We start from the raw sequence: 54,310 nt of genomic DNA, 5'->3' as shown, positions 1-54,310 counted from the left end.
TTTCTGTCAGTTTCTGTCTGTGCATGTGAAGTGAAATCCGTTTTACAATAGGTTTTTAAATCCTCTGTGGAGAGTAATTTAGATTTAATGTGCTAAATAGTAATAATAACGATATGGAGAGAGAATAATTCTGGGTACTTCTTAATATCACATTTTACTTGGCATGTTTGAATAGGCATTAAAAACTGGATTTTATTTATTTTACAGACTCAAAAATGTTGCTGATGCATTGCAAAGTGTAGCAAGACTTACCTGTGTTCATGTAACCTAAACAGCACGAATTACTGCACTAAGCAGTAAATCATAAACAAACATCTCAGATTACCAAACTTTTTGTTAAAACTCCAGAGTTTACCTGTTCTGGCCTCCCACTTCTCTTTGCAGTAACTCCAAAGACTAGTTCTGACAACAGAGGTTTAGGAGCATTTTGGAATTTTGCATTCAGGACTGAGCAGAGTGGAATGAAAGCATCCATAAAGGAACTCAACATTTCATCCAGGTGTAAGTGATGGGGAAGCAAAGTGTGACTCAGGAGACTTGGCTTTTAATCCTGCCTGTCCTGGCTATTAAACCTGGCTACATTTTCAGGAAAGAGATTTATGCAGTATGAAACATTGATATGCTTTCCCAAGCATTCAGCGATGCTGGATTTGAATGATCCTTTTTATGTATTGTCAGTTTCCTAACAAGGTCTCATCTATTTCTGCATTGAGAATCTGGCTCCTTTTCTGACTGAAATTTAAACAACTAAATTTTCTTTCTCTGCACATAAAGAGTCTGACTGTCAGGCAGAATATCAGTTTTGGTTTTTAAATGCCATTTTTATTTCCTGTATTTCCTAGAAGAGTGAGGGCTGTAGACACACTATCTTGCTGTAAATGATCTTTGCTTGACAGTGATATGGCTATTTTCTTTACATCTGCTCCTGTTTAGGACTCTGAGGTTAGTGAAAAATCAGAGTGCAAAATCAATCACTGGTATTGGCTTTGCCAGGGATTTTTTATAGCCCAAGTCTCTTTGGGGTGTGACAGTGCATTCTGATTGTGAAAATTATTTTGCAGTCCTTTGCTGATTGTGCTGTTTTCCTTTTTTGTTTTATTTTTTCAGAAATGGCCTTCAGAACACTAGTGTCTTAATGTGTTGTTATCAATTTCAGTAGTGATAGTCACACACATTAACAGAACACACTGAGAACTAATTTTGCACTGAGCATCAGCCAACATGTAGGGTGCTATTTGTGAAGAGAGTAACCCAATTGTCTTCACTGACTTCATTTTTCTTCACATTTTGGAGTGGCATCCAGGCATAAAAAGTGGATCATTTTCAGATGAAACTAAACCATATATTTTTCAGAAATGCATTCGGTGCTCTTCAACCACTGACATGCATTCTGCTGACAGGACCAGACTGCAATCAGTCCAAAATAAATGGACTGGTAAAATGTTTGTTGTGTGGACACTAGGAGATGACTGTTTGTTAGCCTCTGATTCTGTCCCCACTGGTCAGCACTCCTTGCTAACACTGATGCACCTTAGAGGGGCAGCCACAGTATTTGCAACTTTCAAGTTTCTCAGGACTGTTTCTTGAGAAATGCAGTCCAGTGATTATTTCTGGAGCTGGATGCCTAGATTCTCATTTGTGTTGATTACTGTGTCAACTGTGATGTCTTTCATCTTGTGCAGCCCCGCCCTGCTATTCAGCTTTCTGTGAGCTATCATCATCACACCTCTCTCTTCTGTCCTTCAGCTTTGTTTGAGTCGATTGACTCTAGTAACTGGGGGCAGTAACAACATCCAGGCTGAAAGATTTACATTGGGTATTCAGTCTCACAGAGGAAGTGGTGAAAGCCCTCCTGAGAATGGACCTTCATACAGGATCAATTGAGCCTTACAAGATTCAGTTGGGTGTTACCAAGTGTGCAGCTGATTAGATTATCAGGCCAGTAGACAATCACCTCTTATTTCAAAGAGAAATCAACTTCTCCAAACAGTGAAAGGCTGACTCTGAAATACATTCACCACGTCTTCTACCACTAGTGGATGCTGAGTTTGCAGACAACTATTGTAATGATTCTTTACAACTATTATAATAACCACTATTCCCCATGTCTCATCTTCCAGTTTCCTAAAAAGAGCAGGAAGTAATTGTGATTCTGCTTTTCTTGGGGTTTGGGGGGGATTTTTTTTGGTTGGTTTTTGTTCCACCACAGTATGCAGTGACTTAGCTGGTTGAAAAAGAGCATTTGAAGTCATGTTCTCTTGCTAGGTACATCGAGGTGTCATCCTGCTGCTGGGCAAAGCCACACAAACAATCCTTTCCCTCAAATTAAACAAACATAAAGCTCCAAACGATACCTAAATACTGTAGCCTCATCTAATTATTTATGAAGAGAATAGATCTGTGTGAAAATAGGCACCATTCCAGCAGACCTACCTTCCTGCAAAAATATTGCTGCTTGCCTGGTCAAAGACTAAAGTAAAGGTTCAGACTCTCCAAGGGAATCACAGTACTTCTACAACTGTATGCTAGGAATTTCTCTATTACAGATATCCTAGTCCTGACGAGGGAGAAAATCCCATTAAAATCTTCCTGGACCAGTGACAGATTTGCTCCAGTATGGAGCAAAATGAGGGATGTGATCTTCCCGAAACCCCATGGATTTGTGTCAGTCTGTGAGTTTGGCTGGTGTGAGAAGGATGGGAGGACGCTTGGACATCACATTCTGCTGTCAGCCCAAGCAGGGAGCCCTTTCTGATGCAGGCAGTGCTTTGCTCTTGCTTCACTGCAGAAATACAGTGTTGTAAATCACAAGCACATCATTTACATGTGTGCACACACGTGTATGCAAACAGCTGTAGAGAAATGTATTGTAAAAGACACATTATCCATGTGTGGATGTGGATGAAAAACTCAACATATGCTGGCAATGTGTGCTTGCAGGCGAGAAAGCCAGTCAAATCCTGGACTACATCAAAAGCAGAGCAGCCTGCAGGTCGAGGGAGGTGATTTTCACACTCTGCTCTGCTCTTGTGAGACCACACCTGGAGAAGTGCATGCAGTTCTGGTGTCCCCAGCATAAGGAGTTGTAACCATTGGAGCAAGCCCAGAGGAGAACCACAAGTTCAAGAGGGCTGGTGCACCTCCCATAGGGAGACAGGATGAGAGTTGGGGCTGTTCAGCCTGGAGAAGAGAAGGTTGTGTGGAGAGCTCTTTGCAGCCTTCCAGTTTCTGAAGGGGACTACATGGAAGCCAGAGAGGGACTGTCAGGAATTGTAGCGATGGGACAAGAAATTATGGGTTCAAACTGAAACAGGGGAGGTTTAGGTTCGATATTACAAAGAAATCTTTTATTATGAGGGTGGTGAGGAGCTGGAACAGATTCACGGAGGTTCACAGAGGTTGTGGATGCCCCAACCCTGGAGGTACTCAAAGCCAGACTGGATAAGCCCTTGAGAAATTTGGCCTAGTGGGAGGTGTCCCTGTCCATGGGAGTGCAGTCTGTGACTAGATGACCTTTAAGGGCCCTTCCAGCCCCTTCACATGGATTCCCCGGTCGGATGTATGGGCGCACGCCGCTCCCCGCGGGCCGTTCCCCGGCGCAGGCGGCGCGGCCCGGCCGGGCGCTGTCCCTTTAAGGCCGCCTCCGCGCCCTACCACGTGCTGGGGCTGGGCGGGGGCGCCGCGCAGCCAATGGGGACGGCCCGAGGGGCGCGGCGCCACCGCAGCCCCGGCCCCATCTCCGTCTGCCGGCGGCGCGGGGAGCGCTGCCTCGCTCTGCCCTGCCCGGTGCCCGGTGCGCGGCCGGTACCAGCGCCGCCGCCGGGAGCGCCCGGCCCCTCGCTCAGGTGACGGCTGGCCGCCGGCAGCGGCGCGGCTGAGCGGCCCGGCGCTCCTTTCGCCTCCTCTCGCCTCCGCGGAATGCTGGGCGGCTCCGCAGCGGCTCCGGGGATGCTGCCGCGGCCGCCGCCGCTCGCCGCCCGCTGAGCCGCTGCGAGGGGCGCGGCGGGGCCGCCGCCGGGCGGGAGGGCGGCATGGCTCCCACCTTGCTCCAGAAGCTCTTCAACAAAAGGGGCGGCGGCGCAGCGGCCCCCCACGGCCGGGCTCCGGGGGAGGGGCCCGCCTTCAGGTGAGCCGGGGCGGGCTGCGGCGGGCGGGCCCCGGGGGCTGCCCCGGCGAGGCGGCAGAGAGGCCGGCGTGGGGCGCAGGTGTGCCGCTGCCCCGCGGGTCCCCCGCCGCAGAGTTTCCGGGGGAACGGCCTGGGAAAGGGGGTGCGGCGGGAGGCACGGCCGCGCCGGGGTGGCTCCTCTCCCGCCGTTCCCTCCCGTTGGATCTCTCAGCCATTTTCTGCTCGAGTTGGCGGTGGCACGCCCGGGAGCCTGGGGCGCTCGCCCCCGGTAGGGGTGGGGGAGAAGCACCGGGCCCCCTGTCTGGCGTTTGTGCGCGGTTGATGGGATAACTCGTGCCCGGGTCTCATCAGCACAGGAAAATTAAGAAACGGCTTAATTGTTGTGACCTAAATACACGTGCGCAGTCTGGTGACCCGCTAAGCATTGGGCACCTTTCACTGCCCCCTGCTTTTGATACCGTGCGTGCGGAAACGTGAGGCTCAGTAGCTATGGATGCTTCGGGGTTTATGTGTATAACCTCTATATAATATCGATTCTCTGTGTAATATTGAACTTTTTATGTTTTCTAAACCTTCGGGGGCAGCATTTTGCTCGGGCTGGTGCTTTGGCGCTTTGTTCGTGTGACATCTGCGCTGCTCACAAGACCGAGCGGCCCGGTGAGCACAGTGACAATCACATGCGTGCCCCGTAACCTCTGTGCCTGTTTTGCTGGGCGGCATGAGTTGGCCGGTCTTGTGATCAGATGGTACACGGGGCTCAATTGGAACCTGGGCTTTAAACGCTGAAACTAATAAGGATGGTCAGGGAGAGCAGTGGGCAATATTTTGATCCGCAAAATGCCATCGTGCCAAGTATGAAAGATCACAGTTGTGGAAGCATTGTAATTCCAAAGATGGTCTGTGCGGGATATTGCCATTTGTGTGGCTAAAGTTACAAGATCATGGAGAGCAATAGTGTAAGATGAAAATGTCAATATATTTGGGTTACAAGGTGATTCCTCTGAAAGTGATTGGACACAGTCTTGGAGCTGCATTCATATTAGAGAACAAATCTGGTGAATTTTGTGAAGCTGCAGAGTCGATATGTTGCACTTGTAACTGCAGATTATTTTTCTGTCACTGCTACTTCTTTTAGCACTTATCCACCTTATGAGCTAAATATATCCTTTAATGTGGAAGAAAACAGTTTTCCACATTGAAACTGACAGTTCCAGACTAACTCTATTATTTTGCATATTCTGTGTCAGAGACCAGTGTTGTGAGTTCTGGATTACTGGATTGTTATTGGATTATCAAGTGTCTCCATGAAGGCAGATTCCTTGCACAGTGTGTTTCCCCCTAAAATCAGTAAGATTATTCTGTCTGGAGTATTTTGTGAAGTTAGGGATTGTACTTTCTCCTTCTTTCTGTTTTTTGGGTAGGATATTCCACACTTGCTTTTCAGTTTAAGTAACATTTAAGTTATGTGATGCTTTGCATAAAAGCTATTATAACGAGAATACTTCTGTAGGTACCCTTCACTCTTTTTATCCCGTTTTTCCTCATTCCCTTTCTGTCTGGCTTTTTTTGACACACCTAAGGTTAATAAAATTTTTGAAGTATTTTACATGTGAATGGAGGGGTTTTTTGCTTGTTAATGTTAAGCTTCTTCCTTACAACTTTTAAGTATGCTGTAATGCTTTTTCTTTCTTTCCAATGATCTGTTCATGATCTGCAAGACCATGCTTACAGGGTCTGGGAAGCTTTGCTGCAATGCTTTTAATAGACTTTCTGTTCAACAGTAATCTCTGTTTGAGTGGAGAGATGTGATTTCATCTAAGTAAAGTAGGAAACATAATCCTTTGGTAGCTTCTGTATTAATCACATACTGCTGGTCAATGTTGGATGCAAAGTGGCAGAATCATTTTCTAATGACAAGGCTGCCTTTTTAGGGATCTTTAGTTGGTTTTATTCCTTCCAGGTTTTGGATAGTGAGGTCCCTCCATGCTCAGTATGTCTGGCAGTGTGTAGCTCAGTTAAGGGGTCCTGTGAGACCAATAACAATCTGTATTCTTGGACTTTCAATTGTTATGAATGCCTTGAAAGCTTAAGTGTATTCACACACCCTCCTTACCCTGAAAAAGAGAGGAATCACCAAAAATCTCTTTCGTAGATAATGCCTCCTCAAATTAATGTGATTTGACAACTTTTTCCAACTGTGTTGTTGGAAAGCTTTGTGTTTTCTAGTCTTCCCAGGAACACCAGAAAAAGTTCTGTTGCAGAAGGCTATCAACCAGGCTTGCATTTTGCCTGTAACAAGCACTGCATGTGCTCATGCTGTTGCACTCTCTTCTTTAATGGGAACTACATCTTGGCCAGAGGTCCACGCTCCTTCTGCTCTGAAGGAAGCATCAAGCTTCAAGGTCTGTGCTGCTTACCAGGATGAGCTGGCACTGCCTCAAAGAGCAAGAGACATGGAGCTTATGGATGAATGTGGAGCCACAGGAAATTATTTCTTGGGTGCATGAATATGAACATATTAATAGAGAAAACCTCTAAATTGTCCCACTAACTGCACTTTGGCTCACAAAGCCAAGTGGCTTTGGTGCATAAACTGGATTCCTGGTGGAATGAATGAAATTAGAACGTGTGTTCCAACCACTAATGGGCATTCAATCCCTGGGACCATACTACAGCTGGTCAAAAGTACAACTCCAGAGCACATGTAGTGTGGGTGTGAGGTCCTTAGCAGCAATGAATGCACTCTGTGGAGCTAGTCTGGGCTGCATGACATGCTCACATGAGCACAACCTTTACCTGCAGGGTGAGGAGAGTGTAAACATGAGGTGTAGGTGCTAACACAGAGCTATTGGGATAGCAGGACTTTCTCTACTGGCCCAGACCTCCCTTCAAGATAATGGAAGTATGAAGTGCTAGAAGGGTAGTAGTTAGAGTTATAGAATAGCTTAATTCCTTTTTTACAAAAATTATAAACCAGCTGGAATAGACGTGTATTAGTGAGATATTACATTTGTTCTAAGCAGTTTTGTGTACAGACTTGAGCTTCTCTTTTTTTTACTGCTGCTTCTTGCTTCCCTTAACTAAATATATATATCTATGTGTGTGATACATATGTAAAGATGGATGTGTATGTATACACACATCCCCTTCAACAGAGGCACTTGAGTGACTGTAATTGAATATATTTCTTCTTAGCCTCTGAGGCTCTGGGAAAACCCTAATTACTTTGTGTGCAAGCAATGTGTATTTATGTGGCTAAATTCCCCTAAAACTTCTTATTTCCTTATCAAATGTTGCTTCCCATACAAAATTGGTTTAGCATAGTTTGTACAATATTTTGGAGTGCTACCAGAGTAATGTATTCAGCAGAATCATAGATCAGCTTGTGTTGGAAGAGACCTTAGAAATCCTCTAGTTCCAACCACTGCTGCCTTAGACAGGGATACCTTCCACTAGACCACACTGGTCAGAGCCCCATCCAACCTGGCCTTCAACATTTACAGGGATGGGGCATTCACTACTTTTCTGGGCAGACTCTTCCAGTGTTTCACCACCCTCACAGTAAAGAATTTTTCCTAATATCTCATCTAAACCTATTCTCCTCGTTTGAAGCCATTGCATGTGTTTTAAAATTTCTCTCTCCATAATTTTGTAGGCTCCCTTCAGGTACTGGAAAGCAGCAGTGTAGTTGTCCTGAAGACTTCTCTTTTCCAGTTTGAACAGCCTCAGTTCTCTCAGTCTTTCATCACAGGAGAGAAGCTCCATCCCTCTAATTGTGTGTCTCTCCTCTGGACTTGCTCCAACAGGTCAATGTCCTTCCTCTGGTGGGGACCCCCAGAGCTGGAGGCAGCACTGCAGGTGAGGTCTCACAAGGGCAGAGCAGAAAGGCAGAACAGTCTCCCTGGTCCTGCTGGCCACGCTGCTTTTTTTTAGCCCAGGACATGTTTGGCTTCCTGGGCTGCAAGTCCTGGGTCATGTCCAGCCTCTCACCCACCAGCACCCCCAAGTCCTTCTGGGCAGGGCTGCTCTGAGTCTGCCCATCCCCAGCCTGTGCTGATACCAGGGTTTGCTCTGACCCAGGTGCAGCACCTCGTATTTGGTCTTGTTAAACCTCATGGGATTGCCATGGGCCCACTTCTTGTCTAGGTCCCTTGGGCTGGGATCCCATCCTTCAGGTGTGCAGACAAGCACAGCTTGGTGTCGTCTGCAGATTTGCTGAGGGTGCACACAATTCCATCACTGATATTCCCCAAGGGACACCACTTGTCACTGATGTCCATCAGGACTCTGAGCCATTGACCAGTGCCCTCCAATCAGTTCCTTGCCCACTGAACAGCCCATGAAGTTTTAGGGATTGCATAGAGTATAAGCACATAGTATCCCAAGATCTAGAATGTCTCAAGAGCTAAGCAAATATTTGAGTAAGGTGTTGGGGGATGGCCTTAAGGAAATTGGTACGGGTTGCAGATAGTTTGATTTTACTTAAATTGATAGCAGTTTTTCTGTCGTTGTGTTTACCTGACTCTAGAAGAAATTTCACATCTCTGCTTTTCTGCATTTTTCAGCATAAAGTCTGAGGTTGTCCTTAAACTATGGATTCAGACTTCACCTTAATTTCAGTCTTTATAGTTTGATTTGGTTTTGGGTTTTTTAAATGAAAATAAATGTCTTGGAGTTTTTGGAAGACTGCCTTCACTGCTGAATATATAATCTATGCATTGCAACCTGTGATTAAATTTCTTTGATATTGGTATGTGTAGTGAAGGACTGTTGTAAAGTAGGGAATAACTTCATTTCAAGTGTTTTTTTTTTTTTTTTTTAAAGGTTGTGTTATTTCAGCTGTGTCTGAAACTTGCATGCAGTCTATTTCTTCAGCTTTAAGTATCAGCTGCTCCTTCTGGTGTCTATAATGGAGCGGATGTCATGTTGTAGCTGCAGGATATCTATCTGGTAACAGTTTGTTAGCTTTGGTATATGAGATCATTTGTTTGGCAGCTGGTACTAGTGATTCCCTTGGTCATAGTACTGAAATGCTTGGTGAGCTCCTACTTGCTAAACATTATTTCACAGCATTTATTACCAGCCTGGCAATGTTCCACCTTCTGAAAAAGGAAAGAAAGCAGTAGTGAGCTTGGAGTCTGCTTATATGTCAGTTTGTTCAAATGAAGCACTCCTCAGAATGTTCTTGTGACCTAATATGGGTTTTTTCTTGAGCTTCTTGCAGTTTTGTAGAGATCCACACAGCAGTTACCCTACTGAGCACACATGTACATCTTCATACATGGAAATACCCATAAACATCTGGCTGTAAACCTTTTGAAAAGTATTTGAAAAAAATTCAGTGTTTTACATGCTGTAAAAGGGCAATCCAGCCCAAGGCCAGACCTGAGCATGGGGGCAGGACAGGTCAAAGAGCAGATCTAAACTGTACACCATTTCACAGACAGCTGAAGGTGAGCCTCAGGCTGCAGTATTACACCTTTGCACTGGTGTTAGTCTTTCATCCCTAAAGTGAGCTAAAGAATAAGTTCTGCAGAAAGAGATTTATTAGAGTCTCACTCAAAAAAACAGCTTAGACAGGAAGTAATTGAAAGTATGGTCTTTTGACATGGAAACCACACTTCCAGCCTGGGGCTTTTTTGGAGGAAAACAAGCCCCAAGTCCTCTGGTTTTGAGCTTAGCAGGAGCTAAGGCCATTTCTGCATTAGTTGTTTGAATTTCCCCTCCCCTAAACACTGCTGTCACTGAACAAACCCTTGGTTTGCTCTAGCTTTGCTCTGAGTCTAGCTCCATCTCTCTTAATGTTGCAGGAAGACACCCTGTTTTTTGTTTTGGTTTTTGTCTTTGTAACGAATGACGAAAAATGTGTGGAAATGCACAAGCTACTGACATTCTGAGAGGGATGGCTGTACCTTGATTATTTAATTCCATGAAAAGATGCTTTATTGCCTGGCAGTCAAATGAGTTTTGCCTGTGGGTTATCTTGTTTCTGATTTACAAGTAACTTATCCATGGAGTTCCATGTGTTTATTCTAAAATTGGTGTGCAGTTGGATAGTAGATGCTTGATTCCTTATTCTTAGGGCACTTCTGCTGTTGACCTGTCCAAAACTGGGTGAGTACTGTGCTCAGTGGAAAGTGATTTGGGGAATAGTAGCAGCAGAAAGCCTTGGAGGTACCTTTCCTTGGTGGCACAACTTAAAGCAGGAAACACTGCAATTTAACACAGTGATGCTAATGCTGTAGGGGAATAACTGTAAATGGCTTGATGTGAATGAGAAAATAAAGCTGCTTGGGGCTGAAAAATGTGGACAAGCATTCATAAAAGCTGAATTTGTGGAGAAACGTTTTAAAAACTGATGGAGGCCTTTGATGCCAGTAGCGGGTGGCTTCATGTAAACTTACATAAACTTTGTAACTTTTCTTATGTAAACTAAGTTCAAGTTGCAAAATAGCTTTATTAAATTTCGGGGGAAGGAAGATGGAAGAGTTTTCACAAAAATGTTTTAGTCATTAGTCATCATATCATCCCACTTTGGCGTTGTGGGATGTAGGTGTTTCCAGTGCATGCTAGGGGCCCTCAGCTGTTGCTTTGGTCTGATCAGTGAGTAACAGCAGACCAAATGCCCTGAGATAGTAGATGAGACAAAGGAGTTGGGGTCGAGGGGACAGAAAATGGAGTAATTTTTCTCATGCAGATAATCCCTTGTTCTGACATTTTGGTATTATTGAAGATGCTGAGGACTTCCTTTGCAAAGAAAATTCTTTAGATTAATACTCACTATATGTGCTACAAACCATGGTGATGTACCTGTTCCTTTAAGAATTCCTTCTGACACTAACAATCATGTACTTTCATCATGTACTTTGCACCTTAGTGATGTTCCTGGATAGCTTCTGAAGAGTAAATTCAGATTTGGAGTCATGTGTTGTGTTTTATATTTGTCAAGAGTTAGTGCTAAGTGTACCCTTGATTAAGAGCACACTGTCTTGTATGCAGCTTAGTTGTAAGAAGAATGTTCTTAGGCTGTCCTAATTACCAGCATTTGCTGTGTGAAGGTTTCCATGGGTACATTTCTTAGGCAAAAGATGAGGAATGCAGTTCTGTGGGGTGGTGGTGAACAGGCTTGCTAGAGAGAATACACAGGAAAAGGAGGACTTTGAATGGGGTACTCATGTGAAGACAGCAAATATCTGTCTGCACTTTTTCAGTGTGCTTCCTGTGATAGTGTCAGATTACTGCTGATCTGACTAACAGGCATGGACAGGGCAGTTCACCTTTGCCTGTAATGAATCAGCTCCTCATGTGTGCTCCATCTATGCTGCTTCTTAATCTTCATGCTCAGGTTCTTCTCTGTTCTGCTCTCTCCCCACTGTAAGTGCCCTTCTCAAGTCACCCCATTTGCCCTATTTGTCTGGGTTTGTCACTTGAATACCTCAGTAATGTCATGTTTTAACGTGCAAGACAAGCTCCTGTGCAGGCTACAAGACAAAGTGTTCTGAGACACTCACTGAGCAAACGAGCTTAGGAGTTCTGGCAACAGTGCTCGTGTGTTCCCCACATCCATAGGACAAGTGCAGGTGCATTTACCTGACCAGCAGCTGAAATGTCTGTGGTCAGCCAGCACACTTCTCATAGGGGTGAGATTCTTAGAATTGTACTGATAAACGGGCACGAGGGCTTTACATCACACTAGCTGCTGTTAGAACTGAGTCATGATTCTGCTTCCGTAGACTTTGCTGAAGTGAAACTTGAGCTGTAATGTAATTACTGAATCAGTGTGGAGCTTTCTCTGCAGGATGCTCTCACTTCAGTGCAATACAGCTCAGCTTTTCTCCTCCAAGGTGCTCAGTGAAATTTTAGATGTACTAATGAAATCAGCTGTATTAAGTAAACAATTGACAATATTTATTCATTTTGCTAATAGAGATGCTAGCAGTCTGAATTTGGTATTAGCACTTTCAAATTAGAAATCTGAACACATTTTATAATGGAATCGGGAAGTTTCTTACAATAACTCAACTTTTGTTTTCACTGAGTTTACTGACTTTTATGAAAGAAAACAGGCTTGAATGAACTCAGTGCTCTGAATTTCTGTGCAGAGTATTTGTACTGAATTCTGAATCTGGATGTTATCCAATACCTGAAATTGCTCGACTCTTGGGGTTGAGTTTGTAACGCACAGCTCCAGGAGTACAGAAAATCTGAGCAGAGTACATTAGATAAAGTTTTTGAAGGAAACCCCAGAGAGAAGGCTGTACAAACTGTTGAATACATAGTCCTGAGCAAGTTATTATTTAGTTATTATTTCACTGAATGTGGATAATTTTACAGAATGTAATGTTATAATGTTAAAACCCTCTGTGGTCTGGAAAAGATAGTTAGTGCAACTTTTTGAAATCTGCAATTCACAGAAATTATTTTATGTTCAGACAATTTTTTTTTTGTATCTTCTGTTTTTTTATGTGGGCACATGAGCTTGTCCAGCTATTGCTGAACTTTTGAGTGCTTGTGTCTGCCACATTTGCTTGCCTTTGCTTCATATTCCCCCAAAATGACCTTTTAAAATCTTCACATTTAACACCCTGCTCTGTAACTTGTGCTCTAAAATGGATTGTACTTTTTAGGACAGATCGTTTTATAGGAAATGTCATGAGCCTTTTGTTTCTGAAGTGTCCTGTCTTGTTTAACAGCTTGGGTTGAACAAGGTGGGTGGAGACCTGTGAGCTGCTGGGAAGGAAGGTACAGGAGCAAGGAAGAAGAAATCTGGTGGAGAAACCACTTTGCTCAGCTGTGGAGCAGCAGGGTTAGTCCATGCATATGAAGGCTTGGTCTTGGTGAATGGCTCCAATGTTACAAGATGCTACTGGAGTCTCCTGTTCAGTGCTGGAATTGGGCATTGCCTGGACATTTGTCACTTCCACAGTAGCACTGATAGAACAGTGTTGAGACGTTCTCAGTGGTGTCTGTGTAGAGGTCAGGGATAGAACCAGCTCTTGGTACAGTAGTCTGTGTGAAGTGTCACACCACTAGGAATGGTTATGGAGGGCTAATCCTCAGCCATGTTGAGAAGGCTGGAATAAAGAAGAGGGATTTAGTGGCCACTTCAGTTCACTTAGCAGACAACCACAGTGACATGCACCTTAGCTCCTAGTTGTCTTGGCTTTTAGCCTTGAGGAACATTGCTGTCCCTGTTAGCCACTTCAGGAGTGCAACCTCTGCCCTCCCAACTGTTAAAAGCATTTCTAGATCACATCAAGTTAAAGAGTTGGAAAAATTAACCCTCTCTCCTTATAAAGGTAGTTATGAGATTTGCCTGTGCATATAAATCGTGCTTACAGAGCCCTAAAATGATTTCAGACACAATTCTAACTTAGGGAGTGGGTGAGTAATGCCTAATGACTTTGGTACTTGGGAGACTTGGGGATAGATGTCAGTCACCTGCTCTGGACTAGATCACAGTACAGTTGAGTTCAAAAAAGTTCAGGTACTAAATTTCTTGTGCTCAGAAGTTCCTGGAAGCAGTCTTACAAACAGGGATATATTTGGGAATGCTTTTGAATGGAACTAGGGAAATAACATCTATTTGAAAATAGCTATTTCTGTTTGTCACTTTATCATAGCACTTGGTGCTTATGTACAGTTGGACTGGATAATGGGTGCAGGGATAGGTGTGCAAAGAAGATGAAAATGCAAACAGAACAATGTATTTTGTAGTGAATGTGGGTTTTTGAAACAGTCAACTCAATGAACCCATTGATAATGCACATTGATAATGTATCTGTCCAATTTCTTTATTTTTAAGCAAAACACATCTGTGTAGAGTGCCAAAGATGACTTGAACCTCTGATTAAATAAATAATTCTGTATTTGGATTGAAATGTGTTAGTGTGTGAACTAGAAATTTGATTGAAATTTGATTTGATTTTGGCTTTTTGTTCACATTACTGAAGCACTAAAAGGTGACTGTAGTCTTCATCAGAGTTGTATCCTTGGTCCCTGTTTTGACAGAAAGTGAAAAGAAAGTGAGTTTTGTTTATATTAATGAAGTTATCCTGAATCTGTAATTGTTAGGATGGCTTCTAGAGAGTCTGCTCTGATATACTTCATTTCAGGAGTAAATCAGGTCTGTTATAAAGGATTTTCTTGTACACTGTTTTTTTGGGGAACACTAAATGAGCTTGACCAGTTTTTACCTTCTTGTGAGGAGGAAGGCTTCTAATTTGTCTAATAATTGCTACATAAGCTTGCTGACTGAAACTTGTTTGCATCTATCAATGTGCAAATGATTCTTATTGCAGGACAAGGATGCAACTGAATTTTCTGTGTGATTTTTTTTTTTTTCCCCTCAAACATTTCAGGATTGATGGACTGATACTTGGCAGCCAAATGCTAGCTGGGTGCGGTCAGCTGTAATTACAAGCAAACCTGACTGGATAAACTTCTAAGTCTACTATAATACCAGTGTTTTTGAGAAAATGTTGGAGATCCTATGTGAGTAGTTTAGAGTGGTTGGCCTGCTTTAAGGAGGGGAGACTGTTTCATAACTTAATGACTATTTATACATTCAAAGTCCTACGCAATTGGTGGTAAACAGAACGTAAGTCTTTAGCATAGTGGCTTGCAGCAAGGGTAGGTTTGCCCATGCCAGTCAGCTGCAGGACTGTGGTTTGTTTGGTTGGTTTTGTGTGTATTTTTTTCATTGAGAAGGTATATGGTATGAGTGATTTAATTGCCATGATCTTCTGCACATGGTCCCAAGGCATTTTTCCTTCCCTTTCCAGTGAAACTTGAAAATAAATCTATGTAAGCCTTCAAGATTCAGTTCTAGTTACTAGAAAGCTACTCCATGTGTTGTCTACAAGAGAGAGTTAAGGAAAGTGTTTTGGATGGAATAGACAAATTATCATAACAAAAACAAGAGGAGCAAAACGTATTTTTGGCTATAACTAGTGAAAAATGCCGGAGCTGATGTTATATCCGTCCATGTTATCACTTCATTCAATCTAAGTCAGGATTTCCTGGCATTCATCTAGACCGAAGCAATGGACTTTGCTGTTCATGCTGCAGCAACTTTGGGTGATCAAGCATGGCTACTTGTGTGTGTGTTCTTTCCCATATTCTTGCCAGTTGGGTAAATCAGTACTTTCTCATAAATATTCAACTTAGTTTTTCTTCCTTCCCTTCCGGGTTATTGCAGACTAACTTTTCAGCTACAATCTCTGTTTAAGAAGGATCAAAACACATCTTGTTCTTACAACAGTTTAACATAACCATTTACAGAGGTCTTACCAATATTGTGTTAGCTGGTCAAAAAAACTGGGCCGCTTTAGCTCTCAGCACTGTTAGAGAGACACATGTGATATCTTTTCATAGAATAGGAATTTAGGAGGTAAATATTAATTTCTTTGTAAGTGAAGTGATACTGCTGAGTTTGTGCTTTTGGGTTAGATGAAACTGACCCCTTCTGAAGCAATTTCCCGTGGAAGAGGGCCATGGGGTCCTTGAATAGCACTTGCCTCTAGCCCTCCTTGAGTGTGTTCTTTTGTACAGTGGGAGTGCGTGTTCGGAACCATGATGAGAAATGGGAACTTGCAATCTTTCTGTGCCCCTGGAGAGAGTACCCTAAACTTCTGTCTGTAAAGCTTGAGAAAGTGCCACATCCTCTGCAGTTCACAAAGGCCTCTTGTGAATGCAGCCTTTTCATAGTAGAAGTGGAGGAAATTTCTAAAGAAATGGTTGCTGTTAACATGCGGGTGTTTTTAGCTACTTGGAGTGAAGGTGTTCGTGTTACAGCAGAAAAAATTCATTTAGCTAGAAAAAACTGGGGGGGAATGTTCAACACCAGGCATTGTTTATCTCTCTGTATCTATGTATTTACATATGTCCAATAAATAACATTTTTTCTTAGTAATTTTTTTCATATTCTGAAAATAATCTTTTGAACAAAGGTTTAAAAGCTGTATACAGAATCTTCCTTAAATAAAAAGAATAGGATATAGGGCTCTATAGAGGAGGGAGAAGGAACAGGAAAGAACAGGCAACCAAACCCATGCCTCAGGATACCAACCCTAAGGTGTGGTGATGTGTGACTTGGCTTGCTCACTTATGTAGGGGATACTAAGGTCTGAGATCTGTCAGGACTTTTATACAGGCATTGCAATGGAATAAGAGCTAGTACAGTGCTATAAATACCAGATTCTGCCTTGCACCGCTGCTCAGAATTCTCCTTCAGACAGATGTACAATGTGTAGTTCTTCCTTGCGTTCAAGAGAAGGTGGGGAAAGGCAGAGGCAGGATAAAGGATTTCTCTTAATCTCATTTTCTGGCAGAGGCAGTTCCCAGACGTGCCTTGGCAGTGTCTGTATTTAGTAGCTGTGTTCCTGGCCGCTGGCCCAGTCACATGGCGCCGCTGGAACAAGTGCCACGGGAATGATGCATTAGCTGGGAGCCAGCGCTGCGTGCCGCAGGAGCTGGGGTGGCCTGGCCGGGCAGCGCAGGCGCCGCACCCAGCGCTGCCTGCTCCCGGATGGAGCTGCTCTTTGGCTCCAGTCAAAGCTGGAAGCTGGTTGTTGCAGGTGCCTTGAAAAAATAAACAGGGAAAGGAGCACAGTCAAATCCCAGAGAGTGTTAAATTACAAGCAAATTTTCAGTTCTTTGAAATGATCAAGATCATTGCTCTGAAACAGCTTCTTTAAAATGCTTGACTTACTTTGGGTCAACTGAGCTCTCCTGACTGTTGGAAGCTATGGCGATGACGGCAGAATGTGGGATGCAAAGGGGGAAGTTGATAAAACTAAGCACAGCTTTCTGTGTGGATGAAAGAGCTAGGTGGTGGGCCTAGGGTGCTAACCTTACTGCAGACTTTGCCTTTCTTTGTTTAAAGACCTAGTTTAACAGAAACCACACTTTTCTTCATTAAGAAAGAAGAAAACCATTGTAAAACACAATTAAATGCATGCCTTTTTTTCATGCAACTACAAGTCTTTAGCTCTTCTCTTTGCTAATGAGAAATTCTGCTTCTGGAGCTAGCAACTGAGAGTGCTCTCTCTGTGCTATATGTGGTCCTACTTCAAATGATGTACTTTCTTGGTGTTTTCTTTGATTAGGATTTTGTGTTATTGTGGGTTTTATTTTTTTATTTCTACATTATTACTGAGATGCTCTATGAAAGCTAGCTCCCAAACTTCAGACTTGTAGATAAGCCAGTGAGCAGTGATGCCTGATAACATAGAGAAGTTGAGTTCTGACGCACTGGTTTAATGGGCTGCTCTTGATGTTTGTGGAAAGCTGATGTCTGCACTTCATGGTGACTCCAGCTTGCGTAGATCTGTTTGTTAACCTCTATCAGCAGTGTGTGTGTCTTGTCATTTTTTGTGCATGTCTGTGATGATACTGCTTTGTAGCAACAAAGATGATGAAAAGATGCTTCCAGCCTTACAAAAATCCAGCATATTGTCCTTTCCTAAGCTTGGAATCTGGAATTCTAGCTTTGCAAGGAACAAATATATCCAATATTGTTTTGGATTTTGTAGAGGAGCATACAGAATTAACCTAAAAAAAGTAACCCTTCTGTGCAATGATTTCATACCTAGAACTTTATTTTTCTCTACCTGAACTCTTTCTTCAGGAAAATCTGTCTTGAGAGAGAGAGCAGTGCTCCAAATAATACCTTCCTTCACTTGTTGCGTGACTAATCTGCAATGTATCCCGCCTAACTTGTGTGAAACTAGTAACTATGTATCATGCTTGAACAAGGTAGTTCATCTGAGGTTAATAGAGCTTTGCCATATTAGGACTGCTTTAAGTCATTGTGGAAAAGGAATGTGGTGTGGCATCAGCACAACTCTTCCATATCTGAGGCTTCAGAAAGAGAAGAAACAATGCAGGGTAAATGAGGCAAATTAGGAGGGAGGATAGAAACCTGTGTTCCCCGTAAGCTATTCTATGGACTAAAAGAGGGAAAATCGCTATTAAGCAATCCAAAAGATATTCCACTTCTTCCTAAAATATGTATTTTGGCACTAATCCTGAATGTCTGGGTCTAGGCATTTTTTGTGTATCAATCCTGCTTAAGTGTATGTTTTGCTAAAAGAAATGCTCACTGAAACAACAGCTATGATTCAAAATTTTCCTTAAGCTTCTCTAGCCGCTTCTAAAAGCTATTTGGAAAATAAAGCCTTGCATGGGTCTCAGAAAATATTCTCTTATATTGAAAACAGTGCTTAAGTTTTAGTGGACAGCTGTAACTTATACAGAAAATTATTCTGAACTACATCACATACATTTATTTCTCTTCCCCCACCCCAAATTTTCTTGCTAAAGTGTTACCTTGAGTCGAAATAGTTTAGGTAGTTGTCTTACAGTGAAGATGGACAGGAAATGACCTACAAACAGAGCAGGTGACATGCTGTCACATAGCCTAGAAAAAGAGTGATTAAATTCTGCTTCACAGAGGATTATATCTGCAGTGCAGGACACTTTCTTCCATTTTCTGTGTTATCTACTTTATGGACTGTGTGTGTTTTCCGTGTGTGGATTTATGTAGTATTTTGTTGTTGTTTAGAAACTGTTCTGTGGATTTGCCATGTTAATTCCCCAGGTACTTTAGGATTTGTGTTATTCTACAGATGATTGCATTTACAGATGAAGTAGTGTTGTGAAGCTATTCAGTGAGCTTACAGGAGTTCCTTGTTCTAATGCCTGATGGGAATTTGATAGTTTGATGAATGTTCCAGAATTTTGGTTTGTTTGGGGAAAGGGTAGTACAGGAGTGAAAGCTATAATTTCCTGATCTTAGTCAAATTGTACTCTTTGACTTATTTCATTCACACTTCAAAGATTACCGGTAGCACTGGTGTTTAGTCTTCCTCAATGAGGTGAGGTCTAGAGTTGTCTTCTCCTAGATCATTTGAGTCACTTGAGAACAGGCCAAAGATTTCATTTGTTTGCCATACTTGGGAGGAGGAGTAATTGTGATCCAGTACTTGTCACTTCTCTGGGGATTGAAGTGGAGTTGGTTTTTTTATTGCTATTGGTTTCCCTCAGCAACAGAGCAAGTTGTTCAACCTAACCTTGCTCTAGATTTTTGCTTTGCTTCTGTCCAGATTTTGGAGGTTGGGGTTAACTGTGATTACAAAATCATTTTAAGGGTGCTGTGCTATTTAGCAGGCAGCACGTAGCGCTGGGTTTTGAAATCTTGCTTCTAACTCTGCTTGTCTGGTTGACCATTAACGAGGTGATTTTCCCTTTTTAACCTGGAAGGGAAATTGCAGCACAGCTGTTATCTTATAAAATGTTTAAAATTTTACTGATGGGGAGAAAGCCCATCATAATTCATGAGAGATGTGAATTATGAGCAGATATGTCTGGATAACTTTTTAGTGCAAAGATGGGGAAGAGGACTTTGTTCTGCAGTAGAATTACCAGAGCCTAGGAGAACATCCTGTGTGCAGCTTTGGTCACTGCAATACAAAAAAAGATATTTAAGCTGTCAGAGTCTCCAGAGGAGGGCAACAAAAATGATGGGGAGAAGCCATATGAGGAATGGCTGAGGCCACTCAGTTTGTTGAGCCTGGAGAAGAGGAGGCTGAGACAGTTGCAGTTACAACTTCATCAGGAGGGCAAGAGGAGGGGCGGGCACTGATCTCTTGTCTGTGGTGACCAGTGGCAGGACCCAAGATGGCCTGAAGTTGGGCCAGGGAGGCTTGGGTTGCATATTAGAAAAAAGTTACTCACCTAGAGGGTGTTTGGGCACTCAAACAGGCTCACCAGGGAAGTGGTCACAGCACCAATCCTGACAGAGCTCAAGAAGCATTTGACAACACTTTGGGGCAGAAGTGTGACTCTTGGCCCAGGAGTTGGACTCAATGATATTCTGTCTTCTGTGGTCTGATTCCTTTGTTCTATTCAAAAACTTAAATTTACTTGGTCAGGAGTATTTTATTAGATATTTTTGTCATCAGTACTGTTATTGAATTATTTTAAGAGGCACATGACTATAAATTCTCATCAAGCAACTTGAAGTCTGCAACCTTTTCTCATTGTTTTCTTTCATACTTTTTCAAAAAAACTTTTCAAAGTACTAGTGCCAAGTTCTTGTCCAAGTATAAGTAGTTCTTGTCCTTAGAAATAAAAGCATTACAGTGCAGAATATCTAGCATGTTTCTTGGTGTTGGTAGTTGGGTTTTTTGAACTGATAACCATATGGCAATGATGACAGATTCTTACTTGCTCCTAAGCTATACCGGGTTGCTAGGGGTTGTCAGATGACACTTGCTCACATGAGAGCCATTAACAGGGTGTTGTAGCCAGTGTTAGAACAACCTTGCAACTAAGGGCGAGTCACTGCAGAAGCAACTATGCTGCTTTTTTTTTTTTTTTAAAGAGGCCATATGGTTCAGTCTTGTGACTACATAATTGCCAGCTACCTAAATCACATACCAGGAAACAAACATAGCTAAAGTCAATATTAGCTGTTGTATCTGCTACAGCTTTGCACCAGGCTTAGTAGGAAAGCCTGTGACAGCAGCAAGAGCAAGTCCGCGATGGCTTCTGAAACCTGAAAGTCATGTCTGTTCTGTCTGGAATAATTGCAGAAGTACCTTAGCTACAGCTGTCCTTTTGTATTAATGGCTTATAGAATATATGAAGATCGTTTTGCCTTTTTTCCCCCCAGCTGGAAATTCGGCAGACTGTGTTCCTTTATAGGGAAGAAAGCTGATGGTAAATTACCATTGTTAATGGTTGATCGATAGTGAAGAAACTTGCTTGAGGCTCTTTCTCTTCAGCAGGTATTTAGTTTCTTTGAGGGAGCTTTACACGAGTATTTGTGGCTTAGAAAATGTGTGGGGGTACACCAAAAACTGCAAATGGCACTGGGGGACGAATAGAAAGAACAAGAAACAACAATGATGTACCACTTGGAAATAATCTCTCTTGTACCAAATTGGATGAAAGACTTAGAAAGTCTTTGAGAGATGAAAGTGTCAGCTGTGCCAACAAAGTGACTAGACTGCTGCAAAACAGGTATGCATGTAACTTTTTTTGATGTGTATGATTTTTGATGAAGGACATTTTTATGTAACACTAGATTTATAATCATGTGCTGAAAGGCTATTTTGTAAATAATTGAAAAAGTTCTGTTAGAAACTTATTCTTGCTGATAATAATGACTGAAACTCCAGAAAGTCTTTCCTTTTTGAAACTGAACCGACATACTTGACTCTGATCAAGAGTCAGATTTATGTATATGCAAACTGAGGCATCAAGGGTAATTGCCTTTCTTTTCAATTAAGGTTAAATAATCTTACCTTCTCTTTCTAGTTTCCTAATTAGTTTCCCCTCCTTTACTTTTTTTGCCACCTCCTGTGTTAGTGGGTCAAGTACTAACAGTGTGTGGAGCTGACAGGAGAGAATGCTGTGAAGTGGGGGAAGAACAGAGAGGGGAACCCTCTGCTTTACTTGTGAATTACCTCAAATTAGAGCATTACATCAGAGTAATCTGAAGGGGGAATAGTATTTATTTAACTTTTGTATTGTCCTTTTCAGACATGTGCCAGCACGTCTCCAGTGTCTGAGTCTTTATAGCTATGTAGCTGTGTTAAAAATATGGTTCAGGGTGGCTTTTTCCAAATTCTAGCACCCAAGGGTCTTAGAATTCTACATTCAGGATTGCTGGCCTAAGAAGCAGAAAAATATAGATAAATGTACATAGCTGTTTCAGTCTGTTTGGTTTTCTGGCCTGTAGATGCTGCACTGGAGGAATAAGGGGTTAGTCACTTTCAAACACAGTTTAAGGTCAGCTGAAGTAGTTTTTGAATATAATTGAATAGGTCACTCTTCAGTTATTGCATGCATGCTGATAATTATAAAGGGGAAGCAAAAGCTTTCTTTGTAAACATTAGAGTTTGGAGATCTATATTAACTGAAAATATTTATTCAGGGCAGAATGAGGCAAATTTTTTGTGAATTTTTTTCCCAGAACAAACAAGTTTGCTTTCCCCTAAGTAAGAGAGATCTTGCCTCCATGTCTCATAACTGTAATTGAAGAAATGTTAAAAAAAAAATAGAAAGTAGCATGTGTAGGAGAAAATAAAGCAAGCTTAAGCTTCTCTGGGGAGAGACACAACTTTTTAGGATATCAATAAGCTGTTCCAAACTTGTGGCTTCCTTTGAAAAATTAAAAAAAAAAATCAGTAGCATTTTAGTATCTGTGGTAGACCTGGTTCTACTGTCATATGAGCACAGCTTGAGTTGGTTTATTTATTTTGACTTGAAGATAGTGTTTTTAGTTCTGGTGTCTTCCACCTGTGGTAAAGGTCCAATCTGAAGGTGAGGCTGTGTAATCTGTGCTGCTCAGACTGATGGTGTTGAAGGAGCCACTTCTTCCTTTGATTTTTGGCATCATGCTCTTGTCCTTTTTCCCCTTGTTCTGGCCTTGGCCTTTTAAGTCCTTTTGGAACTGGCTCCCCTTAGGGAGTCAGCTCACTAAGCAGACAGGGAACTGACTTGGGAACAAGAAAACTCAATTAAAATCCCAGCTAGCCTCAGTACTTACTTGGAATGGATCAGAAGCATTTTTGTGTGCCCTTTCCTAAAGGTATATAATTCTATGGACAAAGTGAGTTAGTGTAAGTCATGCTGCCACCAAGAGGTGCAGGTTCTTCTTCCTTTCAACTTTCCTTCTTTCAGGTGCCTTCTACTTCTTCCTTTCTCCAACCGTGTTTCTGGTCCACTTTCATGTGCTTGGAGAGGCTTCTGTTGCTGCAGAGAATTCAGTTTTTGGGAGGGTCCAACAATTACCAGAGCAGACACAAGTAACAGAAAGGGTCACATAGTTACAAAAAGGGGTGAAAAGACGTGTGGGGCTCTTACTTCTGTGGTCGAATTAGAAATCATGTTTAGTCAGAACAGCCACATTTAACCTGAAATGTGAACATATACACAAGATCATGTTAATTCAGCTGATTTTTAAGAATATGCAGGACCTGGCATTGCTAAATAAGCAATAAGCTGATACAGAGGTAAGGAAGTAGCATTTTGGGGTTTTGGTTTTTATGCGTGTGAAAACAGAGCTGACCAATAAATCTGCATACTGTCTGTATTCTTCAACACTCTTTTAGGAGATGACTGAATACTCCTGCTGTCCGTTTTGGGGGAGCTCTTACATAACCTTGCTTAAACAATGAAGGGTGGAAGTACTGTAAGCAGTGCTCATCAGCTTTTGTGATGGGCATAAACATCCTGGTCATCTGGCTGGTCTTGGGCCTGCTGCTGGATTCCATGTGGAAGTAATGAGGCTACATGGACTTGTATGCCTGTATAAATTGCCTATAGATGTGCTTGATGTTGTCAAATGAGGATCTCTTCTGTAATGGGTAGGTCTGCTGCAGGAAATGCATCTGTAAGAAATGGCATCATTAAAACATAAGTTTGATATTTGGTTAGAACTACAAGTAGCATTGTCTGAAATTACTTCCTTAGGTTTGGTTTGCTGGTCACATAAAGCTCTGTATGATAGATTTTGTGTAATTTCTTAGCTTGTTGCTGTTTGGTATTAAAGACTCTGTTGGTAGTTTTGGCAGATTGCAGCAATCTTTAGTTCTAGCATGTTGTGTGGAAAAGGCTGTTAAGTTGGCTTCTACTAGAGCATAAAATCCAGTTCACGTCTTATACAGAAGTCAGCACTGCATGAACATCGTGAGGTTTGCTTTAGTGTGTAATGAGGGAGAGTTTATTTATTCATGAGGAAACCTGAATTCATGCAACCCAGCCTGCATGTAACCCTGCATCAGTGGGCAGATGCAGGTTTAAATTGGTTCAATCTGTGTCTGAAATTAATCTTTCTCAGTTTAGACTTGCAAGCCTGCGGTCTGAAGTATGGATGCTGCTGTGCCAGTTATGGAGATAGCTAAGGCTTTATTCTTGCATAGAATTTAAGCTAAAGCCATAGAGATGTAACTTTTCTTTGTTGTTAAAAAAAGGAATGACCTGCAGACTTGTTAATAAAACAGCATAGTTACTTCAGGTTGTCTGTTGCAGCAAGTAAGTAAATAGATAGCTATGTAACTGAAGAGATATTGGGGTATCTGGTACTGAAGAGTATCAGATTTGTGTGGCAGACTAGGATGAGGTGTATTGATGGCTCTGACTTCTCTTGCATTCAGTATAACTGGATTTTGTAATACCATTGCATAGGCAGTGGGCTGACAAACTAGTAACACTTCTTAGACAGATGGTGTAGTTGCAGCTCTCTATGTAAGCAAGGTGTGTAGGAAATTTGTTGGGCAACTATCAACAATGGTATCAGGTCTGGTCTCATGGAGGTTAACATGATGCTGTGACTGCCTTTGTAAGGGAAGGCTTGAAAAGAAATCTGCCTGGCACTCTCAGCAGTTCTGGAGGCAACATGTTACATACAGGTCAAGAAACTTCCTCACTGTGGATGGCAAAACAGCCTTCAGCATCATTCCATGATGGGAAACCTTGTATGTTATGTACATACAGCATACTTGTATTAGAGTAACTTACAGTGGAGATAGGTATCTGGCTTATTCTGCCCCAAGATGTTTAAAAATAGACCTCCAGATAGAGTTCTTTCAGGTTTGAAAAATATGTCTATTTAGGCTTTTTTTTCTTAGTTACATAGAAATAGCACAAAGAAGAAATTCAGCTGGCTTTACTAAAACTATTTTAGAATCACAAGTCTGCAAGTATACTTCTAAAGCAGTTATTCTGACTAGCAGGATTTGATAGTGTTTACCTCACTGTTGATTTATGGATGTTGACAGAGCATGGAATAAAAGAAATAGCTTCCCAAATTCTAGTCTTTTGTCTGTATAGGGGTTTTATGCTCTTCTCTCAATTATCTACCTTCAGTTTCTGTAAAGCAAAGTTTGGGGAAATTCCTAAATGAAACCCCCTTTTGGGTGGAAGATCAGTGTGGCCTTGACTGAAGTCTGTAATGCAGTTTGTTAAGCCAACAACTATTAATAACAGTTGTACTCTCACCCCCCAGGTGCAGTCCATCCAGGTCAGGGCTGGGGCAGTGTGACTGAGCATCAGTGCTCTGTGGCACTGCTTCATGCAGTAGTAGGTTTTTTCCATTGATTTCAGCTTGTCAGCACATAACCTGGAAGTGTTTTCTGTAGCTAAAGCTGAGGCCAAACAAGTCTCCATGCTCTGATGTGTAGACTGACTCCTTTTGGAATTAGAAAACGAGGTTTCTTGTCATTGCCACAATAATCTATTTGGCTTCTCAGCCTCTGTGGTAGTGCAGTGAGGCAGGTCGTGTGCCATGTTGCATCTTTGCAGAATGCACAGATTCTGGCTTGAGAGAATTGTTTTGCTTCAGATTGAAGTTCAACTATCTTGGTTTCATGTACTAAATTATTTTCATTGTAGCTGGACATTGTCTCAGTGATCAATGGCTGCTCTGTAACCCCTGAAATGTCTCCAAAAAGGGGGAAGAAGAATGGAACAACATAAACCTTGTGTATCCATTGCAAGGCTTAAACTTTGGGAAAATCTTAACTTGCATTGTCAGGAATATGTCAAAAGGAATTAGGTTTGTGTTGTTTAGAGAAGGAAGAGAGAGGATGTAGGCCTTGTGCCTTTGAAAGACTGCAGTAGAGAAGATGGTAATCCACTGTGTTTTGTTGCCCCTGGGAGTATTGCATAAAATAGTACACTTACCTTATAATAAGGATGATCCAGGCTGTGTACAGAGAAGAGAACAATTGTAGTTAAGCCTGGAGCAGATTGTTGAAAGTAAGTTTTGTGTTCTCTTTCTGGAAAATTTTGGAAGAAGATTGGATGAAAATTGGTCTGGCTGTGCCTGCCTCTGTCAGTGACACTGAGCTTAGACACTCCTTTGGAGTTCCTTTTTTCTTGGAGCTATGTGATTTGCAACCTGGATTCTGTAAATGCTAAGTAAAGCATATATTTGCCTAATACCCATTTCTTTACTTAAATGAACCTGCAAAGTAAACACACTATTTTAATATCTCCTGTTTCTAATCCCTAGCTGGTCCTCTTCGGAGTTGGACTTGAATGAAATCCGCCTGATAGTTTACCAAGACTGTGAGAGGAGAGGCAGACAGGTCTTGTTTGATTCCAAAGCAGTCCGCAAAATTGATGAAGCTGTGGTTCAGGTATGAAATTTTCATTTTGCTGTTGTCTTACTGCTCTTTTGTTTTCCTTTCCAAAAGTAGTTATTTTAATAGGACAGTATTAACTTCTTAATCTTGTGGTCTTTCAGTGTGATAGCTGCAACAAGCATCATTCCAACAAGCCTATGAACATGTCTGGTATTTGGTATTTCTGATATAAATATGGTATTCAAATGTAACAATCCAGATTTGCTTTCAGACAGAGAAATCTATTTACCCTTAAACTGAGATTTCTTCAGCCTTTCTAATGTTGACTGTTTGCTTTATGTTGCTAGCCCTGGCTATGCAGTCTGTTTCAGTGATGTACACCATGTGTCTAAAGGTGCTTTTTTCCTTTGGTGTTTGCAGTAGTAAAGCTGTTGTCTTTATGTGATTTAAAACAACTTCCCTGGCTAACCACGTAAGCATGACACATGGTGGTTTATGTGGCCGTGTAAGTTTTGGTGACACATAGAAGCAAGAACAGATGCCGTCAAGATGCAAGTTCTTTCTTCTCTCCAAGCACACTAATTGTGGAGTAAAGCTTTCAGCAAACTTAGGTCATTTTAAGATCAGGAAACCCACATTGTTTCCTGTTTTGTGGTGGTTTTGCTTGTTTTTTTCCCACTGCCTCTGTTTCTCTTCTACATTAAATTATTTCTAATTTTTGTTTGTTTTGAAGTTTTTCTTAGAACCAACAGCTTCAGCTTGTTAGACTAACATGGTTTGTTGCAGAGCTATATATATACACCTGTATAAGCCATAGAAGAAGAGTCACAACTTGTAGGATTTACTTATGAAGATGCTTTAAAAGCACCAGTCTGTATTTCGGTCTCACTGTAAATATGCCATTGTGCTGAATCAGTAAGACTGATGAGCATCATCAGCTGATGTCTGATCATCTACTTAAGAGCGTAAATGGGTCAGACTGCTTGTTAATCTTGCTTCCCCTCTTCCCCCACCCCCTGCCCAAAATCAAGGTCATTACTAAGTATCTTAAAGTTGTTTTAAAACCAATAGCATCTTAGCAAAAAATGCATTTCTGGCTTCATTTAAATACTCAAATTATTCCACTTGCTTGAATACCTTAGCTAAAAGTTAACTACAAAATGTTCTACCAGAAACTCTCTATGCAACACTGACATAAAACAGATTATAACCTCCCTCATAACACATGATACAGGCTATAATCTGTTTTCTAGCCAGACACTCACTAATCTAAGTACCCTTTTAAAGCAGCCATAGTACTTTGAATGCCATGCAAATACATGGATGTTAAAAATAATTTTGAGTATTTGGTTGTTGTCAAACACCAAAACTAAAACTTGATTCATTTAAAATTAAGACAGAACTACTTTCAAACTCAGTCCTGTTTAAATTGAAGTCAAGGAAGTGAACGTGTGTTTACTGTGTGTTTTTCTGAAATACACTAAAGCTTATTCACATTGAGTATTCAAATACATTGTTTGTCTTTAACCTGCTAATTCTACCAAATAATGGATTATCTATACCTTGTTTTTGCTGGCTGTTCTTCTGTTTTAGAAATGTGTTAATCATTTGGGGAGCAAAAGTTGTATGCAATTTGAGTGATTAATTGTGCAAGTGATCACAGGAATTGGTTTGTGAGAAACCCATAAACTGAGATTTTGTTTACATAAATTTTGGCAAATATTACAATGAGTAATTCATAACAATTGGGAATGATCTTCCTGTGAAACTGAGTAATCTGATTATATGTGATACTATGAAAACCTATCTGACAGTGTGAATGTGAGAGCAGTTCTCCACTTGCTCTGATGCTGGCATTTTAAAAAATATTTTAAAACTGATACATATTTTTTGAGCCAAATAAGAGTATTCTTTATTTCTGTTGCTTTCCTGTAGTTTTAAGGAGATTCTTGCCATGATCTGTTTAGAATGGGAGTTCTCAGATTGACTTTTTATCACATTTTTCTGTTTAAACATAGAAAATGGCAGATGAGGCTTCTGTAAAGACTTCTGCCAAGAACTGCCAAGCAAGCAATGGGAACAACAGTGTTTCTTCCCATAGTCCCTCTGTAAGCTGTATGCAAAATATCAAAGAACAGATACCGAAGTATCAGGTAATTTTTTTTACTTTGTTGCTTTTGTTTTTCCATTTTACTGAAGGAGTTAGTTTATTAAAGCCTCTGCTTAGATGCATTGAATTACTTTGGCTTTTATTACATTACAGCTTAATCTGAACCTTGAGGTCTACTCTATCCTCAAAGTGTTGTAGAATAAAAATATGTGTGGGTGCATCTTAACCTTTTAGTCTATCTTGGTCTTACCTTTCAAGGAGTTGTGAAATATATCTAATAGCATTTTCTCATAAGAAGGTTGTAAGAAGCACTATACTGTTCTCTGTTCATGTGTACCTGTGGTTCAGGTCAGTTCTGAAGAGGCTGTTGAACATAGTTTATTAAGAATCCGTTTAGTCTGTCTTACTATAACATTAAACTTTAAGTACTCTATCTCTTTCTTAGTAAAAGCATTAGCATTTCACCTAGAAAAATGAAGCTTGAAGGATGTATAGGTTAAGGTGGGAAAAGAAAATTATGATATTTAACTGAAAGGTTATTTTCTTCAGCATTAACAAACTTCTCCTTGTATTTGCCATTGATGATCAGTCTTTGAAACAGAATAAGCAACTGATCTGAAGACTGCATTTCTAAGTATAATCACAAATAATTTTTCAATAAAAAATATTTCCAAGAAGTTTTCTACAAAGACAGGGAAGTTGAATTTATTCATTTGGATAAGGAAGGCAGTTTATTTTTTGGGGATCCAGACCACAGAATCGAAGTCCTGTGAGCATTTACAGCTTTTATCAAACACTCTGTTATATGGGAATGTTGATGGACACACCTATTTCTTTAGAAATGCAGAAGATCTTTTTTTCTGTCTTGCCTTTGGGGGTCTGCCAGGAACAAGGATAGCACTGCTCATCTAGTGAGCAAAATGCAGGTTTTCTTCCTGCTGAACTTGCTAAATCCACAGTGTTAAACCCACACTGAGTGCACACTGATCTTGCTTTGCATGAAAAAGATGAACTTCTTTGTTCTTCATTCCCAGTGCATCACTGTGCACTGTGGTAAGCTGAAATAGTATGCCAAGTTATTTTTGACTTTGCTGTTCCCGTCGTCTTGTCTGTGTAGTACACCAGACCAGCCTCCGATGTCAATATGCTGGGAGAAATGATGTTTGGCTCAGTGGCAATGAGTTACAAAGGCTCCACCTTGAAAATTCACTACATACGGTGAGTGTCCTTTTCTGTGATGCACTGTCTTTTCAGGCACTTGGAATTGATGACTCAGTGAAATAAATGACTGTTTATCCTTTCAGCTCTCCCCCACAGCTGATGATAAGTAAAGTCTTCTCAGCCAGGGTAGGAAGCTTCAGTGGAAGCAACAATAAGTAAGAACATCTTTTTTTATATATAATTTCTTTCCTTTCCCAGCCAGTGCAGTTGTCTGTCTTTCTTTCTCCTTTTGTAGTTCTGGTAAAAAATCGAGAATGCAGCTGTGGAGAAGAATTCTCTTAATAGATCCTAGTTAGGCCAGCCAAGTTTTTAATTAAAAAAAAAAAAAAATCTCCAAGTTTCTGCTTCCTAATTTGTCCTGGACATGCAAAAAATAAAGTGCTTAAACCACCTAAATGCAGAGGTTAGGTGCTTTGGACAATCAAAATGTCCATCTCTTACTGCTGTCAGAAGGGTGAGGAAGGGATAGGCTGAGAATGCTTTGACCCCGTATCCCACTTCTGTTTCCTTCAACAAATACACTGTTCTGTTGTGCCTCCTCCCCAAAATGGGCAAATATGAATAAATTGAATCCCAAGTGTCCTAGAAAGACGTTTCCAATAATTTAAATGTAAAAAATAAATGAATGCCTGCTTCCTTCCCGTTTCAGAAACCTACTTGTCCTTCAGTTTGGTTTTAAAGTTAATGTTCAGCCTTCTTTTTTTATAAAATGAACCTAATTCTTAAGCTAATATTAATGCCTATTGATCATATTCTGAAGGAATACTGGCTTCTCCCCCTGTTTTAGCTTGCAAGATAGCTTTGAATGCATCAACCAGGATCCCAGTCTGGGAAAGCTGAGCTCCAATCAGAATGGTTTGGGAACCTGTCGCAGTGGAAGTAATTTAGGTAAATATTTCCAGGTTCTGTGTCTTTCTGACAACACAAGGCCATCTGTTCATTCAGTTTGGGCTTTTTTTTTCCCAGTACATCACCTCCTTGGGTTTTTTACCTTTTATTTGGCTTGGGGTTTTATTTTGGGTGGTTTTTTTTTTGTTTTTTTTTGTTTTTTTTTTTTTTTTTTTTTTGTTTTTTTTTCCATTTTTTCCATTTTCTCTACGTTGCTTTTGTTTCCTAGGTGTGTTACAGCTGTGTAGCAGCAAACTGCTGCAGGGTGTGTCTGAAGGAGGTCCCCTCCGGCTCATCCGCAGTGCTTCTTTCTTTGCAGGTTTGTGTGGAATGCCAGCCACAGTGTGACCCATCCATATGCACACACAAATCCAGCTCCTTCTGAATCTTTGCAGGACATGCATAATTAGTCTCTAGAAACAGAGGGCTGAAATAGTGACAACAGGTGTATCTGGTACATACTTACAAATAAGTCTTCTGAAAGATGGCTAAGCTAAATTACTGTGTTTTGTTTTAAAGATATTTTATGCAGTCTTTTAAAGATTAATTAGCCCTTATGTTTCTTAGAGAACTTATGTTTCCTGGCTTGGTGCTGGTTTCTTGCTAACATGCAGGTGTCTTGCTGGTGTACAGCTTTTTCTTCTCTGTTCTCTTGCTACTTTTTAATTTGGTGGCAGACGTTCAAAATTCTTGAGCTAAGTCTGGGAGGCTTTAAGGGTTTTTTTCCTTAAGCAATATTAATTTCTTTATTTGTCAAAACTCTAGGCTGCATCAAGTTTCTTTTTACAGGCATAATGATGATCCATGCAGGTGGGTAGATCTCAGACCTAATTACTTATGTTAATTGCAAAAATGTGAACTGAAATACCAATGCAGTTTCTTCACAGCCTTTGCAAATCTTGCATGCTCTACAAACTGAGTTACTCTGCACTATTAACACTTCGATGTGATCTGACATAGACTGAGTATTTCTTATTGTGAGGCTTTGTGGACAGTAAATCTCAGCTCAGCAAGTGAAACAGAAGCTTTTAATGGACCTTGTGCTAGACTATTTCATTCTGATCTTAACCTGTGTCAAAGGACAATCTTGCATACTCAGAGTTTATCAAGAGTAATGAGGATACCACCAGCCCTCACTTTCAAAGTATATCTGATTTCTGATAATGCAGACTGTATTCATATTCTTAAGCTCCTTAGAAATGTTTTCACATTTGGGCAAATAACCTTCCTGTGGTAACATGATACTCAGCACAGGCTACTGTTTGCTGCCACCTCTCTTCACACCATACTGATTTTGAGCAACAGTACGGGATGTAATTTTTTTGGTCTATGACCTTTAAACTTAAACACTTTTTAAAATGCTGACAAATAGTACGATGAATTATGTAATATTTTCTATTGATCTGCTCTGTTTGTTTTAGCGCACAGCACACCTGTTGATATGCCTAGCAGAGGACAAAACGAGGACAGAGACAGCGGCATTGCTCGGTCAGGTATCTGCTGTCTATCTTGTTTGCCTGCTTTTGTAATTGTTACAATTCTTGGCTGCAGTGATTCACCTGAAATATAGACACCTCATGACCTGTGAATCCATAATTGTTTTTATCTGCTAGGTGGTTTGCCTTCTGCATTTGCCCCAAGCCTTTATGCAAAAATATTTGCAATTATATTCTTTGTTTACAGCCACCATGTTCTGGGCTCTTAACCAGTTTATAATTTGAAGGAAGAACTGGTTGGAGCCTTTACTAGAGCAAATGAAGAGAAATGGCTTTTTACACTGAATAGGAAAATGAAGACCAGAAGTCATCCTGTCTATTGTAATGGGAGTGCAACAACTCGTGGGAGAGAACACTTTTAATAAGATACATTTTAGTATGTTTAAGTAGGGATGATCTCCTACTTTATAACAAATGAATGTCCTCAAGCAGCAAGATTTAAAATAAATAATTGTCTCTCCTGTTGCAAGTGAGTTGTGTGAAAAAGACCAGAAAGCAAGAGCAATATTTGTGAGAAATTATTGTTAGAGTATGAAGAAAAGTATTTAACCAGCACTCTTTGTGATTCATTGTATGTGGGGTTTCTTGCTTTCCTCATAGCATCTCTGAGCAGTCTTCTGGTTACTCCTTTTCCATCTCCAAGCTCTTCGTCGTCATCTTCTAGCAGCTATCAACGTCGCTGGCTCCGAAGTCAGACAACCAGTTTAGAGAATGGAATTGTTCCAAGATGGTGAGTGTAGCACCTTTCTTCTTACAACAAGTGTTTGAGAGCTTAAGCCTCCCTTCTTTAAAAGCACAAACCCTGTTGTTAAATGTTCTCTACTCAGTCTATCTTCTGTGCGTGTTACATAAGATTGCCAATATAAAAAAAGATGAAGTTTTGGCTGAACGTGAACTTCAAAGCGCAATTTGGAATATAATTATTTTTATTGGATACGTAGGCTGTGTATTAATATGGTGTGAATGTATAGGCTGTGTATGAAACCATATTCTGAAAAATAAATTAAGTTTTTTCTGAAGGAGCAGAGCATCCTGTTGAGATGAAAGGGACTGTAACAGCACTGCTGCCATAATGACTTTATACTATGATGAAGTCTGACCAGTGAGCAGTTAGAGAAATTTTGGAGTAATAGCCCATGACGACTGTCTTGGCTGGTACAGGATGTTCCTGATGTGACTTCTGCCAAAACAGGAAGAAAAAAAAAGCTGTGATCAAAAAGCTTGGCTTCTGTTTTGGAATTTTATTAGCTTTTGTAGCTCAGTGGCATAACAAAGCATGGAATGCAGCAGACTTTTCATAGCTAATAAGCAAATTCTTCCCTTGTCATTTGCAAAATAGCAAATGGTTCTTGGTTATCCTCTCTCTGTACTCATACACCTGTACCCAGACACAGAGTGGAATTAGTGGAGACTTACAAGAAATTCATGCTATTTGGCCTCTCTCCCTTTTCAGTTAAGAGAAGCATAAAAGCTGCCAGTTAAAATATGTGGTCAGTAAAAAATAAAAATTGAACCTCATTTGAAAAGCTTTCCCTAGTAAATGAACACTTGTAGCATTTTTTCTAGATATTCTTAGTGAATAATTTTTAACATGAAGAATTGTGCCGTGGTACTAAAGTAGCAGTTGTGCTGTCTAAATCACACTTGCAGTTCAGAATAAACTGGTTGCTTTAAGTAAACTGAAGTACTTTTTCCTAAAGAAAAAAGGCTGAGAACAGCCCATGTAAAAAAGGTTAAAACATCTAGGGTAAATAAGATCATTTCAGCCCAGTTTAAGAAGCAGCCAAATTTTCACAAATATAAGTTTCTGCAAAGTGTTCTGAAAGTTACAAATTGTCTAGAGGAAATCCTCTTTGGGCTGCTTATTTGCTGTCCAGAGCAGGGTTGTTGGTTTTTTTCCCCACTGGAGAACCAGTGCTGGGGAAAGATACTGGAAACGGCACATCATTATTTTTACTGTCTAGAATTATTCTTGAACTGGGATTCTTTCTAAGCCAAAAGGCCTCGTTTTCTGGTTACTTGCTAGAGAAACAGTAGGCTTCTGGTTGAATACTTCAGTGCCACAGAGTTTGCACCCCAGGTTGTTACAGATGTCTAGTTGGAACTCCACAAAGTCGATTGGCAAGCAAGCTAGATTAGCAGTTTTGTTGAAAAGGCTTTTCTCTCAGACCTAAATTCCTCAATTTCTGTTCCTGGGAAGCAGTACAAAAGCTTGTGATGTTTCTTAGATGCTGACTGACCATCCTTTCCTGACTTCCTTGGGAATTTCTGTCTCTGTATGCAAGTTCCTGAAGTTCAGATGAGGTTATGTTTTTGTCTGGAACTCCATTTTCCCACAAGTTGTTTTTTTGCTGTTGTTTAATTGTCTGTTTTATCCTGTGTTCATGGACTCATACCTCTGTGATGAGAATTTTTTGTATATTTAACTTTGTCAAACCAATTCAACTGTAAACTAAGTATTTTTAGAATGGACTAAGAATGAATGGTTAGCCCTGAGTCTTTCCTTTTGTTAATTGCTTCATAGTGTTCTATAAATACTACAGACTCCATTTCAAGATACTTCTGATATGAAAAGACTTCAAACTTTTAATTACCACTCACTGGTATTTCAGTCTTAACTTAAAAGAAACTCTAAAACCAAGCTATTTCCAGATGAGCGCTGCTCAGAATGTCTCTATGGCTTTTTTGTCTTTTTACCCTTTTCTCCTATAATTTCTCAGTAGATTAACACCCATTATTCAGTTGAAATTGCTTACAACAGACATTTTTTCTATACTATTTTAGTTATTTACGTATGCACATTATATTTTTATATATATATGGTGTTCTTTTCAGTTAAATTGATCAAGATCTTTAAGCAAGAAAAAATAATTTTTTAAGTCAGCAGTATCAATATCTAGTGCTGCAAGGCTAGTATTTATAGAAGAACATGGTGAGGGATTTGTCACCCTTTTGTATAATCACAGTAAAAATTATGCTGGGCTGAGACTTGTGAGTATCATCCAAATCAGTTGCCTGTGCCAAGCAGTAGCTTGGAATTTACATCAGGTGTCTGTGGAACTTGATTCTTGAGTAAGTCTTGAAAAACTTCAAGGATAGAGATTCCACAGCCTTTCTGGACACTGCCATCCCCTTGACTGACCATTCCCCCCCCCCATTTGACATTATCTGCAAACTCACTAAAGGTGTGTTTTGGTCCACAGGCCAGGCTTATAATCAAAACATTGAGCAGTATTGATCCTAGTAGCAACCTATGTGTAATATTGAGAAGAGACAATTGTTGAAAGAAATGTGGTAGCACTCTCAAAGAAACAAGCAGAACGTGGGGAAATAATAATGGTTGTAAAATAGCCACTGGATGGGTATTTTTTTTTCTTTCTGGTATTTTTTTATAGTTTTAAGCAGAAAACAAATCTTTCTAAGCTAAAGTCTACACAATTTTGAGCTGGGCAAACATGTATTTGTAGGCATTAAGTTTGTGTTTTTACAGTAATTACTGGATGGTGACATTTTGTCTTCAGTTAAAATAGAAAGTTTTATTTTGTATGCAAACATCCATCTTAGGGTGCCAGAACAATATAGATAGTATAGGTTATATGTTTCCCAACTTCCCTCATGAGCAACAGTCCAGATTCAAGAGCATCATAGATATGCAGCTGAGCACCCAGAGAGGAGCTCAAGTGCTGGATGCAGTTCACAGCTCCAAAGTTACCTTAAAGCTTTTTTGGTTGTGATTTTGTGTGATGTATCTCTGTTCCCTTTTCTTCATCTCCCTCAAAGTTAAATCCAGGAGGGAATCTATTAGTTCTGTTTCACAGGAAAGTGTTCACACCAGGCCTCGCTGGGGGTTGTCTTCTTCCTATTTGAACAAGCACAAGACAGAGGATGTCAGGCATCCTCTGTTCAGAAACATGTGATAGCAAAGCCTTATGTAGTCAGTCAAAGGAGTCCTACAAATGAGTTACCTTCCACTATATAGAGAGCTATGGATAGAAGCCGAATTCTCTCTCAGTACACAGGTAACTGTCCTAACAAATCTGTCTTACAGGTCCACCGAAGAAATGTTTAGTATGGCTGATGAAAGCTGCAGCTCCAATCCTGCAATAGTTCGGAGGAAAAAAATTGCAATCAGCATCATCTTTTCTCTGCCTGAAAAAGAAGAAGCTCAGAGAAACTTCCAGGATTTCTTTTTCTCTCACTTTCCTCTTTTTGAGTCTCACATGAACAAGCTGAAATATGCAATAGAAAAGGTACAGAATACTAATTTGGCATAATGTGGAAAAATGTCAATCAGAATGAAGTATTCTAGAATCTGATAGATGAAGAGTGGGAGAAGGTGCGTGGTTTCAAGCTTGCCTCCCTCCTTACACATGCAGTCTTGAGCTTGAGCCCAGAGTAGGAACTCAGCATTTGCTGAAAGAGGTGCAGTTTCTTTTCTAGACAGAATTAGAATGGAGAGTTTTATGCTATGGGTGGTTTTTCCTTCGTTCTTGCCATATTTCACTCTGAGGTTTTCTTGACTCCCTAGAGACTGTGGAGATGATGGTACTCTGTCCTTTCATGCAGTGTCTAAAAGAGAGACACAAAATATTTGTGTCTTGCTGTTGTCTTCTCAGAAATGTTCTCTTCTCTCCCCTTGTCCAGTATTAGGGATTGGTCTCCTATGAGGTGGAGGGAGGTTGGCATTTGTTGCTATCCTGAGTGGCTGTATAGGACTGGGGCTAGATCTTAGTTATTTTGACATGTTACTGAAGTTTAAAAAGATGAAGAATGTGAATCCTTTAAGCAGCTGTTTTGTGTCTTTAACTCTTAATCAAGGCCATGATCTCATGTAGAAAAATAGCAGAATCCAGCCAGAGAGTGCAGGTTTATATCAGCCGTGTCATGGATGCCCTGGGAGAATTCAGGTGAGTTGATGGAATTCTGAATTAAAAGGAGAGCACTTTTCATGCCCCATGAAAGATATTTGTCTCTTCCAGTTATAAGCAACTGAATGTAAGGTCTTGTATTTTAGATAGTCTTGCAGTTAGTGTGAATGAATTTTCTGCATTGGTTGTTGGGGAAATGTTTTCAGAAAACTTTAGCAAACCAGCTCAGCCATTTTCCAAATGAGAATGAAAGTAGTTCTGTTGCACTCATGTGTTCCTGGGATTGTCAGTTAAAGTCTAAACATCTCATCAAGAGCTGGCTTCTGCTGATGACTGTACAGTTGGGTGGATTGATGTACTCAGGCAGATAGATGTGTCTACTCCTAGCCATGGATGTTGAACAATGTAACTGGCAAGAAAGTTGCAGTCAAATGCTCTCTTTTCTGTACTTGAGAAATGAAGGAATGGTCAAAGGCTAAGAAAGTCAGCCCAGGAGAGAGAGAAGGCTTTAATGGAATGGAGGTTCTGTAATATCTGGAATGTGGAATCAAATCTGTGTAATGAATGGAATGGGTTCTTCTTCCCCTCAAATTTATTTCTGAATGGTTTCACTGAATAAAATTCACATGGGAATGCAAAAAAGGGAAGCCAAATATGTAATTCATACGAAGATACTGGGTTACTGATAATATAAATTGAACAGACCAGTGTTCTGAACACTAGTAATTACTGGAAGAGTAAAAACTCTTCCAGTTTGTTTAGTCTCCTAGATCTTACCAAAAAAAGCAGCGAATTATAATCTGGACAACAGAAGAGGAAAGGGGCTACTTATATTTATTTGCAGCATTGAGATGTGCACGTTAACACTGACTTTTTGGGACTTTTCTTTGGGCAGAGTTACCATCTGGAACCTATATTCTGTTCCAAGGATCGCAGAGCCTGTGTGGCTTAATATGATGTCCAGCACCCTGGAAAAGAATCAGCTATGCCAGCGTTTTCTTAAAGAATTTACCTTTCTGATAGAACAGATCAACAAAAATCAGTAAGCTTCCCCCACTCCTTTTTTTTTTTTTTTTAAGTAAAAGCTTTTGTGCTTCCTAGTGCAAAGGACTTAATGGGGTGTTCTTTTGCTGGTGTTACTTTGGACGTACTTTTTTAAACTTTTTTTCCCTCCTAGGTTCTTTGCTGCTTTGCTGACCGCAGTGCTGACATATCACCTGGCGTGGGTCCCCACAGTGATGCCCGTTGACCATCCTCCCATCAAGGCCTTCTCTGAGAAGCGCACATCCCAGTCTGTCAACATGCTGGCAAAATCCCACCCATATAACCCTCTCTGGGCACAGCTGGGTCAGTATGATTTGGAAAACTTCAGATTTTTCTGTAACAAGAAACTTTGTGCATCCACCCCCTTTAGATAAGGGCTGCTTGTAGTCCAGGTCATGTTTCCTCCTACCAACAGGTGTCTTTTGCCTGATTAATCAGACAATTTGGAGGCCTATTTGCATATCCTGCTTTTTATTCTTGTTCCTTGTTGACATCCACTGTTACACTGTCTGGTTAACTTGTTATAGAGGTATTAAGATGGTGCAAGTGCTCTGAATGGTCTGAGCAGTTTGGGAAAAAACAAGATGAAATAGACTGGATTGAGAGAAGTTACCTGGGCCTTGGAGGCCCTTTGTAGTTAAAATTGGCTACCTCCCTTTGTCTCTTTCTCACATAGCTAGAATAGAGAGCAGGGCAATAGATTGGAAGTCTGGCAACTGGCAGTAGCTCCATTCACTTACTGTTACATGAATGGACTTGGGGCAAGATTTTTTTTCTATGCTCTGTGCCTCAGGCTGGTCTCTGACAAATTTTATAGCTTGTAAATTATCTTGATACAAGGGACTAGATAACTGATGTCGGATGAGTAGGTGAATGAAAGCTCAGAAAGTAATTCTGTCAGTGGTAGATATTTGAAAATTCCTCATCTTCTTGGCAGCAGATGCAAATGTGACATCAGACAGCCCTTCACTTTAGCTGATGTACTATATTGCCATGTAAAATAACACACGTGCACACTGAGGCAATGATGTGACTTAACTCTGTGATGCTGGTGCTGTCTCTTCCTGATTGTCTCAGGTTTCTTTTTCTCAGTAACCTCTATGAAGATTTGCTCCTTTGGCCATGTAGTTGTCATGAATTGTTTCCTGGTTTAAGATGTCATTTAAACATTGTGCAGAGGTTAGGCTGAAGGGGAAATTAGAAGTGTGTTCATGGTGTTGAGGACGGAGCCAGGCCTGGAGTTAGAAGAACCAGCTGGACTGGAGGCGTAAGCTCAGTAGTAGCTCTTGTGGTCGCTCCCAGGAGTCACCACTGGTGACTAGTCAAGAGTCTGTTTCTCTTTTTGTCCTGCCAAGTTCTCAGTGCCTGAACTCAAAATGCTCTCTGATTTTGTTTCATTCTTATAAAGCCCAAAAAGCTGTTACCGTTGTGGTTGCAAAAGCTGATTGTGAAAGGGAGATGTTGCCCTCTGCTGGTCCTCTTCTTTAGGAAGAGGGAAGAAAAACAAAAAATCAAGTCTTGGTGCTTAAAAATGGAAATGACAGGATTTTGATGTACCTGTCTTCTCACCTTCAGACCTGTTTTTTCATTACATATTAAATATCAACTGCAATTACTAATACAATTGTAAGTCCCTCACTTACTAATACAATTGTAAGTCCCTCTGTCATGAGGACATGCTGTCTCTTAAACACCAGCTTCAATCTAATGGTATTAAGAAGTATTAGGGCTTCTTGGGGATCATGATTTTGACTTGTACTGTCTTATTAGTATTTATATAAAAGCCAATTGTGCAAATGAACGTGAAGCTTGAATCTGATTTCCATAGCGACTGTGCTCAACTCAGAAGTAAAACAATATATTCCAGTTTCATTTCAATATTGCTTGTCCTTGTGACCTACCAGCCTTTTAGATTAATTGAGGAGTCTGAAGCCCACTTTTGGTTCCTTAGGAATGAATTTGCTGGCTTGTTAGGATCTGGGCTTGGTTGCAAGGGTGTCCCTAACTGAAGGAGAATAGCACCCCTGATGTTACCTGCCACCCAGGAGCCTCTCCAGTACGTCACTGGCATCATGGGAAATGGCAGGTCTTAGCAGGGGAGACAGTAAGAGCCATGGAATTATGGTCTCATTGATCCTTATTTTGTAGGAATGGAGTTGGGAGCCTTATTCCTTCTATGTTCTGTGTAATGAGGAGGAGGCTGGACATAAATGTGCTCTTGGGGTTTTTTTTTTGCTATGTTAGTGTTGAAACCAGAGCCCCCCTTGCCCTTGGAAGAAGTCTTTCTGAAGCTCTGTTTGTAACTCTTAATGTAGTGTTGCTTCTTGAGGTCTAGTACAAAATCCCGATGGCAAGCTCTGTCCAGAACAAAATTTGAGCAGCCTAGAGGAAGGATTTAGTACCTGAAAGCAGTCTGATAGATCAGCAGGTAGCTGATCAAGCCTCAGGCTAGAGAAGCCTGCTTTGCACACTTCAGGTAGCTGCAGAAAATTGTTTGCTGGCTGTCTCCCGTGTGCTGGTGAGACCAGACATTGATTGGTTAACCAAAGACAACTTAGTGAGTGTGCTCTGATGGGTGTCATGTGAAGACAACTGGGGTAACTCATCCTAGGAATAGACATTTCTTTGAGTAAGCTGATCTTTTACCAATAGGGCATGTGAGCATTCTTTTATTGGCTATCTATGTTTACTTCTCGCAGAACTCTGGAGTAGGAGCCCTTTAGCTAATAGGTGATTATAAGCAGCTAGAAGATAATTGCCACTCTCCCAAAGAAATATGTTGAGAGTAGGATATGTACAACCTTAGTTCTGGTAAAAAAGCAGTTATTCAGGATAAATAGCAAATAAGTCATTCTTTGGGGGACTCAGATGATGATGATGTAGTAGTTGCCTACCTTTCATATTGCAGTTGTATTTCGATTTTCTGCATCTTCACTCCCCCTGCCAAAGTTAAATGCTCATGTGAGTGAGGTTGGCTCCCACATACACAGCACATGCCTTGCTCAATAAGGTAGTTATGTGCCTCTTTTTTCTGAACCTCGTTTATTAAGCTAATATTTATTTATTTTTTTCTTTTTTGATATCTTAGTCCTGAAAAACATAATTAAGATTTTATTTGTGTAAAAATGCCTGTGTTTAACAGAGAGTCACTGCACTAACACAGAAAGACTTTGATGTGAAAGAAAATTAGTAAAAAAATAGAAAATAATATAGCTGGCTTCAGAGTTTTGCTGGACCTACATTCTTCTTTGCCCTCTCTTGTGTCAGTTTCCAGGTGATAATGTCTTGTAAGCAGAGTGTAAACTAAATCTTAGCGCCTCTTAACAGAAAGAAAATGAGTAATAGCAGCTGATTCCTCACAAAAGCCCTTCTGGACAAAAGCCAGGTGTAAGAAGCATTAGGTGACTTCTTTTGTTGCTCTTTGTTTTAAAGTTTTATGAATTCACTGTGGAAGAAATTAACTGTCTAATGGTGTCCATAGTAAGTACTGTTTCAAACTGTGTTTAACTTGAACAGTAAAAGTTACATCACAATGCAACATAAACTTGTGAAATTTTTGCTTTCCTGTGCAGGTGATCTCTACGGTGCCATAGGCTCTCCAGTTAGACTGACTCGGACTGTGATTGTTGGGAAGCGCAAGGAGCTGGTGCAGCGCTTGCTCTACGTTCTAACTTACTTCATCCGCTGCTCTGAGCTGCAGGAAAATCAGCTGACCTGGAGTGAGAAGGCTGGCGAGGGAGAGCAGGTGCTAAATGGAAGCAAGATCACAACTGCGCTAGAAAAGGGAGAGGTAGAGGAATCTGATTATGTGGTTGTCACTGTTAAAAATGACCCTGCTCTTGTGCCTCCAATCCTACCTCCAAAGAATGACGGAAGTAAGAACAACAGTACTGCAGAGTGGGTGCATGAACCAGAAAGCACTCAGGCTGTCCCAGTCTCTTCAAAAGAAAAGAGGGAAGCAATAGAAAAGGCAAGTCAGACCTCTGAAACATCTGTTGACTGTCTAACTGGCAATTTCTGTAAAGGAGCAGCTGATGGTAAGAAAAGAACTGTCACTGATACAGGAATTATATCCTACCACTCTGAAGAATCATCTAAATTAGAGGATGTAATGGATACAAAGAAGAACAAGAACCAGAATGAGAGAAAAGTGGAGAAGGAGTTTTCTAGTAGGTCATGTGCTGTACCTTGTCCTGAAAGGTCTGGCCACAGGAGTTCACACTTAGAAAAGGTCACGTTTCAGATTGGAAGTTCAGCATCACCAGAGTCAGACTTAGAAACTCATAGAAGAGAAATGGAAGAAAATCTGAAGGCATTAATTAAACATCCAGAGGTGATACATTGTGCCTCAAGTTCCACAAGTCTGACTGTGGATACTTCTCAGAATCAAGACAGTTGTGAAGCTGCCTTTATCAGTAAACGTAATGTTTGTTATGCACAAATCCCACGGTGTGAGGAGAAGGAAAGTATACTTAACCAACATATGGAAAGTAAAGAAACTGAAGTGAATTTAATTAATTCAATATCTAGTGAAATGCTTTTGCCCACAGATAACATAGAAACTGTAAAATTGCCAAACATGAAAGAAAATAGAACTTTATGCTCTGGCAATCTGGAGAACTATTCTTCTGACTGTGTAGAAGCAGATTCTACTGTCAAACAGGATTCCTCTAAAGTAGGTGCTAAAGATGTCCCCTATGGGGATTCTGGAAGGAAAACCTCCTTCAGAGTTGAAGGGGACATTCCAAGGAACGAGAGTTCAGACAGTGCTCTTGGAGCTAGTGATGAAGAAGGTGACTGTTGTATCCCTGATGAAGTGCATCATGATAACATCAGCAAACGGCTTGAGGAATTTGCAGAAGTGGAACTTCCTTTGCCAAGGTAAAGAAGTCTGATTAATTTAGAACTAAATGAAGTCAAAAGCTGTAGCTACTTTGGACTTGTTTAAAGTTTCAAGTCTGAAGTCTTCTGGGAACCTGACTAAGTTCCTTGCAAACAAATCAGTAGCAGACAGTGATGTAGTTAGTTAGAATTCTTGTAAGCAGATTTGGCAGAAAGGAAACATAGCAGATTTAATAAAGTTTTATAACAAAGGTATATATCAAATGCCTAAAAAAGGTGATCAAACTTTATATGTAAGCTGACTGAAACATTTAGTGTAGACATGTAGATAGAACATCTGAGGACAAGCAAAACTTTACTTAAAAAGATAACTGTTTAGATTTGACATAATTCTTAAATGAAATACAAATTTGGAATAAATATGGGCACGCTGTTTGAAAATTCTTGAGCATTCCAGGTGCATATGGAGTTTGATGGTGCTTGAGGTCAGTTTCTAGACTTACCTTCAGCAAGAGAATTGAAGAAAACTCGAATTCAGCAAAACTGTAAGCTGCACAACATGGAGCCCATATATCCCACAAACTCCAGTGCATATAAATTTTCTTATGTGCAAGTTTGAGGAAATCAATACATGGTTAAATTTTAGCTTTTAAAATTCTTGTTTCAAGGAGCAGCAGTAGATGTTTACTGGTGTGGACATTTATGTATACTTGTAGTACAACTGTTGATTAATATTTGCAGTAGAAAGAGAGACTTTGCATTCATGTAAAATCTGAATGCAGGTTGTCAAGCAAGAGTCTTACCTGCTTTGTATTTCTGTATTTCAGGTCAAATACCATCAGCAGTCAATGTGTGAAAAACTTTGGAAGATCACTTCTGGGTGGTTACTGTCATACATATATACCTGATCTAGTGCTGCATGGAATAAATAATGATGAAAAACTCAAGCAGTGTCTACTAGCAGATCTACTTCATGCAATGCATGTGAGTTCAAGTGCTGAGTCAGAGTTGTGATATTACTGAAATCTACAGAAGTAGGTTATTTCAGTAGGTGACTTTTTTTACTTACCTGTTCTGAACAGCCACAACTGCCATGTCTGCCTTTTTGAAAGATGTAAGCCCTTAATTTACTATATGCAATGCTTTTTCATGCAAAAATCATGTGCTTTCCTTTATTACTTTCAAGGCTTCTCTTCCAATATTAACACAAGGAAGATTGTTTGCAACTTCAAGTTACAAACAAGGAAAAGAACCCTTGAGCTGCTTCTCTTTTCCATCACAATAGCAGACAAAATTACCTGCATTTCAGAAAAATTATATGCAAGTTGAAACATCTTATTTTGCTACTTAGTGGCATGTGTTGCAGGTGAGGTAAAGTCATGTTGAGGCCTGTGTGATGCTAGTCTGTAGCAGAAATGACTGACTACAGAAGATAGTTGTATATAGATAAGAAATTTGCTGTGTTTTTTCTCCACTGTAAGTTCTCCTACATTATAAAATTTATAACTAAGCTTTCACTGGAATAACTGTGTGACCTCAGTGTGCAACTTAAAATTCTTATCTAGTAATTGTCAGCAGCTTCTCTCTGTAGCAAGAATGATTCTGCTGGCATGACTGCATTTATTATCCAGAGCAGTGAGGTGTGTGTCTGTCTGTTCCTTAAGGAACATCGGATTGGTCTGGTGTGATAGTGTGGCTCTTCTTTGGTGGATGACAAGTGGGCCATGAGCTTGCTCAGCTCTTGCTGCCAGGAGAGCCAGTGCTCTCCTGGTGTGCCTAGCAAGAGCCTTCTAGCTGGTCAGGGGAGGTGAACCTGCCCCTTTACTCAGCTCTAGTGAGGTCACATCTGGAGTGCTGTGTCCACTCCTGGGCTCCACAGGTCAAGAAGGATGAGGAGCTACTGGAGAGAGTCCAGTGGAGAGCCCCAAAGATCATTAGGGATCTGGAACATCTCTCTTCTCAGAGGAGACTAGACTGAGAGGGGATCTCATTGGTGCATATTAATATCCTAAAGGCAGGTGTCAAGAGAGTGGTGCTCAGCAACACGACAAGGAGCAATGGCCATAAACTAAAGCACAGGAAGTTCCACCTCAGGAAGTTCCACCTTCTGAGGAATAACTTTATGTTGAGGGTGGCAGAGCACTGGAGCCAGCTGCTCAGGGAGGTCATGGAATCTCCCTCTCTAGAGACATTCAAAACCTGCCTGGCCGTGTTCCTGTGTCACCTGCTCTAGGGGACACTGCCTTGGCAAGGAGTTGGATTAGAGGATCTCCAGAGGGTCCCTCCTCCTTGCTTTTCTGTTATACCCTTCTTGGTTGTGCATAGTAAAATCCCTCACCTGTCTCCGAAACATTGAATGTACTTTCACCATACTGGATCAGTGTAATTATTACACTCTTCATTTTGAAAGAAACTAATCTCTTCAGGGTAGGGGGAATACATGAAGAAAAATAAAATTGAGTAGTGATTTTCAGGCACTAATGAAAATCAAATGTCTCAATCAAATTGGCAGATGCAGTGCTGCTGAATGCTGAATGTAAATCTTGTCACTGTCTTGTCATTTTTTGAGATGCCTTTGGTCCCCTAATGGACAAAAAAATGCATTGAATCACTTCCTTATTTGCTACATCAGTGTGTAAAAGTAGAATATCAAACTGAGCTGTGGAAATGTATATGAAAGTATCACATAATTGTATCTTGTTTCTGTTGCAGCATCCAGTGCTAGATGAGCCCATAGCAGAAGCTGTCTGCATTATTGCAGACACAGATAAATGGAATGTACAAGTAGCTACAAGCCAGAGGAAGATGATGGACAGTGTGAAGTTAGGCAAGGATGTTCTGGTTTCGAGTCAAGTATCCAGTCTGTTGCAGTCTATTTTACAGCTTTACAAACTGAACGTCCCAGCTGACTTTGTAAGTATTTCTTTATTGAAGGCTGAAGCTAATGGAAATTGCTTAGCTCAGATAGCAAGCGTAGAGTTCTGTAACTGTGTTGCAATATCAATGAACTAAAGCCTGATATAGTGCAGAGCTGTTACAACATATTGAAAAGAATCCATGCTACAGTCCAGTAATGGATACCAATGGGAACCAAGTTGGTTCTGGCAAACAACTTCCTATTCTTGGAGTTTCTATTCAACTCTGTCATGTTGCATACTCCCTATGCCACAGCATCCTTTCCTGTCCTCATTTGTAGTGGAGTTCATCAGAGCAAATCAGTAATGCTGATTTTGCTGATTACAACGAAATTACCCCCAAGTCTGACTGCAATAACTATAGTTCAATTTTTAGCACATGATTATTGGTGAGGGGAGATGGAGGGGTTTGTCAGTAGTCACCCCTTTTCTAATAAGCAGAATTGATTTGTCCTTCAGCAGATGGTTTGAGAAATTCTCTAGGAGTCTTGTGTAATGACTGTGCCAGCAGATGGAAGAGAAAGATAGAGCTAAACACTAACAACTCAAAATAGTATTAGTTGGCACTGTTTTGGGTTAAATTGGTGGTATTGATTACACTAAGTTCTTCAGGTCAAATACTAGGCAAAATATGTGGGTACATTTTTGAGTGTTTTCTCTGGATTCTTCTGGGCATTGAAAAATACACAACTGTGGTTGAAATTGTATCTTAACACTTGCACAGTCAAACCTTAAATCCTGGCTTTTTTAAACTGAGTAGTTGATTTTGCAACTGAAGTGTTCTTTCCAGTGTTCTTTCCATTTGTGTATGCAGTTTCTATAGGCCTTGTGTGGTTTGGGAGGTGTCTGGAGGCAGAATGATTTTCAGGGGTTTTTATTTCCTTTTTCTTACAAAAAGGAACTGTGAAGTGACAGTGCTAGTTGTTTGTAAATTTTTTATCATTTGTGTTAGAAATACTTTGATCCTTCTGTCAGGAGATTTTGCAACTCTGCTAAAATAACATCAGTGTGTGGAAGCCAAGTGTTCCTAAACTCTAGGAGAAGTATGACATTCCCACAGTAGTACTTCTATTGATTTAAATTTGGATAGAAACATATGTATTGATGTACTCATATCAATCAGAAATGACCACAGTGCAGTATGTTTGAAGCTTCCTTTAGGAGTGCAAATCTCTTTACATGCAGTTACTGTTCAGATGAGTAAGTATTTTTGCAGTTTTGTGGTACCAACAAAAAACAACTCAATTTGAGACCAGATGAAAAACAAGTGGTGATATCTTTATTTTACCACTTCAGACTGATAGTTGTGCTGCAGAAAGCTTTGCAGTATGTCCTGGTGAGAGCAAAGTGCTGATTGCAACTGCTGCATTTTAGCAAAAGTTTTACCTGCATCTTTAAGCTCAGTTTAAGCTACTCTTCTATTTTTAGAAGTTACTTGACTTTTTTTCCATTTGGTTGATGAGAAAAACTGCAGAGGATGCTAATATATAAGAAAACAAAACTTGTGGACACTGAACAAGATGGGTTAATGTACCGAGCCTGTGGGCAGAAACATCTTTTGATTCTTTGCTGGTGTTCAGAAGGAGCAGATCATATGATGTAAACAACCCTTCTTTTAAAATAATGTGGAATTCTTCCTTACTTGCTCCCTCATAACTTAAAAAAAAAATCCATAATCCTTAACACAAATACTGGAATTGAAACAGATTGAAATGCTACTTTGTGAATCAGCTGCATGCCCCCCATAACCACTGAGAAAGTGCTCGTAGACTTTTTGCATGAGGGTTACCTGTAATGGAAAAGATAAGAGTGCTTGCTTCCCTTTTGGCCAGAATCAGAAGTGTTATGATTAGAATGACTTGAGTGAAAATTTGCTTGAAGCAAATTCATCAAACTGTTGTCTAAAACCTTCTGCCTTTCCTCCATTGGTGGCAGTGATTTTACTCTACTACCATGAAAACACATTTTTTAAAATGCCTCTTTATTTTCCATTATTAAGACTTGATATTAGCTCATTGAAAGAATAATTAAACATCTTCATCGTGCTTCAGATGATCAGAAAAATACATCTTAGGCTGCCTACAAGCTTGAGTCTTTTTTTTCTCATTAGTTTTTTAATTAACAAAACTGGTCTCACCAGGTCTCACGTCTAATACTTAGGGTTTTCATTCAGCTCCAGCACATGGGATGATGGCCTGAAGCTATTTGCTGCTACTGTTTCTAATTGCTGTCTGTGCCTGCTGGATGATTATATGTTTGATAATGTGAGGTTCTGTATTGCTTCCTGCTTTCATCTCCTGATTTCAGAGAGCTGACCTAATTTAACTTTTTTGAAGTGGTCATCCCTGTGAAAAGAAGGAATATATCAAATTGAATGTACCTTTGTCCTACAACAAAATACCTGATAAGACTTCCTACCTACTCAGCTTGTGAAGACATGCTGCCTGCTGACCTTGTCTTGCCAGAATAACCCCTCTCTCTCCTTGAAGCCAAGGTTCATCTGCTCTCTTGTAGTTGGTATATGAGAAATTGCCATGAATCACATGACTGTATTTAAAAATAAAATGCATTTCTAGCATTCCACTACTGGACGTGGAATGATTAAGCTGATATTTCAGCTTGAACTATTACCTTTTGGCAATCAGCATCAAATGTTTAAGCAATTTTAAACTAGAAGTACTTAGGAATTATGAAAACAAATGCCTAAAATGGATTTGTAACTTAGTTGCTACAGAAAAGCAGTCAGCAAAAGAGTTATAATTCTGTTACCAGTAAGGTACTGGTGTCTTCCACATCTTGAGTCTTAGTTTCTTGAATGGCGCTAGAGCCTTAGAGCTAGAATGATCATTTTAGAAACTGTTGTTTAAACTAAGTCTTTCAGAAAAATAGTACTAACTTACAACAAAGGCATCTTGATCCAAGAATACTGCCTTAATTCTTAGTAAGATATCTTGAGTTGTTTTGAACCTCATTAAAACTGTTTAAGTTGGCAGAAATGCAGTGGTGTGAGTGGAAATAGAGGTGCAGTTTATGCAACAAAATTGCTGCCCAGGAGAGCTGGAATACCCCAGTTCTATCAGGGGTTTCCTCTTTGTGGAGTAGTGTAACTTTTTTTAAGTTTATAGCACAATTGTAATAAATCCAATTGCATCTTCTAGATTTTGGAGTGGAGGCTTAGTTTATCTTCTGAGGTAGAAGGTAAAGCGATGTGCTTAGATTTCTGTAATATTTGCATGTGGTTGCAAAAGTTGTTCTGAGCTTTGTGGTCTGTTTGCAGTGCATAATGCATCTTGAGGACAGACTGCAAGAGATGTATCTCAAAAGCAAAATGCTTTCAGAATATCTGCGAGGACATACAAGAGTGCATGTAAAAGAACTAGGAATTGTATTGGGGTGAGTATTGCAGGTACCAGTCTTAAGCAATGGCAAAAGCAGGGGCAATTATTTTTCCTTTTCTTCTGAGTGTTGACAGCTTGTTCTCATGAGAATTTGCTTCATATTTAACACTTCTCTTTCATGGGCCTAATAAGTTGCAAAAAGGGCTCTACTGACCTATCTCAAAATCAGGAGAAGACATTTATACAGCAACAACAAAATACTTGTCATTTTTAAATCTTCAGAATTAAGAGAGTTTGGATTTTGGTCATTAGTGAGTTATCCAAGCATTCGTATGCACTCTCTTCTGTTGTGATCTCCTTAATGAGAGCTTCATCCCAACAAATACTTTGGAATTTTTGGAATGAAAAGGGTGCATTTGTACTTAAGTGACAAGAGGGTCTCAAAGATCAGGTGTAGAAAAATAAACAGGTGTCCTGTTCAGCAGCTGTCTTCTAATAATAGTACTTGATTGGCATATAACCTTTAGGGAGCTGCCTGCTGACAGCAGAAAAAGGGGAAGAAGTAAATACACTTTCTCAAGATGTTTTTTAACACTGTAGCTTAAATCTAACTTATCTTTTTCCAGACTGTTCGAGATTTCATACTCAGAAATGCAGTTGTAAATAGTGAAACAGTGAAATAAGCACTTTTCTCTGTGTGTGTGTATGTGTTAAATATATATAAATATATACATGCATCCTGGCTTCTGAGCCGCTTTGCATTTGGAAGTAGTTGGAAACTGACCATTGCACTTGAGAGACATTCCTTGAACTATTATTGCATAATATTAAATTCAAATTTTGGTCTTTTTTTTTGTAAGAAAGTGCTACTATGTAGCAAACTGAGTTATATTCAAAACCTGAAATGCATAATCTTCCATAAGCTGATACTTAGTACTTTGTTAAACTGGGTTTATTGGAGCCTACTCACTGGTAAGACTACAAGCTGAGGCTTAGGGTTTAGCAAATACATAAAAGATCTTTTATTTAAACCAGAAAAGATTATATAGCGCAGAATGTAATGCTGCTTGCTATCTTTTGATTTAAGTGCTAATGTACTTCTTGGTTTTAAGCATTATTTACTTACCTTTAGTGGTAGTACATAATTATTGACAGTAAATAATAATTAAACTATGAACTTAGTAATGGCAAGACGCAGTTTCTTTAAAGTGGATGAAAAGTATCATCTTGTATTTCTCTTGTGAAAATGACTGTATATTATTTTAAAGGCTGTCTTTTTTTTTTTAATTTCTAGGATTGAATCCAATGACTTGCCTTTGTTGGCTGCTATAGCAAGTACTCATTCCCCATATGTTGCTCAAATACTCTTATAAATTAAATTCTCAGGATAGTCATTCCCTTAAAGTACAGTTATGAAAATGGGAATGTTGAATGAAGAACAGAGGTGCCAAACACTGGTAAAGGGGAGCACTGATGAAAGCAGGTGATGACTGTACATTCTGCCACCTTCGATCCTGATTTCAGCCGGATGTTTTATCGGAGGACTTCAGTTTACATAACACAAAAGGCATTCAGGTTTTTCTTACAATCTCACTTCTGACTTAAATCAAGAGACTGCATCCTTGCATTTTATTTTTATTCAAAGGACAAAAGTTAACACTATGTGGCAGACCAGGTGCTGCCATCCAAAACGCTGCTCAAAACCATGAAGTACCAGTTAAAAGAACAAGTGGGTTAGAATGGATTTTGTAATACTATGCTTGTGAGTGTGGTGTATGTCTCTTTGCTGGGGAGGAGGAGGAGGAGTAGCTGTTAACTCTGTATATAGCATTCCTATACAAAAGTGTATTTGGTGGGATGTGATTTTCTTGCAGAACATACGTGTGTTTTTGTATAGTAGAAGTGATGGGCTCAGAACAAGGAGCTTGGATTCAGCAGCCAGATGTCATGTGGGAATGGAGGTGTGCATGAGCTTGATGTGACTTTTCCATTTAACGACAAGAGGTTGAGAGCTGTGGCTGCTTCTGTTTTAATGAGGAGGCATTCTGATGGGCCCATGGCTGCAAGTGGAATGGAATGGACTTCCGAGAGAGGGATTTTGTGGGAAAGCCTTATGGAACTTCTGCTACAAGTTTACATTTGTTGCTGATGCAACTTCAGTAACTGTTGATTTGCTGTATGACTGTGGTCCTGAGAACTAAACATGTCTTGGTGTCATCAAGTATTGCTATCTCCAAGGAGTATGAATTTGGAAAACTTGTGAACGATGCCAGTGCTATGAGCATGTGTCCGTGTGCACATACACCAAACAATTGGCACAAACTGAAGACAATCGTATTGGGGAAATACAAGATATCAAACAACCCCCACCAAACCTTTAGTCAAAACTATTACTTTTTTCCAGCTATGAGTTGTCACTCTGAGTAGGAATAGAACAGGAACGTTGTTTGAAGTAAAATGAAATATGGGGGCAAACCCCAGTATTTGATATTACTCTGAATGTTTGCAATTACCCTTTTTGGTTCTACAGAAATCTTGAACTATCATCCAGGTGCCTTTCCTTACTAGATTATCTACTCTGACACCAGAAACTACTTCTCCACTAGTTGATACTGGCCTTTGGTGTTTCTAGAAAGCAAAATAAAATTTTGTACTTCACTGTTTTCACGTGGTTGATTAAAATGAATGTAAAAAATACCTTTTTTTGCATAAAGCACTGTTAAGCGGGATATGAAACTATGGACCAGACTGAGGAGAGAACAAAGGATCAGAACACGCTCAAATGGAAAACTCAATGTTGGACTGTTCCGTTGTGAGCCACTGTGAATACAGTGTCTGAAACTGTCATCTTGCAAGCAAATTTCTGGCAACACAATTGCTTGAAAATAGTGAATTCTAAAAAGAAACTCCTGGTCACCAGTTGTGAGTTCTCCTTGTTGGTGGTTACAGATTTTTAACACTGAAGGGACACACTTTTATTAAAAGTGTTTTTATTTCCTACTACCTTGATGTTTGGACTTTTCTACAGTAAACTTTCAATTATTTGAAATAATGAAATGTGGTTATTGTGAATTGTTTAAATGTGATGGGGTTTTATTAACCTTGTGTTGCTTTTTGAGGGAAATAGGTAGACTGGCCTACTGTGAAAAGAGGTTGTTTCCACGTGGAGGGATACTTAATATTCTGATACAACACTTCTTAAGCTGTTCCTTCTATGCTGGTTTTCTGACCTGACATTCCAAATATTTCTTTTATTGCTTTTCATATTTCTCCCTAGTGTTCTGCCTAAAAAGGCTAAAATCTTTCTATGGTTCAGGTTTTTTTCTCCTGCTTTATAGCTAAGCAAACTTTTCATATCTTTGGTCTGTGAATCCTATCTGCTGGAAAGTAAATTTACCTCTGCATATGGCTTTTAGCAGATACCACTTTCTGTTTCACAAGGTTAAAACAAGGAGCGAACCATAGAGCAAGTCACGTATTCCTAAACTGCCCTCTTGGTGGAGAATGTGTGTGTGCATGTGTAAGACTATGAAACTGCTTCTCTGAGTGTATATAGAAATCCTCTTGTACTTCCTATATTTCATGTCACTCTTAAATAGTAGCTGACATCATTTAAAGTCAGTCCAGTTCTTTTGAAGTGGGGTTTTATCTGAACAGACTCTGACAGTTCTTCAAAGAAATATATGCTAACTTAAAGATGTGCTTTTGTTGTCACAGGGTTTACTAAAGAGGATGGAGATCTGCAGGCATTTAAGTGATTTCAACATTAATACCATAATCAATAATAGACCTGATTTTACCACATCAAGTGTTTAAAAGAAAATAAATCTGCCTTTGGGCAAGACATCAGTTAACTTTATGGTGGCATGTGAGCTGATGGTCAAAAGCACTTGAATTTTCTTCAGCCCAGGCTAAAACTTTATAGTTCTTGCTGCTTTCTCTAACATTTTGCTGCTCTTCAGAAATTACTTGTTGAACTATTTTATTCTCAGTTTTAGTTTTGGGGGAAAGAAAATTCAAAATGAAAGCCCTTTATTACCTTTAAAAGGCTTTAGACTAATGAAAGCTAATTACATATTTCCCCTCCACCAAATGTACTACCTCAGTTGACAGGATTCCACTTTCTAGGGCTTTTTTTTGACTCGAAGTCTTTAACTTGTTTTTGGTAGCATCTTGATGTTCATGTAAATTGGTGTGGCATGACAGGGCAGTAAGTATTTACAGATGTGTTTTTTAGACATTTTTAGGGCATGTTTCTGGTTTTACTTTAATAGGATGAAAAGTGATATGAATGTACAGCTGTGTTGAAAATTGATAATGTAGCTTAATTTTCAAATATTCCAAAGTTGTTTTTATCAGTATTATGTAGGTTTTTGTAAACTTAAAAACATATTTTCTTGGTTAGGTGGGAGTGCACAGTCTTTCCAAAATCCCACATAAATGCAGTTTACACACTGAAATTTAAAGAATGTATGCTGTTTTCAGGCAAGACTAGACATAGGGGAGGAATGAACAGCTAAATTGTAGAATTTAATTGAAATGAATTCTTGAACCCCAAACAATACCAAGATTGGAACATTTTAATTTAAGTGAGGTACACTCTGAACTAGTCTATACAACTGTCTTTTGCTCCCAAAAAACTAATAGACACTGATTCTGCAATTCACATTTCTGATGGCATCTTCCAAAATTTTAGATTGATTTTCCCCACTCCATATTATAAGCATCTTTGATCTTAAAGTCAAAGCCTCTTTTCAGATGCATCAAATTCTTGTATATAAGGTTTATGCAAAACGATCACTTACCCTTCAAGGAACTTCTACTTCAATAAAAGGACCCAAATAAAAATCAAGTCTGAACTACTGAATTTAGTCTAGACAATTTCCTTCTTCTTCTTCTTTTTTTTTTTTTTTTTGGGGGGGGAGGGGGGAAGGGTGGGGGATTTGAGGTCAAATGAGGTAATTTGACATACATGGCAAGTTTTCCATAGTAGAAAAATGTGTGTTGCTATTGCATGTTTGGAGAACATAGGCTTTTTTAGGAATGACTGAACACCAATGTCAAACTACATGTTTTTTTCTTATAGTTGTTTATGTACACTATCTTTTTGGTCAATTTCTTTGCGGCATTTGGTGCAATAAACTTTCTGAAATCAACGTAAGTGGTATTTGGTATCTTCCTTTTTAAAGCTTCTGAAATAGCTGTTGTTGTTGTAGCTGAGGTCTAACAGCTCATGGACTTTTAGATAACCCTTCAGCAAAGTAAGTAACTCTTTTAAGAGGTGTCTAACAGGAAGGCTGCACAAAATTTGGAACTTGGTTGGTTATCCTTGGAAATTTTACCCCACTTACATGTAAACAGG

General features: G+C 40.0%; 1 protein-coding gene across 3 annotated transcripts; it reads left to right on the top strand.

The window, feature by feature from the left end:
- Positions 1-3,945: 3,945 nt before the first annotated feature.
- On the top strand, positions 3,946-53,833 carry FNIP2 (folliculin interacting protein 2). 3 transcript variants are annotated; one of them, XM_058803731.1, is made up of 18 exons: positions 3,946-4,126; positions 26,154-26,280; positions 28,245-28,379; positions 29,454-29,554; positions 29,641-29,712; positions 30,345-30,445; positions 30,675-30,764; positions 31,867-31,938; positions 32,542-32,671; positions 35,990-36,191; positions 36,760-36,848; positions 37,705-37,851; positions 37,987-38,156; positions 41,426-42,734; positions 43,523-43,679; positions 45,408-45,608; positions 48,888-49,003; positions 50,243-53,833. In XM_058803731.1, exons 1-18 carry the CDS (start codon positions 4,032-4,034, stop codon positions 50,319-50,321), a joined length of 3,393 nt encoding a protein of 1,130 aa, XP_058659714.1. In that variant the 5' UTR covers positions 3,946-4,031; the 3' UTR covers positions 50,322-53,833. The 3 variants fall into 3 exon arrangements, with proteins under 3 accessions (XP_058659714.1, XP_058659715.1, XP_058659713.1); XM_058803730.1 differs by lacking the exon at positions 3,946-4,126 and adding an exon at positions 20,970-21,154; XM_058803732.1 differs by lacking the exon at positions 30,675-30,764.
- The last annotated feature ends 477 nt before the right edge of the window (positions 53,834-54,310 follow it).

The sequence above is a fragment of the Ammospiza caudacuta genome, chromosome 4 (assembly GCF_027887145.1).
Source record: "Ammospiza caudacuta isolate bAmmCau1 chromosome 4, bAmmCau1.pri, whole genome shotgun sequence".
Taxonomy (NCBI): domain Eukaryota; kingdom Metazoa; phylum Chordata; class Aves; order Passeriformes; family Passerellidae; genus Ammospiza; species Ammospiza caudacuta.
Note: the sequence above shows the minus strand (reverse complement) of the source record. Positions and strands in the feature narration are given on the sequence as shown.

What these genes read in the sequence shown, in the direction of transcription:
- FNIP2 (XM_058803730.1), top strand. Translation starts at nt 20,970, where the DNA reads ATGTGTGGGGGTACACCAAAAACTGCAAATGGCACTGGGGGACGAATA. An exon ending in CCCTCTCTGGGCACAGCTGG is followed by an intron (nt 38,157 to 41,425) that starts GTCAGTATGATT and finishes TTTCCTGTGCAG; the next exon opens with GTGATCTCTACGGTGCCATA. An exon ending in TGAACGTCCCAGCTGACTTT is followed by an intron (nt 45,609 to 48,887) that starts GTAAGTATTTCT and finishes GTCTGTTTGCAG; the next exon opens with TGCATAATGCATCTTGAGGA.